This window comes from Suricata suricatta, chromosome 17 (genome assembly GCF_006229205.1).
Source record: "Suricata suricatta isolate VVHF042 chromosome 17, meerkat_22Aug2017_6uvM2_HiC, whole genome shotgun sequence".
In the NCBI taxonomy this organism is placed as follows: Eukaryota; Metazoa; Chordata; class Mammalia; order Carnivora; family Herpestidae; genus Suricata; species Suricata suricatta.
Window position 1 is genome coordinate 27,973,906 of NC_043716.1, and position 70,914 is coordinate 28,044,819.

Below are 70,914 nucleotides of genomic sequence, written 5' to 3' on the forward strand. Positions count from 1 at the left end.
CGGAATACTCAAGAAGCTAAACCTAAGAATACGGACTCAAAATACTACAGCCTCAAAATATATCAGAAATGCTTCTCATGGCAGGAACCCTCAACTTCTCTGGGCTTATGAAAAAGAGTGCAGCAATGCCATTCCTAGTTTCGAAAACCACATTGTACTAGAATTAGGTTTGGCTATCTGTGGTAGAAAATCCAAACCACCAGGGGCTTAAGAGAGAACTTTCTTTCCCATGAAAAGAGGGAAGTGACGGAAAAGTGGAATGGTGGCTCTATTCTTCAGAGTTCTCAGGGACCTTGACTCCGGCCAGCTTCTCTCTCCACCATGGCTGTGCTTGGGTCCTTATACCCATTACCCCAGATGGTGGCATCCACCTTCTAGTAAATGAAAGAAAGGGAAAAAGAGTGGCAAAAGGAACCTAATCTGGAAGATTTCCAGCCATTACCAGGGGGGAAACGCTTCTGTTTCTATCCCATTGGCCAAAACTTAGTCACATGGTCACACTGAGCTACAAGGAGGGCTGGGAAATGTAGTCCTTTATTCTAGATGGGCATGCACCCAGTTAAAAATCCTATATCTATGTCATATACCCTAGGGCTTATATTCTTAAAATTCATCAGTTTCTATCAATTTGTCTTGAAAAAATTGAAACGCCTCTTGAGATTACTGTATAACAATACAAGATGATGTAAAATCAGTGTTAGAAATGCCTCATTCTTGGGAGGCCTGGGGGGCTCAATCAATTAAGTGTTTGACTCTTGGTTTGAGCTCTAGTCACAAGCTTACAGATTTATGGGTTTGAGCCCTATGTCGGGCTCCACACTAACAATATGGAGCCTGCTTGGGATTCTCTTTCTCCCTCTTTCTCTGCTCCTCCCCGTTTTCTCAAAAATAAACTTCTGGGGCACCTGGGTGGTTCAGTCAGTTAAGCGTCCATCCTCAGCTCAGGTCATGATCTCACAGTTCATGAGTTCTAGCCCTGCCTCGGACTCTGTGCTGACAGCTTGGAGCCTGGAGCCTGCTTGGGATCTGTGTCTCCCTCTCTCTCTGCCCCTCCTCCTCTCATGTTCTGTCTCTCAAAAATAAATAAATGTTAAAAAATTTAAAATATGACAATAAACTATAAAAGAAAAAATTAAAAATAAACTTTAAAAATTAAAAAAAAGGAAATGCCCCACTCTTCATAATAGCGATACTCCTTGTTTTTAAAGTTTATTTTGAGAGAGAGAGCATAAGCAGGGTAGGGACAGAGAGAGAATCTCAAGCAGGCTCCGTGTTGCCAGCACAGACCTCAATGAGGATCTCAAACTCACAAACCTTGAGATCATGACCTTAGCTGATACCAAGAGTCAGGCGCCTACCTGACTGAGCCACCTAGGAGCTCCAATGGTCATAGTCTTTACCAGTAATTCTGCTTTGGGTAGTCCATAGTAATTAAATAATTCTAAGGTTTAAGCGAAACAGTATTCATCATATGGCTAGATATAATTACATGCACAAAGAAAATGGAATTAGAATGCCAAAGCACGGGGGATTGATCACATAAACTATGGAATGCGTTCTTAGCGAACTATTACACATCTGTTAAAAATTATGTTTACAAAGCATCCACAGGAACATAGAAAACTGCTTATTGTGTTTAATACAAATCCCGGGATGTAGATTTGCAATAGTACAGTGACAACTAACCTGTGGAGAGAGAGGAAAACAGAAAAAAAACCTACCAAACACTGGAAACCAACCCCAATGGCTTTTCTGGCTAATGGGACTTTGAATGACTATTTTTTCCTATACTTCCTTATTTTCCAATTTTTCTTACTATTGCACTTATTGTTTTATTAGAAATAAAATAAATCTAGTCTCTCTAGGTAACTACATTCTGGCCATCTCCTAGGGCTCAATTTACTCCTTCTTCCTATCCCACAGCTTTCCCTGGTCCCTCCCGTTCTCTTCCGCATCACTGTTAAGACCATTTGTAATGCAGAGTCACCATTTTGACTTGCCAGCATCAGGGGAATGTTCTGCTAGAAGAGTCTTGTAGTCCGAAGGCAGCTCTCTCTCTGCCATCTGCTCCTTGCCAGATATAATGCAGTCCTGTGACCCGAGCACACTGATCAGATGAAAGAAAGCATGGGGTATGCTTTAAAAATAATCCACTTTGGGGGGGTAGAAGGTGGAATAGGTCAAATAAGTTTGTTCATGAGTTGATCACTGTCCAAACAGAGCGGTGGGAACATGGTGGCTCATTATCCTACTGTCTCTACTTCTGCATTCATCTCAAATTTTCCATAACATAATCTTGTAAAAAAACAAAAACAAAAACAAAAACAGTATGCAACATTTACCCCAGCTTCTGAAGCCGGTTAGCTATGCAATGTCAACAGTTCCCTTAATTAAGCATTAACAACTGAATAAAACTATGAGTTTTAAGGCGGGAAGCAAATATTAATTAGGCATCACTTGCATCCTTTAGGGCTGTTTCAGTTGCAAGTGAAGGAAAGGCTAACTCAAATGGCTTAAGCAATTCATTGGATCCCATACATGAAGAGTTGGAGAATACTTCTCCCTTCAGGTGTTATTTGATTCAGGGCTCAGATACGTCATTGCCTTGTGACTCGATTTCTCTCCATCTCTTGGCTCTGCCTTGTGCCAAGTTAGCTTCGTCTTCAGGTTTCCTGAGATGTCTCTTCAGGGTCACAACCTTCCTGGTTCAAGCTCAGCAGAAAAACAGTAGCAGCCGCTGTCGGTGCCCCCAGAGGGAGCTCCCCACCCACACGTGTGCATCCAGCATACTGTATTTATCTTTGCATCCCTCCATCACCCAATAGTCCGTGCATGTGGAAGGGGTTCAACAAATGCTTCTAAATGCTTGTTCGAATGGAAAACGTGTTGCCAGTTTACAACCACAGGATAAGCAGCCAGACTCAGAGAAGGAGCCCCCTCTGACAGTCCCAGGGGGAACTGTCTCTCATTAGGCCTGCCTGATGACTAATGTCTGATACTTCCATGGAGGATAACACCATTTGCAGACTTCCCAAGGGTTTGGGCTTTAAAAAGAAAAAAGCCCCAAAACCCCAAAATACCCCCCAAGCCCAAAAAACTCCTTCTTGCTTCTGCGGAATGATTAACCTGATTTTTTTTAAATGTTCTTTATTTATTTTTGAGAGACAGAGAGAGACAGCGTGAGCAGGGGAGGGGCAGAGAGAGAGAGGGAGACACAGAATCTGAAGCAGGCTCCAGGCTCTGAGCTGTTAGCACAGAGCCTGATGTGGGGCTTGAACCCACAAACTGTGAGATCATGACCTGAGCTGAAGTCGGACGCTCAACTGACTGAGCCACCCAAGGCGCCACTATTTTTTTAAGGTTTTATTTTTTAAGTAATCTCTACACCAAATGTGGGGCTCAGACTCACAACCCCAAGATCAAGAGTCACGTACTCAACTGATTGAGCCAGCAAGACACCCCAATAAACTTATTATTATCCCCATTTTACAATTGAGGAGATTGAGGCACAGGCCACCTGGACCACAGTAACCCTAGCCAAGGCTGAACTGTTGGGAGCTATCTGAACTCTTGGGCTGATAGCATGAGTGCCTGTAGCTAAGTTTTTTTAATGACAATCATTACTCCTAGAATTGTAACTTCTGCAGAATCCATGTTCTGAAAAATTGCAGAAATATCTATGAGAATTCATTCACAAAAAACACCTGCTCTTTCTGCTCCTTGTGCCTTTCACCATAAATAAAACTAGAGAATCAGAGCAGAGATGCCTGCCTGGTGAGCAGAAAGAAACTCCAGGCTCTCTCACGGTCTCTCGCTGACACCGTCCATCCTTCGGGGAGCCCCGGACCTGCTGGAGCTGGACTCTGGCACTGAACTCAGGTAATCTGGCTACAAGATGGTTCTTTTAAACTTCCTGCTTCCTGGTCTTGCCGATACTTACTTCCAAGCTCTCTTTTCTAAACACTGGTTTCAGGTTTCTACTTCTCCATGTTCTCTTGCAAGTCAGCCTCCTCTGTCTGGCTTTTAAGTGTTACAAGTTCCCGGGGGATTCTTCACCCACCCACCACTCCTCACAGTCTAGACTCTCCCTGGGAAATCTCGTGAAGGCCCTTGGGCTCCGCTGCTATCAGCATCAGGGTAGCACTGGACTCCGTATAACAGAAAAAGGGACTATACTAGTTTAACCAAACGGGAGCTTCTTCTTCTAGGAAGACTAAAGATACGTGATCTAGGACTGCCACAGCAGCGCTACAATGTCATCATTGTTCCAGAGACCCTCCTCTGTTCTTCCCCACCATCCTCATAGGCAGCTCGCAGTGCATGCACTTTGCCTTATGTAACAAGACAGGTGCTCTGTCTCTAGCAGGTTTACATTACACGCATACACAGGGAAGACAAACACACACCCGGGTCTAATCTATCCCTCTGTATAAAGCTTCCCGGAAATCTATCCACCTACTTCTGCTTACCTGGCATCGGGCAGGGCTGGCCAATCCTAGGAGCCAGAAAGTCCGGGAAGGTATCTTTAACTAGGCACATTGCACTCTGAACAAATTTAAGACTCTGATAGAATGAAGAGGATTTACACACACACACACACACACACACACACACGCACGCACGCACGCACACGCACACACTGGAAGATTATCTAGCCATCAGAAAGAAGGAAATCCAGCCATTTGCAACAACATGGATGGACCTTGAAGGCATCACACTAAGTGAGGTAAGCCAGATCAAGAAAAAGAAATACCATATGTATTTCACTTGTATGTGGAATTTTAAAAAGCTGAACTCACAAAAACAGAGAGTAGAGTGGTGGTTACCAGGGGCTCAGAGATGGGAGAACTGGGGAGATGTCTGAGGTTCCCGGCTTGCAACTAGTCAACAAGTAAGTTCTGGAGATTTAATGCAGAGCATAGTGATTACAGGCGGCCATCCTGAAGCGTAAGCTTCAAAGTTGCTAAGTGACTAGATCTTAGTTGCTGTAACCACAGGAAGAATTATGTGGCGTGATAGAGGCGTTAGCTAATGCTACTACAGTAATCATATTACAATGTATAAATGTAGCAAGCTAACATGTTGCATAACTTAAACTTACATACTGTCACATCCATTGTATATCGATTAGAAGACAAGAAGAGAATCAATATTGGACAAATTGTACAAATGTGTAGAAGCCATTGTATACATCACCGATCCCAAATGTGTAACTCAATTTCAGACCCCTGCACAAACTGAAGTTGAGTTCAGTTCCATATTGCCCTGACATTATTATCCTCAATTACCATCCTAGATCTATCCTCTAATTAGGGTTCAGCTTTTTGGAACTTTGACACCATCTGTTATTAAGGCATATGTTTTCTGCCCTTTCCTTGCGGGTCTTCTTCTCAAATACCTTTTCTTTTCTGTTGCAAATCAACAACTATTGTTTCCCAATTTTTTAAAAGTAATCTCTATAGCCAACTGTGGGGCTCAAGCTCAAGACCCCGAGATCAAGACTTGCACGTTCTACGGATGAGTCAGCCAGGTGCCCCATGTGCACTCTGTCTTAATGGCTCCAATCCTTCTCCAGGCATTTAATTTTATTTTTTTAAGTTTATTTATTTTTGACAGAAAGAGAGAGCAGGGGAGGAAGGGGCAGAGAGTGAGGGAGAGAGAATCCCAACATGGGGCACAAATGGGGTACAAATCCATTTTAAGATATAAGAGGCTCTTAGTTCTGGCGCACTCAACCTAGAACCGGCTTATCTACACCACTGCACAGGTATGACGTCCATCAAGTCCCACCTTGCAACAAACAGCTGTAAGGTGACAGCACCGTTCCTTGTGAGAAAAGCCCTTCTCCAAGACACCACTCCCAGGGACCCTGCCACAGTGAACCTCATCTGCCCAGAGAGCTGGACACGGAGGGGCACAAACAGGGAGACCAAGTTTCTGCAAAAATGAAAGGGGGTGAATTTTCATGAACAGATGAGGCAAAAAGTGTGTGTCCTCACTGAATGTTGAAATCCCAGCCAAAGCCAATGAGGCAGGTGGGAGCCTGCAGCGGAGCAAGCTCCAGTCGGCCATGAAGGCAGCTCGGGACACCCCACAATCCGGAGGAGGTTCGCTGCGCTCTTCCTCGGCTCCAGGCCGGTCAGCTGGCCCTGCAATGAGTGCTGAAGGCCTGCCCCGTGCCAGGGACACCAGGACAAAATCACAAGAGCCTGAGGACTACAGGGTATGGCCGAGTGCTAGGAGAGCGAGGGAGGGGCCCCCAACTTCGTCTGTGGGATCAGAGAAGGCTTCTGGGAGGGCGTCCTGTTTATGCTGAGACCTGAAAGGTAAGTAAGGAAGTAGCCAGGGTGGGGAGGGGCCGGAGGTATTCCAGCAGGGAGGGCACAGGACCAGACCAGTGCCGGATGCTGGGCTGGAGAGAAAGGTCTCTTCCCTGTTTTTGGTTTTCAGTCTTTCCTAAAGCCTCTTGGCCTCTTGCCTTCCCTTAATCCTCCCCAGAGAGAAAGGGTGAGTTATTTGATGGGTATCTGCTTTTGTGTTGGTCTCTGCCTGTGATGCTACCGGCTAGGAAAGCCCAGGGGCGCTCGTCTGGGCCCGGACTGCTGCCGGGGGCCTACTCTCCCGCACTGGGGCCAACCTTGCTGCTGGGCTGCAAGACACCCCTCACGCCAACCATCAGGGGCTCTAACAAAACAAGACATATTACTCACAAGCCCTGGAGGGTTCGCAGCAGCCTGAGAACCACACCGGTGTCAGGGATAAAGACGGAGCTCCACAGACCTGGGCTTCTGCCTTTTTTGGGTTGAGGGTGGGGGCCTCGCGTTTCACGGGTTCACTCCTTACTGGTGAAGTTAAAACCTAAGAGCGGGGCAAACAGGTTCTGGAGATCTAGCGCACTGCACCGTGATGACACTCAGCCGAGCTGTATGATAAAGTTCGAAGTTGCTAAGAGACTAGAGCTTAACTCTTTACCACACACGGATAATTACGCGACATGGCGCAGGTGTTAGCTAAGCTGGCACTGAGAGGCGCAGTGCCATCTCTAAGTGGATCAAAACAGCAGGTTGTGCCCCTAAACCCACATCAGATTACGTACCAATTACATCTCTATGAAAAACAGGAAGGGAAAAACTTAAATAATAAAACCTAAGAGGGGCACGTGGGTGGCTCCGTTGGCTGTGTCCAACTCTGGAGGTTCCCAACCTCACCGTTCATGGGATTGAGCCCCGAGTCAGGCTCTGTGCTGTCAGTGTGGAGCCCGCCGGGAATTCTCTCTCTCTCTGCTCTTCCCCCGCTTGTGTGCACACGCTCACACACACTCTCTCTCTTTCTCAAAATAAGTATACTTAAAAAAGGACTGTGGGTTTGAACATAAGGCTGTGGGAAAGCCCTCAGCATCATGTGCGAAGGGATGAGCCCGAAGTGAAAAAGCATTCAATGGCCAAAATAGCAAAACAAGGAGAAAACCACTGCGGGAAGGACAAGGAGTTGGTTTCCTGACTCTGACCCTCACGGGCTGTGTGACCTCTGGGTCTCAGTTTCTTCCTCTGTAAACTGGACATCATTAAATCTTTCTCAGGAGAACACAAAGCAGAAAACCGCCTAGGACGGTGCCGGGCAAGAAAGGGTGGAATCTGAATCCAACATTGTCATCACTAATGAAGCAAGTTCGCAGCATGAACTTGTATGAAAACACAGTGACTAAAAGCACTCTCTCTGCGAAACCAAACCCCAAGTAATGAGTTTGCTTGAGAGTCTTTGAAACTTTATACGCTGGTTACACATTTACACCCCGGATTTGCTTCTCCTCGCTGTGGGGCTGTGGCCAAGTTATGCAATCTCGCCAAGTCTCCCTCTTCTATTTTTTAAAATGGCAACAATTACTGTACTCCAGAAACCTGGGGGAATTCGATGTGCAAATCCATTCGAAGCATCTAGCATATAATAAACGCTCAATGACTATGATATGTGGAGAATGTTGAATATTGCGGATCTGGACCAAATTGCCAGAGGATGAGGAGGTTTGAGACAAGCTCCCCTTTTCTTTTCTTTTTTTAATTTCTTAAACATTTATTTTTGAGAGAGACAGACAGAGCGTGAGTGGGGAAAGGGCAGGAGAGAGGGAGACACAGAATCTGAAGAGCAGGCTCCAGGCTCCGAGCTGTCAGCACAGAGCCCAACGCGGGGCTCGAACTCATGAGCTGTGAGATCATGACCTGAGCTGAACTCAGACGCTCAACGGACTGAGCCACCAAGACACCTAAGCTCCCCCTTTCAAGGCAGGAAGGAACCATGGTGCCAAGTGGGGGGATGCAATTCTTCAGGGTCGCACTAATATTCCTCGCACTTATAAGATGGACAGCAAGTCGGGCAGGTCCCAGGAGAGACGTAAAACACCCGGTGAGTCCGTTCTTCCCCTATGTGTGGGGGGTGAGGAGAGCCCAAGAGGCCACATGTCGCCATGCTTTCTCCATGGACGCTGCCCCTGATGAGAGGAGATCTGAAGTGAGGAAAGACAGCCACCACCATGGTGTCTGGCTTCTAGATGGTTCCGTGATGGTCCACCTCCTGCATTCAGCCCTTGCATAATCTCCTCTGCCTGAGTGTGGGCTGGCTTATTGACTTGCTCCTAAAGAACATTACAGGTCAAGGTGATAAGGCAGCACTTGTGAGATCAGTTATAAGAGACGGTGACCTTGATCTTGCCTGAACTCTGACTCCTCCCTTGTTTGCTCTGGTGAACTGCCCCGTGGAGAGATTCACACGGCAAGTAGCTAGGGGAGGCCCTAGTCCTGTGAGGAACTGAATCTCGCTGGCAACCTCACAAGTGAGCTGGAAAGCTGGTCCTGCCCCACCAGAGCACCTAGACCACCCCCCCACCACCACCACGGCAGCCCTAGCCCACACCTTGATGGCAACTGCGTGAGGGGCCCTCAAGTAGAGGACCCAGCAAGCCATGCCCAGGTTCTTGACCCCCACAAACTATCAGAAAATCAATGTTGTTCTGAGTCACAGAGTTTCTGGGTGATCTGTTATATAGCAAGAGATAACTAAAACACCCATCAAATAAGTCCCTAGCTCTCTCTTGACTTTACTTCTTAGCAAAATGGTTGGTCCGTTCGGAAGCAGGAAACACAACAAAATCTGAGTGCTGTCTGCCATTAGTGGGCCACAGGGAATATGTTCCCAACAATCACTGCCTAACATCCCAGCATCCCTCCCTCAGGCAGCTAGAAGACTAAACAGACCATCTGGTTCCACAATATCCAACCTTCCTCAAGAACTAAGTGAATAGGGCGCCTGGGTGGCTCAGTCGATTGGGCGTCCAACTTCAGCTCAGGTCATGATCTCACGGTTCCTAAGTCCGAGCCCCATGTTGGGCTCTGGGCTGACAGCTCAGAGCCTGGATCATGCTTCAGATTCTGGGTCTCCCTTTCTCTCTGCCCCTCCCCCTCTCACACTATCTCTCTTTCTCTGTCTGTCTCTGTCTCTTGCTCAAAAATAAATATTAGGGAAAAAAAGAACTAAGTGAACAATCTAAAAAAGAACCAGATGAACTGGATCAGGAATTGGAGGATTCCCATAACTACACTCATTCAGAGATATGAAACTTAAAAAACAAACAAAAACCGAACCTCAATTGAAATGGAGGAAATGAACATGAGATACAAAAGACAGATGAGGAACCTCCTATGGATACAGCACGTATTAAATATTAAACTGATTAGAACAGTTACTACCCTTGATCTTGGCCAAAAGGCCAAGAAGTGATGAGGAACATTCTTTGGAAGGTTTGTACTAGAAAAGGTTTGTATGCTGCTCCCTCTCAAGGACATTAGAGCAAACACGAGTCCATGAAACAGGAAACGGAGAAGCAGATGAGGAGATGTCAGTGCAACAGCAGCTTTCATAACGGGGGGAAATAAGGAGAAAGATAGTTACAGAAAATAAAAATGCTTAAGAAATCTCAAAAACTGAGCAAATTTTACCAAAAACTGAAGTATTGATGTTCATGTAATCTTGATTTTTTCCAGATGTTTTGAGCTGTCATTGACAGACTGTGTGAGTTTCAGGTGTTCAATTTATGATTTAGTACAATTTACAAGTTGTGAAATGATCACCGCTATAGTGTTGATTACTACTTGCTGATGGCAATCTTGATTAAAAGGATCTGAGGGGCTCCTTAGTCAGTTAAGCGTCCGACATCAGCTCAGGTCATGATCTCACAGTTCATGGGTTCAAGCCCTGCGTCAGGCTTTGTGCTGACAGCTAGCTCAGAGCCTGGGGCCTGCTTCAGATTCTGTGTCCCCCTCTCTCTCTGACCCCTGCTCACGCCATCTCTCTCTCTCAAAAATAAATAAAACATTAAAAAAAAAAGGACTTGAGTGGCTCAGTCGGTTAAGCATCCAACGTCAGCTCAGGTCATGATCTCTCAGTCTGTGAGTTCGAGGCCCACATAAGTTTGTGCTGACAGCTCAAAGCCTGGAGCCTGCTTCAGATCCTGTGTCTCCCTCTCTCTCTGCCTCTCCCCACTTGCACTCTCTCTCTCAAAAATAAATGAATATTTAAAAATATTTTTTTAAATAAAAATAAAATAAAATACCTGGAAACGGAGCACCTGGGAGGCTCAGTCAGTTGAGCACCAACTTCGGCTCAGGTCATGATCTCACGTTTGTGAGTTCAAGCCCCGCATCAGGCTCTGTGCTGACCGCTCAGAGCCTGAAGCCTGCTTCGGATCCTGTGTCTCCTCCTCTCTCTGTCCCTCCCCCACTCATGCTCTCTCTCTCAAAACAACAATAAACATAAAAAAAAATTTGTTTAAAGAAAAAAAAGTACCTGGGATAAAAACAGAAGGACAGAGAGTGGGAAAAAGAGCTTGAAACCATGTTCAAACACGCACTGGAGGGGCGCCTGGGTGGCTGAGTCGGTTAAGCCTCCGACTTTGGCTCAGGTCAGATCTCATGTTCGTGGGTTCGAGCCCTGCGTCAGGCTCTGTGCTGACAGCTAGCTCAGAGCCTGGAGCCTGCTTCCGGTTCTGTGTCTCCCTCTCTCTGCGCCTCCCCCTCTGATGCTCTGTCTCTTTCTGTATCAAAAATAAATAAAATATTAAAAAAATTTTTTTTTAATTTAAAAAAAAAAAACACGCACTGGAAAACACTGCTAACCTGGCGATCTGAACCCGCAAGTCAAAAAGCTCGCTAAAAATCAGGCAAACTTAGTTAAAAACTATAAACATCAACGTACCATCTGAAGTTACCATTTTGTAAGATTAAACAAAACAAACAAAAGTGCCCAGCATCCAGGTATCAAAATTAACTGTTTATAAATGTAAAAAAACAGAAGTCAAGGTGGCTTCAAATTTCCCAGCAGCAGCGGATGCCAACAATGAAGGAAAGATGCGACCCCAGGGTCCTGCCGCTGCCTAAGTCGTACAGAGCAGAGACGCTTTATCGAACACAGATTCCAGTTGTGGGGCTACTTTGAATCCGTTAAAAAATATTGAATCTACTTTATGGTGTCTATCAGGTTTCAATCAGAGAAGAGGAACTGTGCGCATGTACACGTGTTTGTGCATGCATGTGCACATGAGTGTGTGTGTGTGTGTGTAGGGTTTGACTCCTGCAGTGTGGGAGCTGGGTAGGCCGTCTTCCTGAGGCTGGTGCCTTCAAAATGTGATGCTGGAGACTGGAGGACACAGGGAGCCAGGAAGGGACAACGGACATAAAGGAAAGATAGAACAAGTGTAATCTGGGGTGCCTGAGTGGCTGAGTCGGTTAAGCGTCTGACTTCGGTTCAGGTCATGATCTCACAGTTCGTGAGTTCGAGCCCCACATCAGGCTCTGTGCTGACAGCTAGCTCAGAGCCTGGAGCCTGCTTCAGATTCTGTGCCTCCCTCTCTCTCTGACCCTCTCCTGCTCACGCTGTCTCTCTCTCTCTCTCTCTCTCTCTCTCTCTCTCTCTCTCAAAAATAAATAAAACATTTAAAAAATAATTTAAAAAAAAGGAACCAGAGCTGGAGCCCATGAGGACAGTCTATGGAACAGAAACGCACGCCAGTTCAGTCTTGGTCAGAGCTGAGCACTTGCGGTGCCCAAGGGGCAGAGGCACTCCAGGAGGACCCACGGGAAGCTAGACCGCAGAGGCCTGGGCGGCAGGTAAATGATGGCACGTTTGAGCTAAAATTGGCTGCTGCCTCATTTCTAGCCTCCCAGTCTCCATGAGAGTCTCTAATCTTGTGGGCCGTTCTAATCAGAAACATCCAGGAAAGGTGATTCCGGAAAGTGCAATTCGGCCTGAGTAAGTGGAAACATTACAAAGCCCACACAGTCCATCCATTTTCAACTTGGCACCTGAACACCTTGCCGAAAACTATGCTTAGCCTCCAAATGAAGACAGCAACAAACTCATGCTTCTGCGGAACATGATGCGGTCTCCGCCCCCCGCGGCCCAGATCACACGGACTTTCCCCCAGAGCAACACCAGAGCCCATTTTTTGTCTTTGGATAATGTGCACTCTTTTCCTAGCTGATTCATACTCCCTGTTTGACATCTTATAACTTAAATATTTACATATATAGTTATTTATTATGAGCACAATTTAAATTAGATGATAAAGGGTTGAGAGAAGAGATTAAACATTTCTGGTTAGTATTTAAAATATATTCACATCAAAATAAGGAAGAAATACTCATAACAGTCTTTGTTCCACACCAGGTCATGAGGTCACAACTAGTATTAATACCATTCACTACTTATTCCATATTCCTTTTGCCCTCGGCGAGCACCTTAGTTGATCATAATTCCTTGCCTGGAGGAATGACCCAACCTTTGTGGAGGGTCTGGGCCATTACCCATCTACATCGGGTTATTATCATTTTCCATGGACTTTAATCAGAGCTATGGGCACACCACAGGGTACCGCCAAGGATCTCCCTCCTTAATCCTGCTGCACATAGCAACCCAGTTCGCCCCTGACAGTCAGGATCCATCACCCCAGCCTGGGCGTTGCCTGTTTATTCAGTGCCCCAAGACACCAGATGGCAGCTTCAAGCCCCAGGTCAATGCAATCTTTGCTGTGAGAACATGAAAGCATGTCTGCCTTTGTATCGAAGACTTCTGGACTGGCAGAGGCTAACGTCACTGGAATGGGAAGCAAAATGTGACTACTGGACCAACAGGGCTGATAGTGACAGGAGTTACTTTGATTTGTATCCCTTGATTCCCAGACTCCTGAGTCCAGGGCACGGGAAAAGCAGGATGCTGAGTCAGAGCATACACGGCATGCTGAAGGACACTGCCCCAGCCCCGCAAGGCGTCCCCACCTACCTGGCACTGTAACCTGAATCTTCAAAACGCCATTCAACCCTGTGTGAAGGCAGTTCCTTTAAGATGATGTGGAACATGGTGAAGACCCGTGAATTCCAAGAGCATGAACCCACTTCTGCATTTCGTTTGCTGTGAATAAATACCATGATGGTGGACGGCACCTTCTGCACGGCCACAGATGGTAGTTCTGGCAGAAGCACTGCAGGCAGGGCAGGCACATCCATGTCCAGAGCAGTGTCAATTCCAATAAGAACAACTTGCTGCCTCTTTCATAATGAAAGTGGTCCAGCGTAATCAACTGAACACCAGGTAGTGGGCAGATGCCTTTAGGCAATCGTGTCGCATCAGGGACTCAGTGCGGCTTCTTCTGCGGGCAGGTTAGGCACTCAGCAGTAGCTGCAGCCAGATCGGTCTTGGTGAGCACGAGTCCATGTCCAGTAGCAAATGCATAATCGCCATCAGTCACAATGGCCACTTGGGTTGGTGCTGAGCTCACAGGAGCTGCTGGGGAAGGAGGCTGTCTATGTCTCCGGAATGGGTCGTCCTAACCACCTGACCGTTAAAACCCTCCTGGACGCTTTGGTGAGCACTCACTCGAACACAGGGGATCTTCCTCTTCTGCCACTCAGAGGTCTATCCTCAGACCTCTTCCTCAGACCTTTCGATTTTTCAGTTGTGTCCCTTCCAAGTCCAACTACCCAGCCAGATGATTTGGTGCAGACCCTTTCTTCTGACCATCTCTCCTTCCAGGCAGAGTGACCCAAACAGGTACAGTGTCCCCAGTTCTGTCCCCCGGCCATGTTTCAGGACTCTCAGAGAAGGGCTTTAGTACCACTCTCAGTGGGATGCGTGCTCTCCGGGGTGGTTTAGTATCCACCTGAGACTTGCTCCCCAGTGAGCTGGTCACAGGGAATTTCCATGAAGGCATGGGTGTGGGTTGAGACACAACATAATGTAGCAAGAAGAGGGCTTCCGGCATCTTGGGGTCGGTTACAGGATCTTAGGGCAGGAGAAGATAAACTTCCTCAGGCAGGGATGGAAGGGCTGTGTCTAGTGGCAAAAAAAGGTTCTCTGTCCCTAGCTTCACTCGAATCTATGGGACCCATCCTAATGTTCAAAGTCACACTCCTTCCAAACTAACACCTTAACTTCTATTTCATTGTTTTTAAAAGCAGGCTCCACGCCCAGTGTGGGGCTTGAACTCACGACCTTGAGATCAAGAGTCAGACATTCTACTGACTGAGCCAGCCAGGTGCCACCTTGGACCCTAACTACTAGTGAAAGAGAGGGTCCTTGTGAGGTTGGGGATTCAGTTGGTGTGGTATTTCAATGCCAGGACTCACAAGACTCGGTGACTAGTTACACTCACAGCTGAATTGTTTTCCGGCAAAGGCTGTGCTGCAGAAGCCACAGGAGAACACACACCGGTGGAGTCCAGAGGGATCAAAACTGACAGACCCACGCCTGTCTTCCCTGTCCGCGGCCCGTGGGGCACTTGCCCTCCAATGGCGAACCCTGGGCAAGCTGGGAGGTCCCCGCTTTAGTCCCAGGTCCGCAGGGCTGGTCACGCCGGCCTGAGCCACTCTTGACGCTCTCCTCACGTGCGGCAGGAAGACTCTGGGGTTCGTCTTCAGTCTCTCAGTCCTGCAGCCACAGGACCCAGTGCTCCTTTCAGGGTCATCGTAGGGGCCTTCCGCAGGTCGTGAGCCACAAACTAAAACTTACAAGTCCGGATTTTAAAATTAAAGACCTCGGGGCACCTGGGTGGCTCAGTTGGTGAAGCATCTGACTCTTGACTTTGGCTCAGGTTATGATCTCACGGTTAGTTAAGATCGAGCCCCACACTGGGCTCTGTGCTCACAGTGTGGAGGGATTCTCTCTCTCTCCTCTCTCTGCTCCTCCCCCCTTCTCATGCACTGTCTCTCTCTCTCTCTCTCTCAAACTTCAGAAAAAGGTTTTTTTTAAGTTTTATTTATTTTGAGATAGAGAGAGAAAGTGAGCACGTGCACGGGGGAGGGGCAGAGACAGAATCCCAAGCAGGTTCTGCACTGTCAGCCCAGAGCCCGACATGAGGCTCGAACTCACAAACCATGAGATCATGCCCTGAGCTGAAATTAAGATCTGGATGCTCAATCAGCTGAGCCACCCAGGCACCCCTCATTTGCATTTTAAAGAAAAGTTCCAGTTCTTTGACTTCACAGTTGTGCTTTTGGGAATTTATTGTAAGAAAATAATAAGGATGTGTATAAAAATATAACTCAGGATGAATCACCAGAGCACTGTTTATAGCGGTGACAAACTAGACATTGCTTACGTGACACAGTTGTGCCTTTGGTACTTATATGACGGTACATCCACAAAACGGAATGCTCAGTAGCCATTAAAACTGTTATAGAAAGGGGCGCCTGCGTGGCTCAGTCAGTTGAGCATCTGACTTCAGCTCAGGTCATGATCTCAGGGATCGTAAGTTCAAGCCCCGCGTTGGGTTCTGTGCTGACAGCTAGCTCAGAGCCTGGAGCCTGCTTCAGATTCTGTGTCTCCCTCTCTCTCTGCTCCTCCCCCCTCACACTCTGTCTCTCTCCTTCAAAAATAAATAAACGTTAAAAAAATGTTACAGAAGAATATTTATTAACATGAAGAGGTGTTGAGGACAAACGAAAATGTGAACAAGGTCGTAAAACGACAAACAGTAATGATTCCATTTTTGTAAAAAATATATATGCATCCATAGCAAGAAAAAGACTTCCAAAGATAGACTCTAAATGGATAAGAGAGCTTATCCCCAGAGAAAGGAGTAAAAGGGTGTTTATTTTGTTGTTTATGGGTCTTTCTCTTTTTCTCCCCATAAATCACATAATTTTACTTTTGTATTACAAACATGTTACCTTATTTCAACCCTCCATTTTGATGAAAACAAAGCCATTAAAAAAGAAAACAACTCAGGTTTGTTCAGAAGCAGAACTGATTTCCAGGCGGCCACAGAGGCAGTGATTCTGGTCTCTGGAGAAGCAGCAGGAAACTTGGCGCACAGGCGGGAGCTCAAGGGGAAAGCAGTGCCTCCCACAGCTGCGGGGTGCTCGCTTCTCCCCTGTGCCCCAAGGTCAAGGGACTCACTCCCCATCCGGTCTATTCCTGCTGAGTCACCATCCTCATCATCTTCAGAGCCATGTCCCCTTGGTCAGAAGGAACCTAGAGCCAAACGGTATCCAAGTTAGCACTCCTGGTTCTGTCCCTGCTTCTGGGATCATAGGCGACATCCTGGGACCCTGCTCCCAGGCAGGTGCAGCTGTGGGACAGCAGCCTGAGAGGACAGCTGCACCTAAGTGCGTCCCTTAAGGGAGGGTCCCGTCTGTGAAGTGACCCCTGCATGGGACAAAAGCTTGTCAGGTTGTGGGGAATCTAAAGAAGTCAGCATTTAGAAAAGAACCTTCCATTCCAGGGGTGCCTGGGTGGCTCAGTTAAGCATCTTAATTCAGCTCAGGTCATGATCTCACGGTTTGTGGGTTCGAGCCCCGTGTCGGGCTCTGTGCTGACAGCTCAGAGCCTGTAGCCTGTCTTTGGATTCTGTGTCTCCCTCTCTCTCTGCTCCTCCCCTGCTCACACTGTCTCTCTCTCTCTCTCAAAAATAATAAAAAAAAAAATTTTTAAAGAACTTTCCATTCCATTTGGGGCTAATCTGTTGATTTCAGGTTTTTTCCCTTTTTTCAGTGTTTCTACTTATTTTTGAGAGAGAGTGAGCGAGCGCACGAGGACGAGCGGGGGAGGGGCAGAGGGAGGGAGGCAGGGCTCGAACTCACTTCGCCCCCGTTGATTTCTTTATCAGGCCCACGCTTATGTTACTAGGACCTAGCCTGTTCAAGGAAGAGGGAAGATGTATGCATTTTAAAGGATTCTCAGGAGGGATCTCAGATGGGAATGGAGTACAGAATGGCCAAGAGGGAAGCTGACAGCAAATCTGCCAACAGACACCACACAAGACACTGTTTTTGGGTGGCACCCCATTTTTGTGTTGTTACACTCAACTTCCTTTTGTCTTTCCCTTAGATTTTTCGAAAAATTCCTTCATAAACCTCCTATGCATACACCATCAAAAAAGGGGAGGGGAGGAGGCCTCAGCTTCTGCACCAAGATTGGGGTCGAGTTGCTGGCACTGAGTTCTGAAATCCAGGGCTCCCGGGCTCTCTGTGGCACATGGCTGTCCCCACCCCCTCGCCCAGCAAGGTCCCCAGGAGGCACAAGCCCAGCGGGGTACACCAGAAAGATACTTCACTAAAGGGGAAGTGGTTGGGGAGAATTTAATAACAGCTTCCCAGAACTATTTTAGGGCTGCCCCAACTGATCTCGTTTTCTCGGTGACAAACCAGAGGAAGCGGGCCTGAACTGCACCACGTTGGTGAGAGCATGGAGCCTGTCCCCTCCCCCTCCCCCTCCCAGCTGCCTATGCGGGGACCCGCCTGGAGTCACAGCTCTGTGTCCTCAGACTTCCTACCAGCTATCTCCCTGGTCATACTGAGAGTACTCAGAATACTCAAAGCCCTAACAAAAATGTCGTCCTAACCCCGTGTCCTGCTGCCTTGTTCATGGTCGCTTCAGATCAAGTTTCTTAAAAGGGCAGGGCTCTACCTCTTTCCGGTTTCCAAAGGAAAACTGCTCATTCACCGGCTCCATCCCTTCCCCTGCACTGAAGGCGCTTGCCACCATCAGTGCGGACACCAGCGGGCCCACACCAGTGCTGTCACTCCTTTACCTGAGCTCATGGCGGCTTGTGACACCACTGGCCCCTCTGCTTGGCGGATGCCCGTGTCCCTGGCCTCCCTCCTCCTTTCCCAGCTGCCCCTTCACAAGTCTTCTCTGTAGATCCCTCTTTCGCCTCCCGCCTCTTACACCCTGGTGTGCCCGGGGCCCTGTCCCAGGGCTTTTTCATATTCTACTCCCAAATCTCTCTCTCCCAGGACAAAAACTTGACTCCAGGTCATATAAACACAGCACATATATTCAGTTGTGTTATGGGCATTCCACTTGACTGTTCTATAGTCATTCTCCCTTCTGACATTGTATGAAATTCCTCCACTTCTCTCCCTTCTGGATCACTATGAAAGCATTTTCATGTTCACATATTTTTGAGAGAGAGACAGACAGACAGACAGATAGTGTAAGTGGGAGAGGGGCAGAGAGAGGGGGAGACACAGAGTCCAAAGCAGCTCCAGGCTCAGAGCTGTCAGCACAAAGTCTGACGTGGGGCTCGAACTCATGGACTGCAAGATCATGACCTGAGCCCAAGTCGAATGCTTAACCAACTGAGCCACCCAGGCGCCCCTATAAAAGCATCATAGATCGGCTCAGCTCTTTGTCCCAGTCTTGTCCCACCCAGGCCCTTTGCTGCTAGAATGTTACTTCTTAGACAAATCTGGTAATTCCACTCCTTTGCTTTAGGACCCTCAACAGGACCCCGTTGCTCTCAGGATAGGGGTGAGCTCCCTAACTCGGTATCCCCGGCCTTGTCTCTCCCCAGTGCCCCTCCCGAGGTCTCCACGGTCTGAAGGCTCTTCTGGACCTGCACTTGCTCCTACGCCTCGTCTCTGCCGAGCTGATACCCCTGAAGAGTGGTTTGTGGACGGGGCACTTAGGTCCCCACTGAGAGCTCTCTCGTCACCTCCTTTGCCATCCAAGTAAACACGCTCTGAGTGTTTAATGTACAAACTATGTGCTCGATGTACTAACCAAGCTTAAAGACTGGTTTCCAAGGCCCACTTTTTAAAAATTTATTTTGAGAGAGATAGAAAGAGTGGGGGAGGGACAGAGAGACGGAGAGAGAGAATCGCAAGCAGGCTCCAGGCTGTCAGCTCAGAGCCCCACCCAAGGCTCACCTCATGAACCACGAGATCATGACCTGAACCGAAATCACAAGTCAGATGCTTAACCAACTGAGCCACCCAGGTGCCCCCGCAGGCTCACTTTCTAAGCAGCCGACTGGCCCTCAGCCCTTTCTCTAAGGACTCTGTCCTAAGCACAAGTGCACCAAGCGTGGAGGACAGGCCAGCGGGCACTTTACCATCCCTCCCAAATCTTCTCCAGGGAGCCACCATCTTGGGAAGTAGAAAAACCCTGTAGTTAAGTGGCCAGACCAAAGCATAACCCCCAGGGCACCAGCCCCTCTGCGTGCACACATGCATGCACACATGTATGTCCACAGCGGATTTATCCCTCCATAAAGTCCCTCGGCCCACAGAAAGCCACTCTGTCAACATACGACCTAAGGACTTCCGAAATAGTGTGTTCACTTAGAGGTGCGGGAGTGAGGGGGCCTCATCTTCACACAGAAAGCCCCTTCTGAACCAAAATTCTGGAGCTACTGCTCGAAGACCCTCCCCTGCCTTGTACTGGGCACTGGGACTCAGTTTTCCAGAGCACGCGACCCTGGGTTTTGCTCCCTGAGAATGTCAGAGGACAACTTCTCCCTTCTTCCCCCAGCACAGATCAAGAGAAAATTAACACTAAATTCATTTAAACTAAGGAGTAAAGGATCGTGAGCCCAGCGTAACAAGTCTCAGAAGGATTTACTTTTTTAAAGGAGAATTTCTAGGGTCACCCGCCCAGCTCAGTCGGTAAAGCATACAACTCCTGACCCCCAGGTTGGGAGTTCGAGCCCCACAATGGGTGTAGAGGTTACTTAAAAATTTCTGAAGGGGTACCCAGGTGGCTCAGTCAGTTAAGCAGCTGACTTCAGCGCAGGTCATAATTTCACAGTTTGTGGGTTCGAGCCCCGCATCGGGCTCTGTGCTGACAGCTCAGAGCCTGGAGCCTGCTTCCGATTCTGTGTCTCCTCTCTTTGACTCTCCTCGTTCACACTCTATGTGTCTCTCTCTCTCTCAAAAATAAATAAGCATTAAAATAATTTTTAAAAATATTTTTAAATCTGAAAAATACTAATAAATGAATAAATGAGAATTTCTAGACTCAAAGGAATGAAGCACTAATAGCAGAAATTCAGTAGAGACTTCCAAATACTCCCAAGCCCAAAGCCCTTCTTCTCAGGCTGAAACAGGCAGTGCACCCACGCACAATTAACAGCCCGTGGCCATGTTCTCAGAGCGGCTGAGAGCCCACAACAAAAAGGCTGCCTGCTGACGCGCTCTCACCATGTGCCCGGCTCTGAGAATCCAGTAGAAAGCCAGGTTCTTGTAGGACTTGACAAATGCAGACGTCTCAGAAGATTTAGGGTCACTGTACAGGGCCTTCCATTTCAGCTTATTGAATTTGGGCAGTTCGGCCCACTTCAGTTTCCGCATCCAGGCCTCCTGACCTGGCGGGAGGGACAGAGGAGGGTCTGGCATTAACAGCTGGCGGGGAGGGGCAGAAACAACAATCCAGGGCCCGTAATTTCACATTTCCCAAACTGTGATGTGCAGAAGGCGCATCCTGAGATCTCGTTATGGTGCAGATTCTGAGTCAGCGGGTCTGGGTGAGGCCGGAGACCCTGCATTTCTAGCAAACTCCCAGCAATACCCATGACACTGGGAGGCACTTAGAAGATCTGAGGCCCGGCTGCGTTCACCTCTGGCTCGCCCATCGCTGTCTGCTCTGAAGGAAGGAAACCGGGGGAGGTGGCCGACTATCCAGAGGACTGAGAAGTGTCGGGGCCAGGAGAGGCTAACGTGGACCACCCAGGCAGGTATGGGAGAAACGCGGAACCTTTTCAAAGTGTCCTCAGTGCCCTTGGTTTGCAAGTGGCAGAAACACTCAAGGCTGCTGACCTCGAGTAAGCACCACACTCATCAGATCGTGTGCCTCGATTTGCCTGCCGGTTCCGAGAACCCACCCCTGGGTCTTCAGCTGGTCTGACTGCAGCCAGAACCACAAAGGACCCATTTCCCCTGGGTTTACATTCAGTAGAGTTTAGTTTCAGATCAGCTTGCAGGGCCTACTGTGACAAGGCATGAAGACGGGGCTTTCCCCTGTTCCATGTGCATTTATGCCATGGCCAGAAGAATGGCTCCTTTTCTTTCATCATACATAAGGGCCTCAAATCTGCCGGACCCAGGCTTCTCTAAGGGGCCACAGCTCTGTCCTCTTTAAAGAAGTCAAGGTCGGGGCAGATGGACATAATAGGAAATGGCCTTCCTCCTGGCATTTCTGTGTCACCAGCCCCAAGACTGACACGTCTAAGAACGGCTCCCTCCCAGCTCCACCCATGGAACAGCCTGCCTCCACGTGCCCCTGGAGCGCATTCCTACCCATGGTGTCCACGATGAGATCGAGCTGTCCGTTATACACGGTGACATTGACCCCGGCTTCCAGCAGCTCATCCACGATGCTGATGACCGGCTTCATGAAGTCCCCCTCCATGCTCTCGAAGACACTGGCGGACTGGCCTGCACACGGGGGAACAGAAAGAGCAAACAGCTGGCACCCTACCTGAACAAGAGGCACGTCTCAGTCCAGAGCATCCTGGGCTCCAGTGCCCACAAGGGACCACCGAGCTCCACCTAATGGAGGCTGCAAACACAAGTGCATCACCAGCAGGAAGTGGCCCGAAACCCATGCTGGAAGCCAGTCCCCTCAAATGAAGCCTATTGGTAAATGTGCTCTGTTCACTCAAGTGCGCGAGCGGACAGTGGACAGCGTACGGAAACCATTTGTCAGAAGGAACTGAAATCCAGAGAGAGCGACTGTCCGAGCCAACAGGGAGCTTCTAAAAATGCTCTCCTCTCGGGGAACAAACTCTGATTTTGGGCAAGTGATAGCACTCCTCCTTTGCTAAGTAACACTGGGGCCAAGTTCTAGGTTCTGAACAAATGCGGCCAAATCAGACCTCAACCAATTCAGAGCAAGCCCTCAGTAAGGCTACGGGATGCCCAGCCTCAGGCAGAGAGAAGGTGGTCGGTACCCCCGTGCTGCCAGCTTCCTGACCACCGTCACCATAACATCAGACACAACGGTAGTAACAACAGCCATTATTGATTTTTATGTGCCAGTCACTGCTTTTGGCCAGCACTTTACAAACAACATCCTACTTCCTTTTCATCCACCCTGGGAGGCGAGGAGTCTTAACCTAGTGCAGAAGTTAATGAAACGAGGCTCAGACAGGTTCAGAGACATGCCCGGGAGATACAGCTAGTCGGTGGCAGGCTGGGCCAGGAACACTGGCCTGGCTGACTTCAAAGTATGTAGGCTTAACTGCAAACAGAGCTCAAGACCCTGGGTGCGGGGACTGCCAGGGAGTCTGTCCTTTCCAGGCCATACACAGATACAGCTGGAGCCAAAAAGGAGTCAACAGCTGCAAAAATGTGGTCCCCTTGCCTGTCCAGCTGCGTGGGCAGGGAGCGAGGGTCCCTGTAACTAGAGAAGCCAGGGCTGGAAAATGCTGTCATCACAATGATAAACTGAAGAGGCTGCACTGGAAAGGGGCTCTTGCAGGCTCGACCTTTCGCTGACTTCCTGAGACAGCTCATACCTCGATTCTCCGTGTCTTGACAGGGTCCCCAGGCTTGTACTTCCCTAAAGCTCTGACACCAGATTCTTATTATTTGATCTAACTAACTTGCCCCCCTTGGTGCCTGGGTGACTCAGTAGGTTAAGCATCCGACTTTGGCTCAGGTCATGATCTCACGGTTCATGAGTTCAAGCCCCACACTGGGCTCTGTGCTGACAGCTCAGCCTGGAGCCTGCTTCAGAGTCTGGGTCTCCCTCTCTCTCTGCCCGTCCCCTGCTTGTGCTCTGTCTCTCAAAAATGAATAAACATTAAAAGTAAAGTAATTTACTTGCCCCCTCATTTCTAGAAAACTCTAAGAGGTGAGGCGGAAAGGAAGACACCAGGGCTACGATGAGTCCTCTAACTGTAGGTTGGGAGGGTGGCCCATGTCCCCAAGGAAGCAAGGGCCAAGGTGGAGTCTTAGCGGCTCAGCGGCTGTCAAGGGGCTGCTAGAAAGACGTAGCCCTGGGGTAATTCAGACATAAAGGAGACCCTCCTCAGCTTGGGTGTGCCCCTCCAGGAATTTGGGAGTCCCGCTTGCTCACGGCCTCCCTGTAGGACAGAACAGGAACTTGTCCAAGAGTTCTCCCTGAACCCCAAATATTTCCCCCAGAAATGGTCCCCAAAGGCAGTAGACCCCAGACCACACCCAGCATCAGGACCCAGGAGGGCAGCCAGGGAGGTGGTCAAAATCTGCCCCAAAGGGCCTTGGTCTGGAAGTCACACCCACAACCAACGGTGGCTCTGGGCATGGCTTTTTTATGTCAATTTTGTTTATTACAGGAAACTTCCTACTGATACAGAAGTAAGAAGAGCAGGAAGATTCTCAGGTGTCCACAGTCTGGCTTGGACAGTTCTCGATACCTAACTTATCCCATCACTTCTTTCCTCCCCCTCCCCCCACTTCCCTATCAACCTCTTATTCTCAACCAATTTTGGCATATTATTTACTGTCTGTTTGTTTGCTCATCTATAAAACGCGAATAGTAATGCTGTTCTGCCTGCAACATGTCATCCCCACCAACCAAACCCATTCTTCAAGTGATAACACCTCTGAATGCACCTCCACTGCCCCCCAACCCGACAAACAGCACTTAATTAGGTCACACAAGTACCTCCCCAGGAGCAATCCTCAGGAATAATCTTGAGCTTCTTCCTGATGGGACCATTCATGAGCTGACTTAAGGTGTCCTGTTGCAGGTGTCTCACGTGGCGCTGGTAGAGATGAACTAAAACAAACTGGTACGCGGTGAGTTCAAAGGACCGGAAGTAAGACCAAGAGCACATCTTTCCCAAGCTGCTGGGACACTGTGTCTAAGAGGGAGGCTTTCAGCTGGAAAATGGAAAGTGTCACCTTCATTCACCCCAAATGGAGGAAGAAAGCCAGAAACACACTGAAAGTGGAGATGCTTTATTAGTTTTGATGGCTGCATTTTATGTACTTTGGGGCCATTGGGTTTCTCCAGCACGGCCAATGGGAATCGGCTGAGAGGTGGAATCGAGGGGCTCCTGCAGCCTTTATAGGCGCCCCCTCCCCTGGGCAGGGGATGCCAGGCACGCCCATTCACCGTGAAGCTGGGTCAGCTGAAAGAAAACTCAAGCCAGCCTTCAGCAGGACTGACGTGGTAATGTGACGGGCAGACGCTAGGTTCCAAACTTCAAAGACACCATGCTAAGCGAAAGAAGCCAGGTGCAAGAGACCACCCACTGCCCGGTTCCATTTATATGAAGTGCCCCAAAAAAGGCCTATCTGGAGACCTAGATTCGTGGATGGTGGCAGAACTGGACGGTGGTGATGACAGTGCAGCCCCGGGAACGCACTAAAACCACTGAGTCATACACTTAACATGGGTGCAAATGATGGTATGCACATGAGGTCAGTAAAGCTAGACACACCCTGACTTCCTCTTGTACAGAGACAGACAGGGTCTAGCCACCTCCAAGTCCACTTACCCAGGTGGCTCTGGGTGAACTCCAGGCTCGACTGCATCGCAGCCATGGGAGTGCTCTTAGTTAAGATGTTGTAGAAGTTCACCCCATCCGTGTTCTGAAACAGAGAAAACATGCAGCTTGTTGTTTTATCTGTCCATGATCAAAGCTGCAAAACAGAAAGACAACTGGCTCTCCATCTTATCCAACGGCAGCTTTAACTTTGCAAATGTGCTTGGACCAGAGCAGCAGCTCTGAGGCCTGAGGCCAGCTGTCGGCGCAGTCTCCGGCGGGTAGTGAGCGGCTCGTCCGAGTGGAGCTCAGCTGCTGGAGAAAACAAGGGCCTGTGTGTTCGTTTGCATGGAGAACAGGGCTGCGGAGGGCCCTCCACACTTAAGTCCTCGGCCCCGCGTCCTTCCCTTCTGGCACACTGTGGTCAGCACGTTGCTTGGCAAGGGTTCAAACATTCACGTCTGCAAGACACAGGGCTCCTTACAGAGTCCACATGCTCAGCCAAGGACAAGCAGGTCTCGCAGGCCTGGGTGGCTTTCTGACCTCGTCACTGCTCAGACTCATCAGCTTTATCTTTGAGCCGGTGATTGTCTTCAGATTCATAGGGAGTCTTGGGATAGACCCGAACCCTGATGATACCAACTAGGGGCCCTTCCTCCATGGCAACAAGGCAAGTGGGCTGCCCCCAGGTGTGTCCCGTTACCTGTTCAATGACTGTTTCCGCTTTGCCCCACAGCTGGGTGGCCTCTACGTAGTGTTCCTTATTCACGGCATCCAGGACTTGCTCTGCAACCTGAGACACCTCTGCCAGACCTTGGTCATCGAGAAGAGACTGGAACACAAATCGAGAACAAAAAGGCCCACGTTGCTCAGAGGCACAGATCTGGCATCACTTACAGCTAGGGGTGGCCAACAGAGTGGGAGGGAGAAAGGAGGACTACATATGAAAGTGCATCGTTGGGGCGCCTGGGCAGCTCAGTTGGTTACGTGTCCGACTTCAGCTCAGGTCACGATCTCACAGTCTGTGAGTTTGAGCCATGTGTCGGGCTCTGTGCTGACAGCTCAGAGCCTGGAGCCTACTTCAGATTCTGTGTGTGTCTCTCTCTCTCTGCCCCTCCCCTGCTTGCGCTCTGTATCTCTCTCCCTCAAAAATAAATAAACATTAACAAAAATTTTACAAACAAGTGTATTGGGGCGCCTGGGTGGCTCAGTCGGTTAAGCATCCAGCTTTAGCTCAGGTCATGATCTCACGGTTGTGGGTTCGAGCCCCGCGTCAGGCTCTGTGCTGACAGCTAGCTCTGGAGCCTGCTTCGGATTCCGTGTCTCCCTCTCTCTCTGACCCTCCCCTGCTCGTTGTCTCTCTCTGTCTCTCAAAAATAAATTAAAAACATTAAAAAAAAAAAACAAGTGTATTATTGTAAGTCACATAATCATTGATGAAAGAAATACAGCAAAATGTTAATAGAGTCTAGTTGGAGGGTATTTGGGTGTTCACAGTGATCTTTCCACTCCTCTGAGCATTTGAAAATTTTTGTAATAAAAATATTTTTGTTATAAATGTATTATAAACTTTTATTATAAATTATAAAAATATATTAAATATATATAAATATTTATAATAAAAAATTTAAAGTTGGGGGAATTTTTTAAAAATTGTGTTTCTGGCACCTGAAGAAAATGGGTAACCGTGGTGATGTTTCTTTAAGTTTGCCCCAAGGAGCAGCGTCAACCTCACAGGCAAACTCAGCTAGCCTGTTCTTCCTGAAGACGGAGCCAGAAGAGGTCACCTGGGCTGCTGACCAGGGAGGGTGCAGGGGTGGGGGACACATCTACTCACCACGCTGTAGAGGTAGGGTCCCCAGGAGAGCACCGAATCTAAAGGAAACCACATATGTACAAAGTGAGTTTCCTATGGCTCTGTCCTCCCAAAGCAAAACCGCACTAGCTTCCCTCCCAAAGCAAAGACAGATGGAAGAAAACTGCTGGCTTTGGATCTCAAGGCTCCGTGCAGGGCTGATGTCTGCAGACTTGGGAGGTGGGGTGATGTGGAAGCCTTTCTGTTGACTCAGGACTGATGACACATTAATGTGACCTGATACTGGCCCAGCAAGTGAGTGATAGCCAGGGATGGCATCCCCCCAGGTAGGCTGTGTGTGTGGGGAGGTTCTTCTCTGCTAGTCCTTTAGGCATTCTGACAGCTTAAAATGTTTCCCCCGCCCTCACATTTCTGCTCTATATTTGCTCCTCAAGTTTGAGGACACTAGCTTCTGTCAAGAAGCTTATTAAGGGAGACTAATGACTTTGTAATTCAATGTCTGTGACTATCCTGCCAACCAATTCTTTTCTATTCCACAAACATTGAGAATTTATGAAGGGTCTGAGGCCAGCAAAGAGTTTTAGAGATACAACTAGTAAAACAAGGGGTGCCTGGGTGGCTCAGTCGGTTGAGTGTCTGACTCTTGATTTTGGCTCAGGTCATGATCCCAGGGTCATGGCATCCAGCCCCTTGTCAGGCACTGTGAGTGTGGAGCCTGTTTAGGATTTTCTATTTCTCTCTCTCTCTCTGCCCCTCTTCTTTGTTCACACACTCTCTCTCTAAAATAAAAAAAAAAAAAAAGAGCTGGCACAAAAACCAACACTCAGATCAATGGAACAGAATAGAGGACCCAGAAACAGACCCACAAACGTATGGCCAACCGATCTTTGACAAAGCAGGAAAGAACATCCAATGGAATAAAGACAGTCTCTTCAGCAAATGGTGCTGGGAAAACTGGACAGTGACATGCAGAAAAATGAACCTGACCACTTTCTTACACCAGACACAAAAATAAACTCAAAATGGATGAAAGACCTAAACATAAGACAGGAAGTCATCAAAATCCTAGAGAAGAAAGCAGGCAAAAACCTCTTTGAACTTGGCTGCAGCAACTTCTTACTCAACACGTCTCCGGAGGCAAGGGAAACAAAAGCAAAAATGAACTATTAGGACCTCATCTAAATAAAAAGCTTCTGCACAGCAAAGGAAACAACCAGCAAAACTAAAAGGCAACTGACTGAATGGGGGAAAATATTTGCAAACGACATCTCAGATAATGGGTTAGTATCAAAATTTATAAAGAACTTACCAAACTCAACACCCAAAAAACAAATAATCCAGTGAAGAAATGGGCAAAAGACATGAATAGACACTTCTCCAAAGGAGACAACCAGATGGCCAGCCGACACATGAAAAAGTGCTCACCATCACTCATCATCAGGGAAATACAAATCAAAACCACAATGAGACACCACCTCACACCTGTCAGAATGGCTAACCTTAACAACTCAGGCAACAACAGGTGGTGGTGAGGATGCAGAGAAAGAGGACCTCGTTTGCACTGCTGGTGGGAATGCAAACTGGTGCAGCCGCTCTGGAAAACAATGTGGAGTTTTCTCAAAAAGCTAAAAATAGAACTACCCTCTACGACCCAGCAATTGCACTGCTAGGTGTTTATCTAAGGGATCCAGGTGTGCTGTTTCGAAGGGGCACATGCACCCCGATGTTTATAGCAGCACTATCAACAATAGCCAAAGTATGGAAAGAGTCCAAATGTCCATAGATGGATGAATGGATAAAGAAGATGTGGTATATATTTACACAATGGAGTGTTACATGGCAACCAAAAAAAAGAAATCTTGCCATTTGCAACTACATGGATGGAACTGGAGGGTATTATGCTAAGTGAAATTAATCAGAGAAAGACAAATACCATATGACTTCACTCATATGAGGAATTTAAGATACAAAACAGATGAACATAAGAGAAGGGAAGCAAAAATAATATAAAAACAGGGAGGATGATAAGACATAAAAACTCTTAAATACAGAGAACAAACAGGGATGCTGGAGGGGTTGTGGGAGGGGGATGGGCTAAATGGGTGAGGGGCATTAAGGAATCTACTCCTAAAATTATTGTTGCACCACATGCTAACTAACTTGGATATAAATTAAACAATAAATAAATTTAAAATAAAATAAAATAAAAAGAACGCCTGGGTGGCTCAATCATTAAGCATCTGACTTCGGCTCAGGTCATGATCTCACAGGGGTTGAGTTTGAGTCCCATGTCGGATGTGCATGAGCCCCTGCTTCTTGTGAGCTCCAGCCCTGCTTTGGGTAAAAACACAAGCCCCAGGTGAGCCCATTTCTCTCTCTCTCCCTCTCTCTCTGCCCCTCGCTCATTTGCTACCTCTCTGTCTAAAGGAAAAATTAATTAATTAATGTTTATAAAAACAACAAATAAGTAAAACAATGCCTGCCCTCAAAGAGAACAGTCGGGCTCAGTTTGGCAGATTCACAATTCCCCTAACTCTAGATAGGGCTTGTACCACTGAGACGTGCCCACAAAGTACCAAGGACCACAACTTACACATTTGAATATGTCACTCCTTTGCTTAAAAACCTTCAATGGTTCCCTAAGGTTAAGTATCTCAAAGTCTGTTTCAAGGAACCTCCATTCTGCAGAATTTTAGTCTAGGTATTAGAGAAGAAAAAATGATCTTTCCGTTAAATAAATATCTTTGAGTCTATGGGAAAAAAAATTGTTTTTTTCCTGCAGGACTACTCAGAGCCTTTAACATGCCTGTGAAACCTTGAAAAGGTGGAGCCAGTATTTAGCACTTCCAAAACTGATTGGACTCTGGAGCCCTTTGTATGGCCCCTCAGTGGACTGGCATTCTTCAGGGTACACCCGAGAAAGGCAGGCGCACCAGGTCCTCTGGGAGAGAGCTATCATTCTCCTCCCCTGCTTCACTGGCAGGCGTGTGCCTTAGTTTCCTGACATACAGAATCGCCTGCAATTCTCCAAGATGTCCCATTCCCTGCGTGATCTAGTTCAGGCACTGACAACATTTTTCTGTCAAGGAACAAACAGCAAACACTTCTTTGCTTTGCAGGCCAGCCGGTCTCTGTTGCAACTACTCGTTGCCGTGGCGGCCTCTAGGCAGCCAGAGACAACATGCAAATGAACGGGTGTGACTGTGTCCCAATAAAGCACTTAAGGGTGGCAGGACAGACTCCACTTGTAGGTCGTAGTGTGTCAACCTCTGATGTCCAACAGAGGTGGAAATGTTCCGTATCTATGAGGTCCCAAACAAGTCAATAGCCATGTGTGGCTACTGGGCACGTGAAATGTGGGTAATACCACTGAAAGACGGAAACTTTTATTGTATTTTCATGAATTTAAATTCAGCTGCACATGGCTGTGGCTACCATCTTGAACTGTGTCGATCTTCTTAAAGACACAGGGCACATGTGCATGTCTTTCCTAGCACCTTGCACACCTACTACCTAGAAAATAATGAGTAACTGTTCGTGCAAATTAACAGTATTTTTCTCTCAAAAAGGGAGTAACTTCGGGGGACCCTGGGTGGCTCAGTCAGTTAAACGTCCGACTCTTAACTTCAGCTCAGGTCATAATCTCACAGTGCGCATGAGATGGAGCCCCCATGTCCAAGGCCTTCACTGACACTGTGGAGCCTGCTTGGGATGCTCTCTCCCTCTCTCTCTGTCCCTCTCCTGCTTGCACTCTCTCTCGAAATAAATAAACACTAAAAAAGAAAAGGAGTACTTCTGGGATGGAGGGGTGGAACTTAAACGGATCTGAAAGTCTGAAAGGAGGGATTCTGATCTGAGCGGGAAGATTTTTCCTTCCTTCCTTCCTTCCTTCCTTCCTTCCTTCCTTCCTTCCTTCCTTCCTTCCTCCCTTCCTCCCTCCCTTCCTTCCTTCCTTCCTTCCTTCCTATTTATTTATTTGGGGTGGGGGTGGGGTGGGTAGGGGGACAGAGGACCCAAAGCGGGCTCTGTGCTGAGTGCAGAGAGCCTGATGCAGGGCTCCAACTCACAAACTGTGAGATCCTAACCTGAGCCATAGTCAGACACTTACCTGCCTGAACCCCAGGAGTCCCTGGCAAGATTTCTAAGGGGAAGCTGGTCACAGCAGGGTGAAAACAGGTAGATCTGAACAGCACTTTCGGAGCCAGGAGATGAAACTTCCTGGTCTTGTGTAAGTGGGTGAGGGTGTAGCATCTGGGGCCTGCCGCCTAGAGATGAACACTGACTTCAGCTGTGTGACTTTACAAAACTTGCTTCACCTCTCTGAGTCTCAGTTTCATCATCTCTAAAACTGTGATCATAATAGCATCCATCCATGGAGCTTTCCTAAGTGTTAAAGGAAGTTAACACGTGCAAAGGTTTGAGTGCTGTTAGGAAACTGATGAGACCCCAGAAAGCAATGAGTTAGACGGCGAGCCTCACGCCTCTGAAAAAGGCTTCTGCGGTTTCATGTTGTCACAGGAGGTCCGCTGAGGAAGGAAAAACAAACAGCGGCCCTTCCCCTGATGCTAACTCAAGAGCTCTCGTTCAGTCCCAGACACTGCCAAAAATGAGGGCAAGAAATACCATTCCAAGTAGCACCGGAATATCTCGAGTCCATTAGGGACACAGCTCTGTAACAAACCACATCTCTACCTTTCAGGGAAAAAATACTACTTTTTATAAACTGCTATTTTTTTAAGTATTTATTTGGAGAGACAGAGCATAAGCGGGGGAGGAGCAGAGAGAGGGAGACACAGAATCGAAAGCAGGCTGAAGGCTCCGAGCTGTCAGCACAGAGCCCGATACGGGGCTGGAACCCATGAGCCACAAGACCATGAACTGAACCAAAGTTGGATGCTTAACCGACTGAGCCACCCAGGTGCTCCTGTAAATGACTATTTTTAAAAACTGAAGCATAATCACACATCAGGTCATAAATGTAAATTTAGAAGTTTTGATAAATGCAGGGCACCTGAGTGACTGATTATTTGGTTAAGAGTCAGACTCTTGATTTCAACTCCATTCTTGAGCTCAGGGTCATGGGTTCGAGCCCCACACTGGATTCCATGCTGAGCCTGGAGCCTACTTAAAACAAAGCCCAGAAATTTTGATAAATGCATATGCCCATGCAACAGCCACTTTAATGAAGACATAAAACACAGGCAGCCTAGAAAGTTCCTTGGTGTCCCTTTCCAGCGTATTCCCTTCCGTCCTCCAGAGGGTAACTTCTCTTCTCAGGTCTAACTTTGTGGTTTGGTCTTGCCCGTGGAAAGTTACCGTTTGTTAGGTTAGAGTAGCTCTCAACCAGGGGCATCTGGAGTGTTTGTGGGTCACACCGGGGTGGCAGACTGGCATCTAACAGGCAGACGCTAACACCCAACAGTGCACAGGACAGCCCCCACAACAAAGAATTACGTGGCTTGACATGTCAGTAGCCCTGAGATTTAGAAATCCTGTGTCAGAGTGAACCCCACCAAGGTGACTATTTCAGATGTCGGAAGCCACACCCCAGATGTCTACATCATAAACAACTCTTATCTGTACTCCCAAAGAGGACACTCAGGTGACGAAACTATGTACCTGAGCTACAGGACGTAATGGAAACTTTGTCTCACCACCGACATGAGTGACAGACAGGAATGTCCCCCCAAATCCTCATACTAGCGGTGGGGACAAATGACCAACAGAACCAGGCTTGAATCCCAACCAGGCCACTCACACTGTGTGTCAGAGGGAAAATTCCATCACCTCTCTGAGTGTTCAGAAGGTCTTCAACTGTAACATTTGATTCTTTTGTTCTAAGTATTAATTAAGAGAATTCAGTCTGGCCAACAGAGGGCCGTGGTAGGAGCTCCGTAAATGAGTTCTCATCTTCAAATTTCTTAGACATTCCTGGGGCAAACCCTCTGTGGGTTGACATCTCTAATAATCCTGAAGATTCTGTTGCCTTGTTCTCTGATCTGTACAACCCAGCCCGAAGTCCTAGGGAAGAATGCAGAATGGGAGTAAAGAAATGAACATTCTGTACTTACGTATAGGGGAGATCCATGAGTCACCCAAAGCAACGCCACCGAAGTTGCACTGGATGGTCCCTTTCTGGATGGCCTGAAAGAGGAGCAACATTCATGCCAAGGAAACCCAGGGACCTCCATCCCCTCCTGCTGAGGCCAACCTTATGCACCACCTTTCCCGAGCACAGAAAACTTCTGCCCAGCCTTTCTGAAGACCTCAGATACCCACTAGAGAGCAGGAGTAACTCTTTCCTGCTGCCATATGCAAAATGAGGAAGAACTGTTTGAGCATCTTTCTACTGTTTTTTTTTTAAGATTTAAAAAAAATATTTATTTTGGAGAGAGCACAAGCAGGCTCCACACTATCAGTGCAGAGCCCAATGTGAGGCTCCAACCCATGAACTGTGAGATCATGACCTGAGCAGAAATTAAGAGTCAGATGCTCAACCGACTGGGCCACCCAGGTGCCCCTCCACTTCCGTTGTTGAGAGAGTGTTGGCAGGATGTGCATGGGGTCTGGTACAGCCCTATTTTCTTTGGAAGGGTCACTAGCACCCCTTCCCCCAAGGTCTGTGATGCCTCACAAGGTGCCTGTGGGGTCGGGGGGAACCTTGGGTACAACGGTCACTGATCACAGGGTAGTCACTGCAGGGGTGGCAACTCTCCTCAGGATATCCTTGATGGTGAGATGGATGCCTCAGGGCTATCCTATCATTTGCACAAAAATGAGAAAAAAGAACATACAGTGGACCCTTGAGCACAGCTTTGAACTACACGGGTCCACTCACATGCAGGTTTTTTCCAACAAATACTACACAGTACTGTAAATGTATTTCCTCTTCCTTATGATTTGCTTACAGGCATTTTCTTTTCCAGCTTACTTGACTGTAAGAATGTAGTATAGAATGCACGTAACATACAAAGACGGGAATCAACTGTTGAGGTTCTCAGTCGGGCTTCTGGTCAACAGTAGGCTATTGGCAGTTAAGTTTGGGGAGCGCCACAAGTTATATGTGGATGTTTCAGCGCATGACTTACTTAAATAGAGAAACTGAATCACTATGTTGTACATCTGAAGCTAATGTGACACTGCCTCAGACCAAAAAACAACTTTTTTTAAAATTTCAACAAAGTTGCAGGGTGCCTGGGTGGCTCAGTCGGTTAAGCCTCTGACTTCGGCTCAGGTCAGATCTCATGTTCGTGGGTTCGAGCCCCTCGTCAGGCTCTGTGCTGATGGCTAGCTCAGAGCCTGGAGCCTGCTTCCAGCTCTGTGTCTCCTTCTCTCTCTGACCCTCCCCCTCTCATGCTCTGTCTCTCCTGTATCAAAAATTAATAAAACATTAAAAAAAAATTTCAACAAAGTTGCACGTGATAAAAAAAAAAATAAAGTTGCACATAGATTTTTGAACAAGCAGGAGGGGAGGGCTCCTGACCGTCATGTTGTTCAAGGGTTAACTGTCCATGAATCAGCTTATGTAGGCACAGGATATCTCTGGAAAGCTATACAACATGCTAACAACAGAGGCTGCCTTAGAAGAGTCAGGGAGGCAAGGGTGAGAGTTTTTACAGTATACCTTTTCCATGTTTGAATTTTGAATTATGTGCATATGCCCAAACTATTCAGAGATCTAAAATCAGACACAGTGGCCATCCTGACTTTGAATGTTAGTAATTCCAGGGAAAGAATTATGCATTTATCTGGGGTTTCCACGAGGAGTTTATTTTGTAAGTTACCTAAATAGCTCAGATGATGGGGGAAATTTCCAGTTTATAGAAGAATTCCAGCTAACAGATGTGAACAAAAAGACAGGAGAAGAAAACCACCATTTTGTAACTCCTAATGATATTATTGACGCACGTGAGAATCAAAAATTGATGTTAAGAGCATCAGGTGAAAGATGGATGAAGACCAGGACATCCATCTAGTGGGAAGCTAACACCACTCAGTAACTTTCTGTGCAGGGAGAGGGTGAAAAGTCCAGTGGAAAAAAATCAGACTACATCTAGGTATTATGTCCTTTCTGATTTGAAGCAAAATGAAGTGCACAGGGGCGCGCTTGGGTGGCTCAGTTGGTTAAGTGTCCAACCCTTAATTTCGGCTCAAGTCATGATCCCAGGGTCGTGGGATTGAGCCCTACATGGGGCTCTGTGCCGAATGTGGAGCCAGCTTCAGATTTTCTCTCTCCTTCTCCCTCTGCCCCTCACCTATGCCTGCGATGTCTCTCAAATAAATAAATAAAATATTTTTTAAAATGCAGTGCACATCACATGTATTAGAGGTTGGCCATTTTTTTTCTATAAAGGGCCAGAATTTGGGGCGCCTGGGTGGCCCAGTCAGTTAAGCCTCTGACTTCGGCTCAGGTCATGATCTCATATTTGTGGGTTCGAGCCCCGCGTCAGGCTCTGTGCTGATAGCTCAGAGCCTGAAGCCTACTTCCAATTCTGTGTCTCCCTCTCTCTCTGCCCCTCCCCGCTCATGCTCTGAATCTCTCTGTCTCAAAAATAAATAAAACATTAAAAAAAAATAAAATAAATGGCCAGAATTTAAAATATTATAGGGTCTGTAGACCAAACAGCCCATGTTGCAAATACTCTGTTCTACCACTGTATCCGAGAGCAGCTACAGGCAATATGTAAATAAATGAACAGGTCTCATAAAAGTTTATTTGTGGACGTTGAAATTTGAGTTTCATGTAATTTTCACATGGCATGAAATACTACTCTGCTTTTAAACCCCTCCCCATACCACCACTGCTTGAAAACGTAAAAGCTCTTCTTAGCTCACGGGTCATATAAAATCAGGTGGTGGCAGCGCCTGGGTGACTTAGTCAATTGAGCGTCCGACTTTGGCTCAGGTCATGATCTCTTGGTCTGTGAGTCCGAGCCCTGCACTGGGCTCACTGCTGCCAGCACAAAGCCTGCTTCAGATCTTCTGTCCCCCTCTCTCTCTGTCCCTCCCCTCCCCTGCTCGTGCTCTCTCTCTCTCTCTCAAAAATTAAAATTAAAATAGAAGTTAAAAAAAAAAAAACCAGATGGTGAGATCTGACCTACGGGCAATAGTTTCCCGAAACTCCACCTATTATAATACATACTCTCCAAAACTTTTACTTGAATATATTAGACCTTTAGATATAACTTACAGTTTTGTAGGAAATACAGTAAAAACAGAAATGAAGATGTTACCAGACAAATCCAGGAAAGGAGACATTCTACGGGCCAGGTAGTCTGGTTTCTTGACCAAATCAGTGTCAATAAAAGGGACTATGCTAGACGAACACAGACTTTAGGGACATCGTAGCCAGGTGTAATTCCTGGTAATGGACTGAATAACGGCTTAGGCTAACCGGCTAGCAAGGACACATTGGGGTCATTAAAGAAGTCTGAATATTTGAGATGAAAAGGTACTGAAATGGGAAGGTGAGGACCAGTGACTGAAGAAAGCAGACTGTAGACATTACATCTAAGATGACCTCAGAGCAGAAAAAGATTCAAAGGCTATCCGCTAAGGGGTTAATGGAGCTCTCCATTCGGTGGGAAGGTGACATATTAATTTTAATTTTTCGAATTCTCTGTTATGCACATATACTATTACATATGAAAGGTTCATTTTTTTTTAAGAGAATTAATAAATCTTAAAAAAGTAAAGCTCAGGTGCCTGGGTGGCTCAGTCAGTTGGATGTCTGACGTTGGCTCAGGTCGTGATTTCATCGTTCGAAAGTTTGAGCCCCGCATAGGGCTCTGGGATCTCAGCACAGAGCCCGCTTCAGATCCTCTGTCTCCCTCTCTCTCTGCCCCTCACCCATTGGTGCACATGCTCCCTCTCTCCTTCTCTCTCTCTCTCAAAAATAAACATTAAAAAAAATGTGAAGCTCATACAAGCTCACTGTAAACAAACTTAAACACCACAGGGGACCGGAGAAAATGTGGGAAACGTTCCCCTCTGTCCCACGTGCAGCCCCTCCACTCCCCAGTTCACCACAGTTAAGATGTTACATATCCTTCTAAGCCTTTTGCTTTCACAAGCCTACACATACACACACACACATACATGAATACAATGTCGATGACATTGTAAGCAATAGTGTATTTTCAAACATCCTCGACACACACAGGACAGATTCCTGAAACTGAAATGTCAAAGGGCGTACAGACTTGAAAAGTTGACAGATACTGCCAAATTGCCCTTTTAAAATGATTTACCATTTTAGGGGCGCTTGGGTGGCTCAGTCAGTTGAGCATCCGAATTTGGCTCAGGTCATAATCTCACAGTTCATGGGTTCCCGCCCCATGTCAGGCTCTGTGCTGACAGTTCAGAGCCTGGAGCCTGCTTTGGATCCTGCATCTTCCTCTCTCTCCCCCTCCCCCACTTGCACTCTATCTCTCTCTGAAAAATAAACATTAGAAAAAAATTTTTTTTAATAAAATAAAATGATTCACCATCTTAAAATTTTTTATTCATTTCCCTGATTTCTTAACCAAAACTGGGTATCAACAATCTTTTAAATATTTATAAATCCCATAGATTTGGCTACTAATAAAAGTTAAGCATTTTCCACATGTTCACAGGCTGTTTGTATTTCTTCTATAAATTGCTTGTTTGCATTCTTTGCCAATTTGCAAAGGACTTTGTCTTTCTTAGGATATTGTCTTCTTTTACGGATTATCAATAATACCTTTTCTATTATATTTATATAGGTACACAGATCTTTCTTTCTTATTTATTTTTTTAGAGACAGAGAGAGAAACAGTGTGTATAGGGAAGAGGGGCAGAAGGAGAGAGAGAGGGAGGGAGAGAGAGAGAGAATCCCAAGCAGGCTCCACACTGTTAGTGCAGAGCCTGACATGGGGCTCCATCCCTTGAACCACAAGCTCACAGACCTGAGCCTAAGTTAAGAGCCAGATGCTTAACTGACTGAGCCACCCAGGTGCCCCTAGATGATTTTATGCTCCAACTTTTAATCTATTGACAATTGATGTTTTATGGAAGAAGGAACTCAATGTTACTGTTCTTCAAAGTGGGAGCCATTCACTTCTGTACCATTCACTGAATACTGCCTGCTGCCCAGTGATTTGAAATGCCATGTTGGTATGATAGTGCCACACGATCATATCCTGACACATACCTCTGATCCACGTACACACACAAGTACACGTAAAATCTGCTTCCGGGCTCTTCGTCCTGCTGCAGGTAAGTCTGCTGCTAAGCGAGTGCCACGCTCTTTACTCGCAATAGCTTTCTTATAACCAGTTTCATATCCAGTAGTGCAGCCTTCACTGTTCCCTTTGAAACTTTTCATGGTTGGGGTGCCTGGGTGGCTCAGTTGGTTAAGCGTCCAACTTCGGCTCAGGTCACGATCTCACGGTTCGTGGGTTCGAGCCCCGCATCAGGCTCTGTGCGGACCGCTAGCTCAGAGCCTAGAGCCTGCCTTCAGATCCTGTGACTCCTTCTCTCTCTGACCCTTCCCTGCTCATGCTGTCTCTCTCTCTCTCTCTCAAAAGTAAATAAAAACATTTAAAAAAAGAAAAAGAAACTTTTCATGGTTATTATTAGAGACTTGACCTTATTCTGCATGTACAAGGTACCACAAGGTCCTATTCATAGTATATTTAATATCACATGATATAAAAAGGAACAGAATCAGCCTGAAACCAAAACAACAAAGTCATCTTTCCTGTTACCTTATGAAGTTCTAGACCAATGCCAGCAGCCATTTTTCCTCCGTAGGACTCTGAGAAAATGTAGAATGGAATCGTCTAGCAAGAAAAGGAATTTACAAAGAATTAAATATTCCGAATGCCTTTTTTTCCCCATATAAATTCATTTCAAATTTCTATTGCATGTAATGGCCAGACAAAACAAATCTGCTCTTATTGGCCTTCCCCTCCCCCTCCCCCTTATCTTGTTGAGTACCAGGCTCCTGGGCCATTCTTTCAAGTTCAAAACCACCTTTAGAGAGGCTAGAAACAGAAGGCCATGACCTGATCTCGGGTGCAGAAAGGTTTTCTCTGATAACGGCTGGACATTGAACTCTTGGGGAAACTTCAGTTTATTAGGAGGGATGTAACAGTGTGACCTCGAGCCCCTTGCTTAGCTGTCCCCGAGTTGCTGCTGACCTGGAATTCTTTGTGGCAATCGAAGAAGGTCTTTAGGAGGACCATCATGTCTGACGCCACCGTGTCGAGGTCTCTGGCATACGCGTCACTCTTGTTCACGTAACTGAACCCGGTGCCCACAGGGTTATCCACAAATAGGAGACTGGCCGACTGGAGCTACACGTCGCACAGGAAAATCGAGTGGCACAATCAGTCAGTCACCAACTGTCTTTCCACCATCTTCTATGAGCTCAACAAAACCCACATGTGTGAGGATAACAGTGGGCCTACAAGCCTACTGCTAAAAGGGATTTCTAAAAAGTATAAACATAGGCTATTAAGGCAAAGAAAAGGAGAGGCAAGGAGGAAAGGTTAACAAACATGAGGATCAAAACGCACAAGCTGTCAGTTTTCACACAATGGAGTGTCCTAAGTTTAATAACGTTAGCTCGGGTAGAACCACACTGCGTCATCCGAGCGGCAGCCGGAAGTAGTGAGGGTACATCCATGGTCTGAATACCACACAGCAGTTTTCTTCAAGATGAGCCCCATTTCCACACCGGCCTCGCCTCCCGGTACACTGTAAGTATGGAATTTATCCTAATGCGTCTTCCGAAGAGGCTCAGGGTTATAGAATCGCACATCTGAAGTATGACTCAGTCTAGTCATGTCCTTTACTGATCAAAGAATTAAAGCCGAAAAAAGGCCCAGGACTTGCCCACGGTCACAGAGTTGGGCAGGGATGGCAGCATCAGCACTGAGGCCCGAGTCTCCTCACTTCTCGTTCAGGCTCTATGCCTGAGCCATACTACCCTCCCAGTTCTGGGAAGCTTGGGGACAAGCCAAGTGGAAGTGATAGTTCAGTCAGAAGCAAGTTCAGGAATGGTCCAGGCTGAGGGAACAGCATGTGCAAAGACACTGAGGCAAAAAGTAAAACGCACTAAAAAAAGACCAGCAGGGAGACAGACAAAGGGAATCAAAGGATTCAGAGGGGCCCTCAAAGAACAGGTGGTCCTGCATGGAGTCTCGAATGGTAGGTGTGAGTATGGTAAGCTAGGTATGAAAGAGTGGCCAAAGGAATGAAGTCCGAAACAAGAAACTGCCCAGGCCTGGGCCTGAAGGTAGAGTGCATGTGGGCAGATGTTGGAAGATGTAGCAGGAGGTGGGCAGAGACCGGGTCATGCCCAGGAATCTGGATCTGGTCTTCTGTGAACTGAAAGATACTAAACTGAGGAGTGATTTGCACTGGAGAGGCACTCTGAAGGCGGCCACCAGAGAGGACGGAAAAGGGATGAAGAATATCAACAGCACTTGGGTATTCAGCAGAGTCATGTGACCCAGCAATTCCACTCGGAAACTGAAAATAGGAACTCAAGTCAAATGTCTGCACCAGTGGCCCCTGCACTATTCACACAGCTCATGGGTGGAGACCACCCAAGTGTCCATCAGCAGAAGAATACACAGACTGTGCCATGGCCACACAATGGACTATGACGCACCTTCATACAGGGAAGTGGTGGCACATACCACATGCATGAACCTTGTAAACACGCTAAGTGACACGCCAAGGTCACATTCTGTGTGACTCCATTGTTACAAAATGGCCGACACAGGCGAGCCTACAAGGACAAAGTTGACTCGACATTGCCTAAGGAGAGATTAGTGGTTAACGGCCAAGGGGCATGAGGTTTTCTGGGATGGAAGGGCAGTGAAAATGGTCTGAGACTGACTGTGGTAACGGCGGTAAAACTCTGAATATACTAAACACCACTGAATTGTTTAAACAGGTGAATTGTATGGTATGTGAATTATATTTCAATAAAGCGATACTTTAACAATTCATTTTTAGGAAAAACTGATTGGATAAGGGGGAGGGGAGGAAGAGGAGGGGCAGGGGAAGATGAGATGGCTCTCCGGTTTCTGGCTCAGGCACCTGATTGCATGGTGGTACCACTTACCATAAGGGCCACAGGAGAGCTGGCTGGTTTTGTGCATGGACAGAGGGTCTTGTGTAATAATGAATTCAGCCTGGGATACGTTGAACAGGGGATATATGAGGGACACCCACAAGGAGACGACTCAGAGGCAGATGGAAAAACAGTTCCCAGGCAAAAAGTTCTGGGCTAGAGACACTGACTTGGGGGGCATCACCGTCTTCGTGTCATTAAAGCAGTTTGAAAGGACAAGGCTGCCCCAAGAATGCATAGAGGAGAACGTTACCTAGGACAGAGTGCAGGGGACAGCAATACCTAAGACATGGACGTGGCCGACAGTGTGGCATCGAAGTCCAATGAAAAGAATCCCATGAAGGATCTAATGGACTTGGAATTGGGAAGCCAGCACGCCCTCAGGGACCGCAGCTCCAGCAGAGCTCTGGGGAGAGACTACAGTGGGTTAGGGTAGGGTAGGGTAGGAGGTATGTGTAAGTGCATCCTGGAGCGTATGTGCGCTGGGTTCCCTAGTACATACTCTCTCCTGCCCCCAGCTCCCTCATTAGAAAGCTCTGGGCCAAGGCTTAAATAGGAGGTAAAGACCAGGGGCTCCTGGGTGGCTCAGTTGGTTAAACATCCGACTTCAGCTCAGGTCATGATCTCTCAGTCTGTGAGTTCGAGGCCCACATCAGGCTCTGTGCTAACAGCTCAGAGCCTGGAGCCTGTTTCAGATTCTGTGTTTCCTTCTCTCTCTGCCCCTCCCCTGCTCACGCACACAGCAGCCATAGCCCAGGCAAAGCCCACAGGCGGGTTGTGGTTTTGCCCGCCAGTGTCTGGCCCCAGGGCGCAGGGGCCAAGCAGGTGCACAGCGCAACTGCCCCAAGGCGGGGGCGGCTTTGCTGTTTCCAGAGAAGGATGAAGGAGCCAGCAGTTGAGCAGAGAGGGGTTAGGGCAAGACGTGAAACTAAGAAAGAGGTAGGGGATGAAGACAGAACAAGAGAAACACCAAAAGGGCAAAGGACAAGGGCTCTGAAGTCTTGATGGACTCAAGAAACAGGGTAGGAGAGGGGAGAGGGGACAGGATTGGACGTTGTGGTCCGAAGATGAGACCCTGTGGTTGTACAGCAGAGATGGCTAATAGGCAGGAAATGACAAGGTCCAGAGTGTCTGCTGAAATAGGCTTTGTCCAGCAGGTAGACAGAAAGGTCAGGATGTGGGAAGGCAAGAGAGCCTGGGGAGGGACAAGCTGTCCTGAGAAATGGAAGAGGCCGGTTAGAGAGGAAGCCTATGGACAAGTGCACAAGGCCCAGGACCCTGGGGCAGAGGACGGAGCGAGACGGAATCATCTGCGACCCCACCCAGAATGGGGTGTGAGGCCACAGGGCAGTTTCAGGTAGGGGCTGTGCTCACCGTACCCAGGTAGTTCTTCGCGGCTTGAGATCATGGTCAAGGGGCCCGATTTCCTCAAAGTTTCCAAATCCAGTGCTGGAGCCGCCGGGGCCACCCTGTGGAAGAGAAAATGAACAACACAATAAGCCCAGAGAAAACCTTCGTCAAATCTTAGTCATGATCACAATGACCACATTCACCTAAACGATTTATGATTTAGTGATGGCTGGGTCAGCGTCCTACAAAACACGACTGACCCGGGGAACCAGCGGTGTCTGTACCGACAGCCCCCTGGAAACTGCCGAAGTCTTTGTAAAGACTAAAGACCCAGGGGCACCTGTCTGGCCCAGTCAGTAGAGCATGTGACTCTTACCTCGGGATTGTGAGTTCAAGCCCCATGTTGGGTGTAGAAAGATTGCTTAAAAATAAATAAAGGGAAAAGACCTGGCTTCTGAGCCCCAGAAGCAACTTTCCTACTTCTCATCCTCTGAGACTGGACCCTGACCTGACCTGGGGCTCGCTGACCTTCAAAACACCTTGTCAACCCCTCTCATGTCCAAGACATGCGCAAGGCAGGAAGCTGGGAATTCCAGGGACTTGGCTCTTGTGGGGCAAATCCCAATCTCCTGTCCTGCTTTGGGAAAGCTGTGGGTGACAGCAGGAGATGGCATCTCCCTACCTCCCCTCACCCCATGGCAATGACAAACAGGCTAGAGGGTGTTTTGTTCTTTGAGAACATCCTACTGTGAAATCCTTTTTTCTTTAGAAGTTTGGGATGGGGTGCTGGTCAAGGCCGAGGACTATGCAGTGATTCTGAAATATGGGAAATGTGTCACCAGACCAACCGAAATGCTTAAATGGCTTGAAGTGTACCTAAGGGGCGCCTGGGTGCCTCAGTCGGTTAAGTCTGACTTCAACTCAGGTCAGGATCTCACGGTTCGTGAGTTCAAACCCCACTTCAGGCTCTGTGCTGACAGCTCAGAGCCTGGATCCTGCTTCGGGTTCTGTCTCTGCCCCTCCCACACTCACATTCTCTCTCTCTCTCTCTCTCTCTCAAATAAATAAACATTTTTAAATGCTGGGAAAGAAGGGGGTAAGAGGGAGCACTAAGCCTGTGGAAGTCTCGGAGACAACCTCCACAGAGGCGCAGAGGGAAATGGAGGATGAAGGGACTAGTCCAGAGAGAGCAAAGAAGCAAAACTAAAAGCAAGACATCCTCATGCAGGACAGAAGCTTGGAGGTTCAGGTTTCTTCAGGAAACAACTGCAGAAAGGGCAAAAATATTTTGATTCTGGGGATTACAACCTGGCTAAATCAAACCTGAAGAACAAGCAGCTTCCTACACCGGCTCTGGATAGGACAGAGGTCCCTGGTGACCACATTCCCACGGCACTCCTCCTCGGGACCCATCCCTTGCTGCTAGCAAGCGGGCTGGCTGATTGAAGGAGCTGAACTTCGTGGATCCTCCAGTTCCCATTATTTCTCCTTAATATGTTACTTTGTCTGCTTTTTCCTTTCATTCACAAAGTCATTTGAGAATGACAGCTTTGGGGTGCCTGGGTGGCTGAGTCAGTTAAGCGTCCAGCTTCAGCTCAGGTCATGATCTCACGGTTTGTGGGTTTGAGCCCCATGTCGGGCTCTGTGCTGACAGCTCAGAGCCTGGAGCCTGCTTCCGATTCTGTGTCTCCCTCTCTCTCTGCCCCTCCCCTGCTTGTGCTCTGTCTCTCTCTTCTATCAAAACGTTTTAAAAATTAAATAAAAAAAAGAGAATGACAACTTTGCAGGTTCATGCTGCTATTGTAAGGGAATTTACATGTGTAGAGTTTTTGATTAGTTAGCTCAACAGTGCGCTGATAAAGAGAACGTGTTACAGTGACATAAAGTAATCGACTTGAAAATAATTGTATGTATTACCTAATTCCTAGTGTAGGACTGGTTCAACAAGGAACAAGCACGTTTTACAACTGTAATGCTTCGGCTTTCTTTAACTCATCTTAATTACAGCTTTGTATGTTACTCTTATTTAATTTTTTTAATGTTTTTTATTTATTTTTGAGAGACAGAGAGAGACAGGGCGAGCAAGGAGGGTCAGAGAGAGAGGGAGACACAGAATCTGAAGCAGGCTCCAGGCTCCGAGCTGTCAGCACAGAGCCCGACGCGGGGCTCGAACCCATGAACTATGAGAGCATGACTTGAGCCAAAGCCGGACTCTTAACCCACTGAGCCACCCAGGCTCCCCTGTTACTCTTATTTAATATAACCTCTATCGTATTGATTTCCTCTGTATTTTCCTTTTGGATTTTGTAAAACAGAAGTTTAAGACCACAAGTTGGAAGAAAGGTCACATTCTTCAAACAAAAATAGATGGGCCTCTGAAAGATTGGTATCTCTGAACCTGAATGGCCTTAAACCTGTTTCATCTTTAACAATAGAATTTTTTAAACTTCTTTAATGTTTATTTATTTTTGAGAGAGAGAGAGAGAGAGAGAGAGAGAGAGAGAGAGAGCGCGGGAGAACAGGCACACAAGCACAAGCAGAGGAAGGGCAGAGAGGGAGACACAGAATCCGAAGCAGGCTCCAGGCTCTGAGCTGTCAGCCCAGAACCCGATGTGGGGCTCGAACCCATGAACCGCAAAATCATGACCCGAGCTGAAGTTGGACACTTCACTGACTGAGCCACCCAGGCGACCTTAACAACAGAATTTTACTTGGGTAATATCTGCTCATTCTAGTGTGACTCTAGTGCTTACCAGCTGCCCACTGAAGCTAGTATTCTTCTTCAGTTCCACAGTGTTAGAGAATCTTTCACTGAAGACGTGAATGAACTGAGCAGGTGCACTGACTGCTGAACTCACTTGTGTCATGTTTGTCAATGCGATAGTTTTGCACAACCTCTCAAGAACATTTTTTTAGAAAAAAAATGAAAAAAAAAAAGAAAGTGTACCTAAAACAGCTCACTCCTCCAATGTTCCCTCACTCAGACCACAGGACTTCAATTCTCAAAGAGCTGCCCAGAGGAGTCCTCCTCACGTACTCGGGAGGCTGCTAAGGTCTCCTTTTCCTCTAAATTAATCATCTCTTCCCTCATCATTTCCTTCTCCTGTGTGCCTCCGAGGAAACGAAGCAAGGGTGGTATGTTAGCCAGCTGATAACCTTCAAACAGTACCTCAACTCAGAGGGCTAACCTAACCCAAGGTCACAAAGTGGGCAGCCTCCAGGGGCCGAGAAACACATGCGTGGAGAAAACAGGTGTGGACAGATGGATCCTCTGTCCCAGAGGCTCCCACCCTGTCTGAGCCTCAGCCTTGGGATAGCAAGTTTGGGCCCCAGGTTGCCAAGTCTCCTGATTTTTGGAAAAAAGAAAGAAATGTCTTGAATTTAAAATGTTGGCAACCAATCCAGATAAAAAGGAAGGTTTTGCAACTTCTGAAATTCAGTGGTTTTTAAATTCCAGAGAGCTCAAATAAAAAACATAAATAAAAATTTTTTTTAAAGGGGGCGCCTGGGTGGCTCAGTCGGTTAAGCATCCGACTTCAGCTCTGGTCATAATCTCACGGTTCCTGGGATCGAGCCCCACATCAGGCTCTGTGCTGACAGCTAGCTCAGAGCCTGGAGCCTGTCTTCAGATTCTGTGTCTGTCTCTCTCTCTGACCCTTTCCTGCTTGTCTCTCTCGGTCTCTCAAAAATAAATAAAAGGGCGCCTGGGTGGCTCAGTCGGTTAGGCCTCCGGCTTCGGCTCAGGTCAGATGTCACGTTCGTGGGTTCGAGCCCCGCGTCAGGCTCTGTGCAGACAGCTAGCTCAGAGCCTGGAGCCTGCTTCCAGTTCTGTGTCTCCTTCTCTCTCTGCCCCTCCCCCTCTCATGCTCTGTCTCTCTCTGTATTAAAAATAAATTTAAAAAAACATAAAAATAAATAAATAAATAAAAAACATACAAAAGAATTTAAATTCCAGAGAGCCCAGAAAGTGCCTGCGGGGCAGCACGTGACAGGGAATGCGGCCTGGGTAGGACTGGGCTTGCACTCCCACCTTCTGCTTAAAGGGCTCTCTCTTGGCTTGTATGGCAGCTTTCACTAGAGGGAGGGAAAAATCCTGCTGATTAGGAAAAAGTTGAAAAACAGTAAAATCCCTCAGATTAAAAGCCAAAGTCCAGGGGTGCCTGGGTGGCTCAGTCGGTTAAGCATCCGGTTTCGGCTCAGGTCATGATCTCACGGTCGTGGGTTCGAGCCCCGCATCGGGCTCTGTGCTAACAGCTCAGAGCCTGGAACTTGCTTCAGATTCTGCATCTTCCTTTCTCTCTGCCCCTCCCCCACTCCCCACTCATGCTGTTTCTCTCTCACAAAAATAAACATTAAAAATTATTTTTAATTGAAAAAAATAAAATAAAATACCCAAAGCCCAGAAAACAGAACCCTGCTGCCCCAGGTGGACAGGAGTGCGCTGAGGTACCCCCAAGGGATCTTCTCAGACACTTTTACATCTGTGCCCTCGGCTGGGCCTCGCCTCCAGCTCAAAGGAGACAGCTGTGATAACGCCTCCTCCCTCACCAGCTCGTCTGCACTCTATCTCACCCAGGAGGCCGAGCCCAGGGCAGTGCCCGTGAATACTGGCATTTTGGGAGGAAGTGACACGTGCATCCCCTGGAGAGGAGGACCCGGACACCCTAATTACCAGTGAGCAATCGCCAGTTTCCAGAGGCTGAAGCAAGACTGTGCTCCTCAAGCCCTCCCTAGAGACCGGTCTTCCAGGTGGGTGTGGGCCACCTCTAGGCAGGTATTTTAGGAATGCAAGAGAGTTTCCTCTGCCTGTCCCCCAAAACTGCCTTCAACCAGTTCCCAGCCTTCCATCCTACAGTCAGAGCTCAAGATTAAAACCCAAACACACTCAGGGAGAAGGATAGGGCCCATCATTGAATACAAAGATACAGGGACGCCTGGGTGGCTCAGTCAGATGGGCGTCCAGCTTCAGCTCAGGTCATGATCTCATCACTCGTGGATTCGAGCCCCGTGTCAGGCTCTGTGCTGCCAGCTCAGAGCCTGGAGCCTGCTTCAGATTCTGTGTCTCCCTCTCTCTGATCCTCCCCTGCTCATGCTGTCTCTCTCTCCCAAAAATAAAATGAAACATTAAAAAAATTACTAAGATACAAAAACAAGGCTGAGTCCTTCCAAAAGGGGGCTTTTCTGGGGGCAAGAAGTTGGGGTCTAGGTAGGACTGGGAGAAGAGAGACAGAGGGAGGGCTGCTCAGGAACCTGTCCAAACATTTGTCAGCACATAGTCACATGAGCCTTCAGGAGCTGCCACTGAGGCCTCCTGCCACTGACTGGGCTCAACAGAGTGTTTACTTATTTAGGAGAGAGAGAGAGAGAGAGAGAGCGAGAGAGAGAGAGAGAGCGAGCACGCAAGCAGGGGAGAGGCAGACACAGAACCCGAAGCAGACTCCAGGCTCCGAGCCATCACCACAGAGTCAGACTCAGGACTCCAACCCGCCAACAGCAAGATCATGACCTGAGTTGAATTCGGACGCTCAACTGACTGAGCCACCCAGGCGCCCCTTGACTGGGCTCAATATAAAAAGACCTCTGCAAAGGTTAGCACCCCATGCTCTCTGATTTGGCCTTCTTAGTACACCACTGTCTTTGCCTGCCTCCGGAGGGCACCAAACCCCCAGCCTAGGAGCCCCCCAGACCAGTCCTGCCCCGCTGAGCTGTGAGCCTTTATGAGCAAGCAAAGCAGTAAGTGGGGAAAACCTGGCCAGGCAGCCAGGCCACTTTTACCTGAAGCCACATGACCAGGGGCAGTTCCGAGAAGTTCTTGCAGGGGTTAGTGGCATAATAGAGCCACCAGAACATGTGGGCATCCTTGCGGACAGTCACATAATCCCATACTTCCTTCCCCTCCTCTGCGGGCCAGTCAACGACTGTTCCTGAAACAGAAGCACAATGCGATTTTCCTGAAGAATGTCAACCACGCAGGTAAATCCCAAGACTGTAGAGATGGCCGTGCTAAGCTAGAGATGATGCGGTTCGTATTTTTGGCGAGGTACTCGCTCTAATGTACTGTGGAGATAAGGAAAAGACTTCAGTTGTGAGAAAACAAACCGAACTTAACAGTCACACAGAAGGTTGGGGGCTTTCACTTTTTCTTCTGCACCTTCTGTAATATTTGAATTTTTAACAGAAGGCATGAAACGCTTTTATAATTCTGGGGTTTTTTTTAACTTTATTTATTTTGAGATAGAGAGAACACAAGGAGGGTAGGGGCAGAGAGGCGAATGAAAGCAGGCTCCACGCTGATAGCGGAGAGCCCAATGTGGGGCTTGAACGCACGAACTTTGAGATCATGACCTGAGCCGAAGTCAGACACCTAACCAACTGAGCCACCCAGGCACCCCTACAATTCTGTTTTAGAAAGAGAAACAGGGGCACCTGGGTGGCTCAGTCGGTTAAGCGTCCGGCTTCAGCTCAGGTCATGATCTTACAGTTTGTGGGTTCAAGGCCCGCATCGGGATCTGTGCTGACAGCGAGTGCAGAGCCTGTAGCCTGCTTCGGATTCTGTGTCTCCCTCTCTCTGACCCTCCCCTGCTCATGCTACCTCTCTCTGTCTCTCAAAAATAAATAAAAAACATTAAAAAAAATTAGGAAGAGAAACAGATTTACATTTTGGGGGGGGGAGGAAAAATCTCAAAATACAAAAGGCTGGCTTTTCTATCTCATTTAATGTATTATTGAAGAGGTCTCCCAAATTAGAGGGACCAATGTTCACTATACTGCGTTGGGGGAACTGTTAGCTTTTGTGAAGGAAAAAAAATGTAACTCCTATTAAACAATTTTTTTATGTTTTTTGTTTGTTTTTTCTTTACTTCTTGAGAGCGAGAGGGAGAGAGGGGGCGAGAAACTCCAAAGCAGGCTCAGCACAGTCCATGCAGAGCCGGGTGTCAGGCTCAAATTCACTGAGCTGAAACCAAGGGTCAGACGCTTAACTGACTGAGCCACCCAGGTGCCCCCCAAAACGTAGGTCCTTACTTAACATAAATTTCAAGTGGATAAAGTATTTCAATTCTAAAATTTAGATATTAAAAATAATATGAAAATATAATTGAATGTTTTTCTGATCTCTGAATGGGGAAATGATGTAAGCATACACCAGAAACTATAAAGAAAAATATCTGAAAACGAACTGAGGGTTGAAGGGGAAGGGGGAGGGGGGAAAGAGGTGGTGGTGATGGAGGAGGGCCCTTGTGGGGAAGAGCACTGGGTGTTGTATGGAAACCAATTTGACAATAAACTACTTAAAAAAAAAAAGAAAAATATCAACAGAGCTGAGGACAGAAACTTGCTACATTTTCTGTACAATAAAATTTATGCACATCAAAAATAAAATTAAAAGGCAAACAACAAAGAAAGATCTGTGACAAATATGAAAATCAGCAATTTTCCTTACCTGTGTAGATCAATTTAAAAAAGGAAGATCCTGGGGCGCCTGAGTAGCTCAGCTGGTTAAGAGCTGACTCTTGATTTTGGCTCAATCTCATAGTTAGTGGGTTTGAGCCCCAAGTCGGGCTCTACATTAACAGCTTGGAGGCTGCTTGCGATCCTCTCTCTCTCCCTCTCTCTCAAAATAAATAAATTTAAAAAGAAAATAAAAAAGAAAGATCCTAATAGATAAGTGGGTAAAGCCTGTGAGGAAATCATGTATGAAAAAGAAATTCAAAGTCTTACAAATATGTGAAAAAAGGTTAACATCACTAATATTCAGCTATGAAAAGTAAAACAGTATGAGGTCACTAAAAAGATCTTTGCTTATTTGATAGACAACAAAGTAACGGCCAGTGCTCAATGTCCACAAGGAGGAGACCAGCCCTCGGCACTGTTGGCAAGAGTGTCCCCGGCATCACTTTTCGGGAAGGCAGTTTGGCTTTCCAAATATCAAAAGAAAGATATTGCCCAGATAAAAAGCCATATATATACATGTAGATCCTTCATTCCCGCAGCTCCAATTTTCCTTAGTTATCTTTGTAGCCATCTGCACGATATGTATCAGAAAAGGGTAAGTTATATACATTTTCCATGTCACCTTTGCTAAAGTAACAACTCTCAACTTACAGTTGATTTTCTCAAATACCCTCTGCACGTAAAGAAAAAACAAAAGCTAAAGTCCAAAGATGACAGATGATGAGAGGCTATGGATGATGGGCATTTCCTGCCTTCTACTTCCTCTTTTCTTAAACTTCAAGCCCCCGTGACAAGGAGTAAAAAAACTGATCTCAAAAAGGAGAGAAGGGAGTAGATGAGACGAAGGGGTTTTGTAACTGATTAAGAAAACCAGAAAGTGTCTTGAGGAGCAGAACAGAATGGCTAGATCACAGATGTGGCTGGAAGACTTCAGATACAAGTGACAGAAGATCACAAAATCTCCTGGAAATCTCCTGGAAAACAGATACAGCCTGGGTCCCTTTTCACTTAACGGCTGGCACTCCTCCCTTCCCTGGCAGTGAGCACTGCGAAAATTTATAGGGAGCGGGGGTACCAACCTATCTGGCAACATTTCCCGGACCCAAGCTGGAAGGCCAGAGGGTCCCCAGTTACACAAGGGAAGAGGAGGAATGTTGAGCAACCCGCCTAAGGTCACAAGGCAAGTTTGTGGCCAGTTTGAGTTCTCAGATCTTGATTTAGACCACAAGCCATTTTGCTGAAGGACTGAAAATCAATTTGCAAGTCATTCCTATTAAACACTAATTTGTTTTTGCCCCAAAGAATCGCAGTGAGGGCCCCTGGGTGGCTCAGTCGGTTAAGCCTCCGACTTCAGCTCAGGTCAGATCTCACGTTGGTGGGTTCGAGCCCCACGTCAGGCTCTGTGCTGACAGCTAGCTCAGAACCTGGAGCCTGTTTCCGGTTCTGTGTCTCCTTCTCTCTCTCTACGCCTCCCCCTCTCATGCTCTGTCTCTCTCTGTATCAAAAATAAATTAAAAATTAAAAAAAAAAAAGAATCGCAGTGAAGGGAAAGGTTATCCTGTCCCTTTCAAGTTAGAGAGAGAGAAAGGCCTTATCTCAATGAAACGAGCCATTCGAGGTAGGATTTTTCAGGGCCCTTTGGACCACACGTTTCTCTCAAAAGAAAAAGTCCCCATAACCCCATTTAGGAGCCAATCACGCAGGAAAAGGGAGGTGGATTTAGGATCGTGGAAACCTCACCCATGAGCAGTTTCCCCAACTCAAGTATTTAGCACAACTGCTCCAACCTAGGCGTAGGGAAGACAGGAGCACCAGACCACTCAGAGCCAGAAAGGGGTAGAAAAAGCACTTAGCATGTTATTTTAAAAAAGAAAAAAAAAAGTGAGGTCCTAAAGCAGTTTGATCACGGAAGGTAGAAACTGGGCGAAAGAGATTGGCTCTAAAAGGCACAAACCACTGACAGACTCTCATCCCTGGAGAGAAGAGGATGCACCGGCCGCTGATGCACCTTTTGCCCGAACCTACCGGTACTCAGGCCCAGCTGCAACAGCAGCAGCAGCACCGCAGGCGAGGTCCCCAGCGCCAGCTCCATGGCGAATACAGTACTGCGGTATCAGCCCAAGGCTGAACCCCGCGCCCCACCACGTGACGGCGGTGGGTGGGGCCTGGCTCCGACTGGGGCGTGGGGCGGGGCCTGGGCGGGGCCTGGGCGGGGCGAGGCTGCAGCTGTCCCACCCGCGCTCTCCTGGGTCCCGGGACCGCGAGCCCGGCTGCGGCTCTCAGGGTGCTCTGTCTGCCCCGCCTCGTCCGCCGTTGCCGTTTTGGGGACAGATCAGAGAGGCTGGGGCGTTTAATGCGTTTGACTTGGGTCGTGGGACAGGACTGAGACGCTGCAGAGAAATAACGACGAGAACCGTCCTTCCTGCCCCGCTCCTGTCTTCCCTCCGCAGCAACAGGCCTGACGTTTCAAAACCTACTGCATCTACCTCCAAACACCTGAAGCCTGAACCTGCCGGTAGTTGAAAACTGCGATTCCATTCTCATAGACTTATCTTTAAAATTACTTTAACGACAAAATTGCATGTATATGAACATTTTGGAAATTTTAAAAAATTAGGTCCTACAAAACACCATGGTTGGCATTTGGGATATATTTTTCTCTGGTCTCCATCATTTTAAGTACAATAATACGAAATTCTGTTTTTTTATGTTGATAATTTGTCATTAGCATCATTCTGTGTTAACATTGTCTTCACAAGTCATTTATTTTAATTTTTTAAACTTTTTTGTTTACTTATTTTTAAAGTTTATTTTTGAAAGAGAGAGTGTGTGAGTGGAAGAGGGGCAGAGAGAGAGAGGGATAATCTCAAGTAGGCCCTGTGCAGTCAGTGCAGAACCAGATGTGGGGCTCAAACTCACAAACTGTGAGATCATGACCTGAGCAAAAATCAAAAGTTGGTCGCTTAACCCCCAGGCACCCCACAACAGTCATTTAATTTTTTTTAAACAATTTTTTAAATGTTTTATTTATTTTTGATACAGAGAGAGACAGAGCATGAGAGGGGAAGAGGGCAGAGAGAGAAGACACAGAACCGGAAACAGGCTCCAGGCTCTGAGCTAGCTGTCAGCACAGAGCCTGACGTGGGGCTCAAACCCACGAACGTGAGATCTGACCTGAGCCGAAGCCGGAGGCTTAAGCGACTGAGCCACCCAGGTGCCCCACAAGTCATTTTAAAGAGGGAATTACAGGTTTTGGAAGGGGAAAAGAGGAAAAGAATGGTAGGAATTTTCTGTGTGTGTGTGTGCGTGTGTGTCTGTCTAAAAGCTAGTTTCCTGGTAGAGGAAAGAGGATAATACAGGGACAGTATGAGAGTCAGGCTATTGCTACATATTCTATTTCAAATGTGCACATGACAGAAAATGAAACAAAACCAAAATCCATGTGACAACTCCTTTTCTTGCTTCCCTCTCTATCCCTCTCCCCCTGCTTCTCGTAAATGGACAGATGTTTTTTATCTGCAGCCTTGTGAAATGACAGTCCTGCCAGTGACGGACAAGCACAGTGAGATTTGGGCCAGAGACACGAATTAGGCATCTGGCTTCTCTGGGGTGGTCCGAGGATGTGCAAACAGCCATAATGAGGGTATCACGGATAAGCCTCTAGAGGAACATTGGAAAGATATATATACAAGTTACACCCTTAGTCCAACAGAAATAACTGTGTCACAAACATTATTTTACGCATTTCCTATCTAAAGCTTCTACGTTGGGGCTGCCTGAGTGGCTCAGTCAGTTGAGCATTGGACTCTCGATTTCAGCTCAGATCATGATCTCAAGGTTTATGAGACGGAACCCTGTGTCGGACTCCACACTGAGCATGGAACCTGCTTAAGTTTCTCTCTCTCTCTCTCTCTCTCTCTCTCTCTGCCTCTCTTCCTTGCTCATGGGTGCACTCTATCTCTCTCAAGAAAAAAATTTTAAACATAAAAAAATAATAATAAAGCTTCCAAGTTGGTCTCTGTAACCAGAGCTTCAAATAGTCTTAGCCATTCCATTATAGTTAGACTTTATGGATTTCATGTTTTCATTGCAAAAATAAAGCTATAGTAAATATATTTTTCCATATGGTATTTTTCATATTTGGATTATTTCTCTAAAATAAAATAGAGGTGAAACTATTGCATAAAAGTCGACAAACATTATTATGTAACTTTAAAGCATGTGATGGGTTTACATGGTAGATATGATGGAGATACAGGTAAGGGCCAGGGGACAGCCTGATGAAACAATGGTGTAAAATCAACTAGAAACTACGGCTGCACCCTGAGGGATAAACGGCAGACATTGACAGGGAAGGAGCATAAGGTAATTTTCTGAAGTAATGGTAATGTTGTATATAGGTGTGTTGAACAAATAAAATACAACTTTGTAACAATTTTTTAAGTTTTACTTACTTACGTAATCTCTACTCCCTCCTTGGAGCTCGAACTCACGACCCCGAGTTGAAGAGTCCCACACTCCTCCAACAGAGCCAGCCAGGCACCCCACAATTTAGAAAAATTTTAAAGATCTTATTGGCTGTATTCAATGATTCATGAATCTGGCAGCATACCGTTTAGCCAATAGAAAGAAAGGGGATCCAAGGAGCTGTACAAAATGGGAGACTTTTGTAGGCAGAAACCTCTAGACAAGGAAGTTACCAACAAAAGAAAGGATTGTTTCAGGCAAAGCCTTTCTGTGGGGGTGGGGGTGGGGGTGGGGTTATCAAGTAGATTAGTTAACTAAGCTGACCAGGAGATTCTAGTTTGACTACTAAAGATCATATTCCTGGGGCGCCTGGGTGGCTCAGTTGGTTAAGCGTCCGACCCCAGCTCGGGTCATCATCTCTGCAGTTTGTGAGTTTGAGCCCCAAGTTGGGCTCTGTGCTGACTACTCAGAGCCTGGAGCCTGCTTCGGATTCTGTCTGCCTCTCTCTGCCCCTCCCCCACTCATGCTGTGTCTGTCTCTCACAAAAATAAATAAACATTAAAAAATTTTTAAAAGATAAGATCACATTCCTGGGGTACCTGGCTGGCTCAGTCAGCAGATCTTATGACTCTTAATCTCAGGGTTGTGGGCTTGAGCCACACCTAAGGTGTAGAGATTACTTAAAAACAAAATCTTGGGGGGCACCTGGGTGATTCAGTTGGTTAAAGGTCCAACTTTTGATTTCGGCTTAGGTCATGATCTAATGGTTTGTGGGAGCCTGCTTGGGATTCTCTCTCTCTCCCTCTTTCTCTGTCCCTCCCCACCTCAATTGATTTTTGACAAAGGTTGTTTTGGGGGAGCAAGAATTCTTGCCCTCTCAAAGGACCTTCTAGCTGATATATGTATGTGTGTGTGTATATATTTACACATACATATTCAGATTAACAGGAGAAAATCAAATGTAATAGCGTACATACGGGGAATCCACAGACATGGAAATTCCAGAGACATGCAAAATGAGGTACATATGTCATCCTGAACTGAGGACCACAGCGTGAGGGTCTGGAACTTCAGGGGTAAGGACTAAGAAGAAGAGAAGACAAAAGGTAATTAAATGTTTGCCATACAGATGGGTCACTCAGATAAAATTGGTCTCTGCTAATAACCCTGATTCTGAGAAAGACCCCCAACTTAGATTCTTCCATCTAGTTAAAAGAGGGGCAAATTTTCTCTTGAGCCCATAGGATCTTGATTGCCTTCAGCTCAAAATAATCTTCATGTGGCCCATCTTGGGGTGACCTGTGTCCTCAGTGTCTACAGTTCAAAAACAATTCAAGAGAGGAATAGCCTTTTCAACAGATAGTGTTAGAGCCATTGGATATCCAGAGGCAAAGAAAAAGGACCTCAATATAAGTCTCACATCTTATAAAAAAATAAATAACTCAAAATAGACCACAGATGTCAATGTAAAATATAAGCGTTTGTGGGGGAAAGGAGAAGAGAAAATGTGGAACATAGTGCCAGGCAAAGAGGTACCAAATTATCAAAAGATACCAAGAACATGACTCACAGAGGAAAAACTGATAAACTGGACCTCATTAAATTGGGAAACTTTTGCTTTATGGAAAGCCCTGTTAAGAGAATGAAAAAACAAACTACAGAGTGGGAGTAAATGTTTGCAAACACCACATCTAACAGAATAGTAGTAATAGTACCTAGAGTATATAAAGAACACCCAAAATTCAACAGTAAGAAAAAGCCAGCAATCCACACAGAACATGGATAAAAGACTTGAAGGGATATTTCACTGAAGAAGATAGCAGATAAGCACAGGGAAGTGTGTTTAACATGACTAGCCATTAGGGAAATGCAAATTAAAACGATGAGAGATCACTACACATCCGTCAGAAAGGCAGAAATGAAAAGCAACAGCAACAATGCCAATGTGCGGCCAGATATGGAGACATGGGATCACTTCGTGCATTGCAAGTGGGAATACAGAATGGTACAGAATCTCCGAGAAACAGTTTGGTGATGTCTTAAAAAACTAACCATGCTGACTATCGTATGGCCCAGCAATTGCAGTCCTGGGTGTTTATCCCAGAGAAATGAAGACTTATGTTCCCATTAAAAAAAAAATGTAAATAAATGCTTATGGCAGCTTTATTTGTAATAGCCCCAAACTAGAAACAACCCAAATGGCCTTGAACAGAGCCAACGGCCTGTTAATAATAACCCAAATGGTTAAACAAACTGGCCCGTCCGGGCCGGGGAATGCTATTCCGCCGTAACCGGGAGCAAGCTGCGGATACACACAACAGCCTGGATGACTCTCCGGAGAGCTCTGCTGGGGGAAACGAAAGTCGATTCATGACTTCACTCATATAACATTCTTTTTCTTAATGTTTGTTTATTTTTGAGAGAGAGAGAGAACAAATGGGGGAGAAGAGAGAGAGAGAGAGAGAGAGACAGAATCTGAAGCAGGCTCCAGGCTCTGAGCTAGCTGTCAGCACAGAGCCTGATACGGGGCTCAAACCCACAAACCGTGAGATCATGACCTGAGCCAAAGTTGGACTCCTAACTGACTGAACCAGCCAGGTGCCCCTGGAAATAATTTTTAAAGGGATTTCTCTAGGAAACATTAGCATGTAACTTGTAAGGCGTTTAAACAATTGGCTAACATTGCCAATGACATAAGGCCTTCTATTCTTTTTTTTCTTTTATGCTTATTTATTATTTTTGAGAGAGAGACAGAGCGCTAGAGAGAGCGTGCACACATGCGTGCCTAAGCAGGGGAGGGGCAGAGAGAGGATCCAAAGCGGGTTCTGTGCCCACAGCAGAGAGGGGCTCCAACTCATGAACAATGAGATCATGACCTGAGCCCAAGTCAGAAGTTCAGCAGACTAAACCATCCAGGTGCCCCAAGCCTTTCTGTTCTTATCTACTCATATAAATGAACAAGTTTTCTCAGGACTTTACATCTTAAAAACAAAAAATCAATCTAGAATCAGTGTGGAGCCCTATCTTATTTAGCAATATTCATCCAGAAAGACTTGAATAAAAAAAAAAAAAGAAGCTCCATCTATCTAGTTAATAGATATCTTTCCATGTCCATTTTATTTTTCCTGTTTTAATAATTATGTACCAAAATGTGTTTTATGCTATTTTAATCAATTGTTTACCACTCATAACAGTAATGGTAACTCAATCAGAAGACTTACAGCATTATGGTTACAGGAAAATAAAATTTACAAAAAAAATAATTTCAGTGTGTCCACTGACTACAAGTGTTACATTTATTAGTCCAGTAACCTTGGGTTACTTAATCTGAACTTTTTTTTAATCTTCCAAATGGGAATAGTAATAATTCATAGTTCATATCTTTGTCATGAAAACTAAAGGAATTCATTTACTATGTGAGAGAATGGAATGGAAACTTGAACGCTGTACACTTTATAATTTACTTACTTGGCAGTTAATAAGGGGGCTATTTCTATACTTTAAAATATGGATGGTGGTAACGTCTTTAAATTCCCCTAGGCACATGTAAAGGAATGATTAATGGTTTTATTTTAACACGTCGATATTTACAATACACTAGGAATTGCATCTTTTCCAACTCTTTACCATGAAAAATTTTGTCAACTGAATGTATTTGGGAATAACTAATTCTTTTCCATCTGTAAGCAAATATCTTTGAAGACAACTACTGAGAAGTGCTTGTTTATCCAGAGAGTTGCCTAACCCTGCATAGCGCTCGGCGGGAAAAGAATAAAGGCATTTATTTCACTTATATGCTTCCCTAGCCCAGCGATGAACAAAATTGAATCAACCCAGCTCCGCGTTCTCGCCGGTCACGGAGGCTGCAATAGCCCTTGGCAGCCAATAGGGGGCCCCCCGTTAAAGGCCGCAGGGGGCGGGCCGCCGCGCACGCCTCTCGGGAGCCCTGTGGTGTCTCTCGGCTTCCGTTGAGCGACGGGCAAGATGGCGGCCTCCGAGACGGTTAGGCTACGGCTTCAATTTGATTATCCGCCGCCAGCTACCCCGCACTGCACGGCCTTTTGGCTTCTCGTCGACTTGAACAGATGCCGAGTGGTCACGGATCTCATTAGTCTCATCCGCCAGCGCTTCGGCTTCAGTTCTGGGGCCATCCTGGGCCTCTACTTGGAGGGGGGGCTTTTGCCCCCAGCCGAGAGCGCGCGCCTGGTACGGGACAACGACTGCCTCAGGTGCGCGAGGCGCAGGGCTGGGGGTGGCGGGGTGGCCGGCGGGCCGGCGACGCGCCTGCGCACGTCCGGGGCGCCTCGGGCCTCTGGAGGCCGCGCGTGGGTGAGGAGTGGGGAGTGGGCGCGGGGTGGGGCTGTCAAGCCGCGCATCCGTGAGCCGGGGGAATGCTGATTGGTCTAGGCCGGTGAGGCGCATCCTTTCCGGAGTGTCCTGGGCAAGCGGCTCGTGGGCCACACTTGGAAAGACAGTGATCCGGAGCCTGGGCCGGGCGCCTGGTTCTTGCAGCCCTGATGCAGCAGGCACACGCTTAGCCAGACACGGTGTTATACGCGCGTGGTGCGGCTGTGCCTGAGACCCGGCCTTCCCCTGGCGGCTGGCAAGGTCAGGTGCAGGGGACCCCGGCAACTAGAACGGCCCTGTTTTCTTCAAAGCGTGCAGCTTGCCTAGCGTTAGTAAGCTCCCGCCAGATCTCCTGAGACTTGCGGTGTCATTCTTGTCTCACCTGGGTGTTTCATGGTTCATTTAAGTGGATGTTTGGGACCTTTTTGGGTTGTGAATTGGAAAATAGTTTTAAGTATGCTTTAAGCAATTAAAATTTAATACAATCAAATACAACTTGTTCAATTAAAAAAAATGATACTGAGGGGCGCCTAGGTGGCTTAGTCAGTTGAGCGACTGACTCTTGATCTTGGCTCAGGTCATGATCTCACAGTCCTGAGATTGAGCCCGGAGTAGGGCTCTCGGCCGAGAGTGCAGAGTCTACTTGGGATTCTGTCTCTCCCTCTCTCTCTTTGCCCTTTCCCTGCTCGCTCTCTCTCGCTCGCTCGCTCTCTCTCTCTCTCTCTCTCTCAAAAAACTAATAAATAAATACAATTAAAAAATGATACAGAAGGGAGTATCCAGGAGCCATTGTGGTATGAATTGCCCACGTGTGGTTGATTTATCTCAATAAAATGATAAGACATGATCATTTCAGTTTGGATTCTTATCTTGCACGATTTTTTTCAGGGCTGCTTTTCAAAGCTTCAGGTACAAATCGTTAATTCTAGACTTGTGAACAAGGCTGCTTCCTCTGCTTGCTCTTTGTCTTCTTTTCCTTAGAGCACATCAGATTCATAAGATGTTCTTCAGAATTCAATTTGGAACAGTTACTACATCTTTGTGTGTGTGTCTTAAAATTGGGAATGCTGAGGGGCTCAGCATCCTGAGCCTGGGTGGCTCAGTCGGTTAGGTGGCCGACTTCGGCTCAGGTCATGATCTCAGGCTTCGTGGGCTCGAGCCCCGCATCGGGCTCTGTGCTGACAGCTCAGAGCCTGGAGCCTGCTTCAGATTCTGTGTCTCCCTCTCTCTCTCTCTCCCTCCCCTATTCATGCTGTTTCTCTCTGTCTCAATAATAAATAAAAATATTTTTAAAAATTTTTTAATTGGGAATGCTGTGATTTACTAATAATGTTTAGTTGTTTCTAAAGACAATCTGAAATAGTCCACATTTCAAAAAGAGGTTTTTTTCCTTTTTATTCACCGAAATAGCTTTCCATTATTTCTGCAATTCAGGGACTACGTAAATGTTACAGTTCTCAAGACTGCACCCCCTCCCATTAAGTTCACTTTCTGAACTATCCCCTGCCTAACGAATTAATAACTTGCTGCTCACTAACTGCAGTTATACCTCAATTAATGAATCACCTGGGAATTACACTCTTTATAATGAAGTTAACAATGTCAAAAGCAAATGATGACAGCCGTTCTAAGAAATAAATACAGCACAATGGCAGACCAAATCCCCCCTGAACACTTCAAAGGCATAATTGTGCGTGATAAGAAGTATCTCTGCAACGGGCTTCAGTAGGGCAGACCTTAGGGGGAAAACTGAATTTGTAAAACTTTTGTATGTTTCTGCAGTTTCCTGTTTTCAGTAATTCTGTCTTCCCCCAGTAGATTCACCTTTCTTCAGAGCTACAGATCAGAGCTTCATGTCTTTTCTTAAAGGCTCCTAATGTTGTTGGAATAGACCAAAATAACTAGTTTCATGTTTTTGTGTATTACCTTCTTGTGCGATGCAGGCAGTCGGCCTGGATAATTATACTAGATTGTGCTGCTAAGCGCAGGAGACAGCTGAGAAGGGAGAGATCTTCATGAAACACAGGTGGTCGGGGAATTTTGCAGTACCTTGAAGGATGTGTAGGAAGAGGAAGTGTTGGGTGGCCCAGGACGGCTGTAGAGGCAAAAGCTAGTGTGACTTGGTGAAGAGGAGCGTCTGGCCGCAGAAGGGTTCTGTAGGGCCTGCTGGGAGAACTGAGTCCAGTGGGGACAGGTGAGCTGGGGGTCCTTGCAAGCCTGGGGGGCTTCTCCGCACTGCTATGCCATGGCCATTTCCTCGCGGCCCATTCTCTTAAGCCCCCACTTCATCTGCTTTGGCAGACGAAAAAAATTTATACTTCAAAATAGCGCAAGGTAAACAGTCCCTTATTTCTCTTCTCACATACTCTTCCCATACCCCACTTTCTAGAAGTATCCTCAGTTAAGTTTGGGCTCTATCTTCCTGGATTTTTTCCCATACACATGCAAACATACTTTAAATACACATGCCATTATAATACATATATTGCCCTGCACCTTTTTTATTAAATTTTATTTTAGAGAGAGAAAGCGAGTGCCAGTGGGGGAGGGGCAGAGAGAGAGAGAGAGCCCGGGAAGGGCAGAGAGAGTGGGAGAGAGAGAATCCCTAGCAGGCTGCACATTGCCAGTGCGGAGCCCAAGGGGCTTGAACTCATAAATCATGAGATCATGACCAGAACCAAAATCAAGAGTTAGATGCTTAACTGACTGAGCCATCCAGGCACCCTGAGGGAGAGAGAGAATCTTAAGTTCTGTTGCTGAGCAAGGAGCCCCGTAGGACTCGGACCCCATGACCCTGGGATCATGACCTGAGCCAAAATTAGGAGTCCGATGCTCAACTGACTGAGCCAGCCAGGTACCCCTGCACCTCACTTTTTTACCTAACATATCTTGGGTATCTTTTATCTTAGTGTATATAGTAAGTGATGTACATCATTCTTTTTTTTTTTAATTTTAAATTTATTAAAAAAATTTTTTTTTATTTTAGACAGAGTGCGTGAGCTGGTGAGAGGGGGAGAGGGAGAGAGAGAATCTTAAGTAGATTCCGTGCTCAGTGTGGAGCCCGACACAGGGCTCAATCCCATGACCCTGGGATCCTGACCTGAGTCAAAATCAAGAGCATGAGCCACCCAGGTGCCCTTATGTGATTCTTTTAAATGCCGTGTAATATTCTTTTACACGACATGTAAATTTATTTAACCAACCTCTTACTAATGGATGTTATAATAAACATACCATAAACTGGGTACCTTATAAACAACAGAAATTGGAGCACCTGGGTGGCTCAGTTGGTTAAGCTTCCAACTTGGGCTCAGGTCATGATCGAGATTCATCAGTTCGAACCCCGTGTAGGGCTCTGTGCTCACAGCTCAGAGGCTGGAGCCTGCTTTGGATTCTGTTTCTTCCTTTCTTTCTCTGCCTCTCCCCTGCTCGTGCTCTGTCTCTTTCTCTCAAAAGTAAACATTAAAAAATAAATTTAAATTAATTTCTTACCGTTCAGAGACTGGGGAGTCCAAGATCAAGGTAGTAGCAGATTTGGTGCCTACTGAGGCTTGCTTTCTGGTTCATAGATGGCCCCTTCTCACTGTGCCCTCACGTGGTAGAAGGGACTAGAGAGTGTTATAGGGTCTCTTGTAAGAGCACTAATTCCGGTCATGAGGGGTCCACGCTCATGACCTCTACACCTTCCCAAGTCCCCACTTCCTAATCCCATCCCATTGGCAGCTAGGATTTCAACATGAATTTTGTGGGGACACAAACACTTAGACCATGGCAGTTTTGTTTTGTTTTGTTTGTTTTTTAAGATTTTATTTTTAAGTAATTTCTACATCCAACGTGGGCTCAAAGTCCCAGCCCTGAGATTGAGAGTCACATGTTCTACCAACAGAGTCGGCCGGGCGTCCCCGCCCCCACGGCAGCTGATGTCTGGTTTCCCCTGGCAGACACTGCAGGGGGTGCCCTTGTGGGTCTTGTGCTTGAGCAGTGACTCTGCAGGAAGAGGTACTCCTTGGCCAGATTAAAACAAGTTTTTTTAATTTTTTTAATTTATTTTTGAGAGACAGAGAGATAGTGCGAGCAGGAGAGGGTCAGAGAGAGAGGGAGACACAGAATCCAAAGCAGGCTCCAGGCTCTGAGCTAGTGTCAGCACAGAGCCCGATGCGGGGCTCGAACCCACGAACCACCAGATCATGACCTGAGCCCAAGCTGGACGCTTACCCGACTGAGCCACCCAGGCGCCCCCAGATTTTAACATTTAAAATACTGTCACACTGGCCTCCAGAAGGGTTGTACAGGTCTGTATTTGTGCAAAAATACAGGAGTTCCTTTTTTCTAGTATTGCGTGAAAGGGAAGAGAGCAGCGGGATTAAGAATTCAAGGTCTGGAGTCAGAACCCTGGGCTTGCGTCATGACTCATTAGCCGTGTCCCCTTGGTCAAGTTGCTTTATCTCTGAAGGTGATAATGCCACCGCCAGACGGGAGGGAGGCTGCAGGGAACAGAGGGGACCCAAAGAGACTGCAGTTCTTCCTGTTTACTCTCCTTGTTGAATTTCACCTCCATCTGATGGGACACATTGATGAAAAGCCCACCAACTCCTGCCCTGGGAGGACCCACAACATTTACCACATTAACAAAACTTAGGGTTAACATTTGGATCATACTTGTTCTGAGTCTGGCACTGCCCTAAATATATATGAGAGCTCATCTGAGTATTAAAACTATTAGCACTATCCACATTTTTACAAATGAGGAAGGTCGAGGTAATGGTCTAAAAATTTAAATCGCAGAACAAGGATTCGAACCCAGTCACTTTGGCCTTAGTCAAAAGTGTGTGGCGGGCAGTGGGTGTGGGAGTCAGGTGGTGCAGTTGGGCATGGTTTACCTCTGTGTAATAGACTCCTAGGAGTGAAATTGCACATTTTGGGGGCGCCTGGGTGGCTCAGTTGATTGAGCATCCGAATTCGGCCTATGTCATGATCTTGTGGTTCGTGGGTTCGAGCACCACAGCAGGCTCACTGCTATCAGCACAGAGCCAGTTTGGGATCCTCTATCTCCCTCTCTCTGCCCCTTCCTCCCCAAATAAATAAACATTCAAAGAAAGAAAATAAATTGCACATTTAAAGGAGACACCTTGGGGCATTTGGCGGCTCAATCTAAAGAACATGTAACTCTTGATCTTGGGGTCTGAGTTCAAGCCCCACAGGGGGTGTAAGAGTTTACTGAAATAAATACATCTTAAAAAATAAAAAGGGAGCACCTTGCATTTTGATACTATCACCTAGCTTGCCCTACAGAGAGTTTGCATGAACAGTGGAGAGTCTGTTTTAGAAATTTCTTGGAATTAAATCTCTTTCATTGCTAATTGCATAGGTAATTCACTTCTCTTTGTACAAGGATGGCTACATTTGTTGTCTGTGATCCAAGTAGGGAGATGAAGGACATTGCCAGGGAAAGTGCACACCCTGATAGGAATTGGTCACTCAGCAGACCCAAGTACACCGTTTCTTATTCTCTGGGTGGCATTTCGTCTCTAGTCTTATGTGTCCCAAACAGAAATGATTCTCAGGAATAGCAGATAGTGAATAAGGCGGCAGCCATCATAGGTCAGACCTTCACATCAGTATCCATGGATTCACTGTCTTGAGAATGGGAGAGACGGTGCCAAGGGTGGCTTTTGTAAGCATGATGGTCTTGCAGGCGCCTCTGAAAGGCAGCAGGTGCTGGGTTCCAGTGATTTAATAAACTGCTGACAGAGTCTTGGTACCATTTTCAAAGTTTGATGGAAAATTTGGTCGTAACTGGTTGCTTTAGAATTGAAACTTGAGGAGCACCTGGGTGGCTCAGCCAGTTAAGTGTCCAACTTCAGCTCAGGGCATGATCTCACAGTTCGTGGGTTTGAGCCCCATATCGGGCTCTGTGCTGACAGCTCGGAGCCTGGAGCCTGCTTTGGATTCTGTGTCTCCCACTCTCTCTGCCTCTCCCCACACTCGTACTCTGTCTCTGTCTCTCTCTTTCTCAAAAATAAATAAACATTAAACATTTTTTAAAATTGAAACTTGAATCGGCATTGCTAGAAAGTAAAACAAGTGGTCAAGAATGTCAAGGGACAACTCAGTATGTTTCAAGTTCCCCAGTAGTTCTTAGATTCACGGGATGCCGGGCTAGGTTTTGCCCATTTAAGAATCACTTCGTCACTGCTAGATGCTGACATCCATCCTGGGAATAGAGGGTGATGGAGTTTTATAATCGAAATCTCTGATTGTTTATTCTTTTCTTCCTTCTTTATCCTGATATCAGTAGTTTTGACTTTGCTTTGTATGTGTCTGTGTATCCTGAAGAATAATTGAGGATTCTTTTTTTTTTTTAACTTAATGTTTTATTCATTTTTGAGAGAGAGTGTGTGTGTGAGCAGGGGAGGGTCAGAGAGAGACGGAGACACAGAATCTGAAGACAGGCTCCAGGGTCTGAGCTATCAACACAGAGCCCAATGAGGGGCTCGAACCCACAAACCGCGAGATCATGACCTCAGCCAAAGTCAGACGCTTAACCGACTGAGCCACCCAGGCTCAGGCTGAGAGTTATTTTCAACTGCCGCATTGAGATAAATCAGGTGTTACGATATTACAGGCCCTTAAAAGAATTTAAAGCATGCTTATATATTCTCATTCACCGATTGTGCTTTATTTTAAAATATGATTATACATCTCTGGTTACTAAAAATATTTGATGAAATATATAGCTGGACATGAACATATTAAAAGTATAATGCCTGTTTTTAGCACCCGCCATGTACTTGACAGGGGGGACACTCTCGGCTCTCTGTCGTTGGACTGCACATATTAGAATCAGCGGTTGCCAGTTCATGGAGCAACAGAGTTCCTTTAATAATTTTGGATGAAATGTGTGTTAGGGTTCTTCAGAAAACCAGAAGCAATAGGATATAACAAATATATAGAGATATGAATTTGTTATAGGGAATTGGCTCAGAGATTAGCGAGGCTGAGAAGTCCCAAGATTCATAGTCTGCAAGCCAGCGACCTAAGAGAACCGATGATAAAGTTCCAGTCCGAGTCCAAAGGCCTGGGACCCAGGGGAGCCAAAGTTCTGCAGGCGGGAGCGGGCTGAGGTCCCAGCTCAGACAGGTGGGTCGAGAGAGAGAATTCTGTTCAGACCTTCAGTGGCTTGGGTCAGGCCAACTCACATAGGGGTGGCCATCTGCTTGGCTTAGTCTACCCATTCAAAAATTTTTTCTTTAATATTTATTTATTTTGGAGACAGAGAGAGACAGAGCTGAGTGGGGGAGGGACAGAGAGAGATGGAGACCCAGAATTCGAAGCAGGTTCCAGGCTCTGAGCTGTCCGCACAGAACCTGACGTGGGGCTTGAACCCACAAACCATGAGATCATTCTGTGAACCGAAGTCAGCTGCTTAACTGACTGAGCCATCCAGGCGTTAGTCTACCCATTCTAGAAACACCCTCACAGACAAACCCAGAACAATGTTTAACCAAATATCTGGGCTCCCATGACCCAGTCAAGGAGACATGTAAAATTAATAATGTCTCCTTGTCATGGAATTTTACAATGGCTGTCACTACCCCAGAGAACATAAATTGTTAGAAGTTCTTCCTAAATTCTGCGTTTACTCCCAACAGCAGACCAAGAGCTAGAAAGCAAAGTAAGGGGAGGGCTGGCATCACTAACTGACCCAAGTTGATTCAAAGCCTAAAAGTATATGCCTCTTTACAAAGAAACCAGAAAATCACGTACAGGATGAATAGAAGCTACACGTGCGGCCCAGGAAGCCAAATGTTGTTTCACAGTCTCTCGACTTGTTCCACAACTTCCCAAATAGTTCTCCTGCGCCCTGGAGGCAGAGCCTTCAGCGGTTGCTATGTGGGAGGTTTTTTGGCCTACTGGGCCCCAACAACTCTTGATTTCGGCTCAGGCCAGGATCTCACGGTTTGTGGGATCCAGCCCCACGTCAGGGCTCTGTAGTAACAGTGTGGAGCCTGCTTGGGATTCTCTCTTTCTCTTCCTCTGCCCAAACCCCACTCCACGCCACATGTGTGCTTCTCTCTCTCAAGATAAAATAAACATTTAAAAAATAAAAAATGGATACTCCGCAGTATCACCATCTGGGGTAGGCGGCATGATAGAGTGGAGAGATTGTGAACTTTGGAGTTAGACAAACTGAGGTTTGAATCCCATCTCTGCTGCCTATTAACTGTGGATTGTGGGGAGGCTACTTGTCTAAACTGTAATTTTGTGATCTGTTTTAAAATGAAGGCTACCTACTTCATGGTGGCATTTAGATTAGAGGAAATGTCTAGAAGTCATTTGGGAGGTAGTCAATATTCAATAAATAAAACTAGTCACTTGAGAGTTGACTCTAAATGATGCCACATAGACCATTTTGTCAAAAAGAGTCATTCGTCCTGAAGTGATTTGACATTTTTTTAATTGATGACCGGGACAGTGTACAGCCATCCCGGTAAATAATTGTGTCCTGGTGACATGTCTGTGAATACTCACTGTAGCTTTCTTTCTTGTTTTGCTAGAGTTAAATTAGAAGAGAGAGAAACTGCGGAGAATACAGTAACAGTCAAGAATGGTGACGATAGTCATTTGTTACCTAAAAAAGCAAAGAAGAGGGCATTTAACTGGGAGGAGGGTGAAGAAACTGAAGTAGATTACAAATATTCCAAGAAGCATTGGAAGAGGCAAGAGAACAGTAACGATGAGAAGACCTTGGACCTAGAACCCAAAGCCGTCACAGATCAGAGTGTGAGGAACAAAAACAAGAGGAAAAACAAAGCCACGTGTAGTGTAGTGGACGGTAATGACGAAGAAACCAAAAGGAAATCACCAAAGAGAAAGGAGAGATGCGAACTTAAAAGACAGACAAAGAACTCTAGGTCTTCTAAAGCGCGGACGGCGAAGGACTGGGCCGGCTCGAACTGCGGCCCTCTGAAAGGTGCACCTGCTAGGAACAGCGTCGTCAAAGCCAAAAGGAAAGGTGGCGCAGGCGTCTGTCCGAAGGACAGCCCCATTTCCTCCTCAGAGTCTGAGTCTTATCACGAGTCCACTAGTGACGGTCCCAGCAATGCCATCGTGGAGGTCAGAAATCATTCCTCAGAGAAAACATCCCCTGAGTTATCGAAGGAAGGGCCCTCGACAAAAAACACAACTGCAAGCAAAGTGGCCGCCAAAACCGGCTTCACCTCTGCGGCCATCAAGAGCAAGATGACCAGAGCATCATCTTCTAGTTCGGACTCCAGCTCGGAGTCAGACGACGAGTGCATGGTGTTGAAGAGGACCCCAGAGCGCCCTGTGGGGCCCCTAAAGTCCATAGGCCTCTTTGCAGGAAGAGGCTGTCCAGGCCCGGGGCCGTGCGTGCAGACCCCAAACGCTGCCGGCTGGAAGCTGTCCGACGCACGCGGTGCCAGACAGGCTCCTCCCGGGCCCCCTCCCAACGTGACTCTCCCCACTGGTTTGGGAAGAGGCTGGGGGCGAGGAGAGGACCTTCTCTCTTGGAAGGGAGCTAGGGGTCGGGGTATGCGGGGCAGAGGCCGAGGCCGAGGCCGAGGGCAAGCTGCGTCCTTTGTGTTAAATAGAAACCCTGAGTATCAGAAGCACCAGCAATTAAATGAAGCGGTAACAAACTCCTCTACTATCATCCAGGCAAGTATCGTTTACCAGGAGCGTGCCTCCTCCGCCGGGCCCGTGGGCTGTGTCTGCAGTTGATGTCACGGCCCCACGGTTTCCACCAGTAACAAAGTCATGTGGCTAACGCTGTCTTTCAGAACCCGGTAGAGACACACAAGAAGGACTACAGTTTGTTACCGCTGTTAGCAGCTGCCCCGCAAGTTGGAGAAAAGATTGCATTTAAGGTATATTTTAGAACAACTACAATTACCCCAGAAAAGATTTTTCTCCCTCCAAATAAACTTCCTCATCGGCAGGTCAGGATTATATCCATGTATGTACGTAGACCCTTTCCAGATCCTTTCTGTCCTGTTGTTGTGCCTAGCATGTAGTAAGTGCCTACTTACTGTTTTCTTTTCTTTTTTTTTTTTTTTTAAGAGAGAGAGACAGCATGAGCAGGGGAGGGGCAAAGAGAGAGGGAGACACAGAATGTGAAGACAGGCTCCAGGCTCTGAGCCTTCAGCACAGAGCCTGACATGGGAACCCATGAACCGCGATATCATGACCTGAGCCAAAGTCAGACGCTTAACTGACTGGCCACCCAGGCGCCCCTACTTACTGTTTTCTGAATGAATAAAAATGGCTGAGCCTGGTGTGTGGAACCTAGCAAGCGCTCAGTTAAGAAAAGCTCTAGATGTCACCAGCCCCTCGCCACCCCCAAACCAAAGAAACCTCTCCCATAGAACCTCTGTTTCGCCACAGGCCATGGTAGGGGGTGGAGGGGCACCCCGCCACTGCCCGTTTTCTCGGGCCGGGGAGCAGAACTGCCAAGTTTGTATAATTGTGGGCTCTTTCTTCTCTTTTAGCTTTTGGAGCTGACATCTGATTATTCTCCTGATGTCTCCGACTACAAGGTAAGGCTTTTTATTTAACAATAACTAAGTGTCAGTGTATTAAAGAAGCTAAGGTCATATTTAATACTGCTAATATGAATAATTTTCATTTATTTTCAGTAAATGTAGAAAATGGAAGCATTATCAAGATGTAAACTTTTTAACAGGATCACTGTGGAGCCCCTGGTGTTATTTTCCTTACATTTGGGGAAGAATGTAGAATACTGACAAGGTTAATTTTTTTTTTAAGTCATGTTTTTCTAACCAGCATAGACATACACAAGCTTATTTGAATGCCACTCTCCCAGGATCCTAAACTTTGGAAGAAAATACTAAATAGCCCTCAGCCAGAAAATTTGATTGCTTTCATCATAGGAATCTATTTTATATAATTGTGAATTACTGCAGATTCTTAGGTCTAAAGTGGCCCCTTATCGCTCATTACAGGTAATTCACAAGTACTACCCTTGGAATTTACTCACTTAGCATCTGTATGGGACCTCACATTGGCACGTGCTTTATCACAATTCAGTGAAAGCCTGACCCCATCCGTGGGATTACTGAGTTAGATGGTCCCTTCCTTTTCCATCCATTCAAAACTGTGTTGAATGCACAGTTGCTTTTTTTTAAATTTTTATGAAATATACAGAATATAAGTCCATTAAAAAAAATGAGTTGATGTCTTGGAGAACTTTTTTCAAACCTTGGAAGTCTTTTAATATCTCGGTAAGAACCTTTCCTCAAAAGCAAGCTAGAAGGCGGGTCAGTTCTGGGTAACTGGTGTCTTCTCACCTTTTTCATCTTGGCCGCTTTGTACACGTGACATATGATTTATCATCTAAGGCAAGATACTTGTGTGTGAAAAGGATTAATATCACAGTAACAGTTGTCCTGGAAGAAAATGTAAGTGGACTTGTCTTGGGCAAACCAGGGTGTTTTCTCAGCTCACCATCAAAAACTAATGCTGTGATGGACGAGGAGATAGAAATATAGAACTGCTATGTTCTACAGCCTCTACACATTACGATTCTAGAGGATACTGATTTTGTTAATTTTTTTGTTTTATTATTGTTTTTTTAATTTTAGAGAGACAGTGCATGAGTTGAGGAGAGGGGCAGAATAAGAAGGGGGTTAGGGGTGAATCTTAAGCAGGCTCCACACTCAGCTCAGAGCCCGACACGGGGCTCGATCGCATGACCGTGGGATCACAACCTAAACCGTAATCAAGAGTTGGACACTCACCTAACTGAGCCACGATACTGATTCTTTTTAATGCATATTAAAATCCATCGTGGTCATCATAGTTCTTACCCTGGAAAGCTATTTTCTTACTTTCCCAGTATTTAGAACTTCCTACAAATGATTTTCAAAACCATTTGGAGAGTGAAAATAGTCCCACTTTTTTGGCTTTGACCTCAAGTGCTGTTATCTAGCTTGATCACCGGCTTTATTCCTGAAGCTTGTCTTCAAAAGTCACATCTGTCTTCAAAGAGCGTAGTCTCCACGCTCGACCCTGTCTCATGTGTACGTACCTACCTGTGGGATTTTAACTGACAAAGGTGGCTGAGCGATGCCACAGAAGCCAGTGTGATGAAAGAAGAATTTATTGCTCACGTTTCCCGAGGCAGGGGAATGCCACGCCGTGCAGGGCCCCAGAGGAAAGCACCGGCGTGTCATCCGGAGGCAGAGACAGGAGTGAAGAGAAAGCCCGGGCAGGGCCTTTATTGGGGTTTCCTTGGGACGGGCCAGGGGGCTGGGGGAGCAGTTTAGGGTTGGCCAGTTTGAACAATTAGCAGACTTGGGGCTCTAGGCGCTGTCCCTACTTGTGGTACCTGACCCTGGATGATGTAGACCAGGCAGACACTGGCTTGGTGTGTGGGCGGTTTCTCTCTCCTACATGCTGATTTAGTTTAAAAACTGTTTTAATATTGAGATAAAATGTATACAATGTAAAATTCACCATTTTAACCATTTGAAAGCGTATAAACCATTTGAAAGTGTATAATTCAGTGGTTTTAGTGTATTCACAATGTTTCCCCTGTTGGTTTTTGACTTGGACTTTTATTTTTGAAAGGAAGGAAAAATATTAAGCCAC

General features: G+C 46.7%; 2 protein-coding genes and 2 pseudogenes across 3 annotated transcripts in view; 2 read left to right on the plus strand and 2 right to left on the minus strand.

The window, feature by feature from the left end:
• Window positions 1-9,660: 9,660 nt before the first annotated feature.
• On the minus strand, window positions 9,661-9,772 carry LOC115283144 (annotated as a pseudogene).
• A 6,160-nt stretch (window positions 9,773-15,932) lies between these two features.
• SCPEP1 (serine carboxypeptidase 1) lies at window positions 15,933-51,599 on the minus strand. Its single transcript, XM_029928369.1, has 13 exons — window positions 51,493-51,599; window positions 47,791-47,939; window positions 42,045-42,134; window positions 38,720-38,875; window positions 38,285-38,359; window positions 32,627-32,699; window positions 26,577-26,614; window positions 25,443-25,571; window positions 24,752-24,845; window positions 23,914-24,027; window positions 21,561-21,698; window positions 20,466-20,629; window positions 15,933-16,515 (listed from the first exon to the last, which is right to left on the minus strand). The coding sequence occupies exons 1-13, from the start codon at window positions 51,557-51,559 to the stop codon at window positions 16,453-16,455; spliced, it is 1,350 nt and encodes a 449-aa protein (XP_029784229.1). The 5' UTR covers window positions 51,560-51,599; the 3' UTR covers window positions 15,933-16,452.
• Window positions 43,175-43,457, plus strand: LOC115282380 (annotated as a pseudogene).
• Window positions 51,600-57,887: 6,288 nt separating the features above from the next.
• The window catches only part of COIL (coilin), an 18,242-nt gene continuing 5,215 nt past the window's right edge, over window positions 57,888-70,914 (plus strand). Inside the window, exons 1-5 of one of the 2 annotated variants that reach the window (XM_029928559.1) lie at window positions 57,889-58,163; window positions 66,840-67,962; window positions 68,085-68,171; window positions 68,793-68,840; window positions 70,894-70,914. The exon at window positions 70,894-70,914 is cut by the window's right edge and continues 49 nt beyond it. In XM_029928559.1, coding sequence (XP_029784419.1) covers window positions 57,919-58,163; window positions 66,840-67,962; window positions 68,085-68,171; window positions 68,793-68,840; window positions 70,894-70,914 — 1,524 coding nt within the window. In that variant the 5' untranslated portion in view covers window positions 57,889-57,918. Of the gene's footprint in view, window positions 58,164-66,839; window positions 67,963-68,084; window positions 68,172-68,792; window positions 68,841-70,893 lie in introns of both variants that reach the window. The other variant, XM_029928560.1, reaches the window with a different exon arrangement.

Excerpts from the sequence above, each read along its gene's own strand:
- SCPEP1 (XM_029928369.1), bottom strand. The coding sequence starts at position 51,559 with ATGGAGCTGGCGCTGGGGACCTCGCCTGCGGTGCTGCTGCTGCTGTTG. Across the intron at positions 32,700-38,284 it reads TTGGTCTAGAACTTCATAAG|GCCATCCAGAAAGGGACCAT; the intron begins GTAACAGGAAAG and ends CTCCTCTTTCAG. Across the intron at positions 24,028-24,751 it reads GTTCACCCAGAGCCACCTGG|TTCATCTCTACCAGCGCCAC; the intron begins GTAAGTGGACTT and ends AGTTTGTTTTAG.